General features: G+C 37.6%; 3 protein-coding genes and 1 non-coding gene across 6 annotated transcripts in view; 1 reads left to right on the forward strand and 3 right to left on the reverse strand.

Moving 5' to 3' along the window:
• LOC144441152 (uncharacterized) overlaps nt 1-1,504 on the forward strand; it is a 10,733-nt gene extending 9,229 nt beyond the window's left edge. The window contains exon 5 of the mRNA XM_078130690.1: nt 1-1,504. This exon is cut by the window's left edge and continues 370 nt beyond it. The gene's annotated coding sequence lies outside the window, so the exon portion shown is untranslated.
• Nucleotides 1,505-30,912: 29,408 nt separating this feature from the next.
• LOC144440921 (TNF receptor-associated factor 2-like) lies at nt 30,913-38,126 on the reverse strand. 3 transcript variants are annotated; one of them, XM_078130385.1, is made up of 8 exons: nt 35,939-36,193; nt 35,633-35,779; nt 35,053-35,122; nt 34,620-34,721; nt 33,743-33,907; nt 32,987-33,061; nt 32,697-32,783; nt 30,913-32,367 (listed from the first exon to the last, which is right to left on the reverse strand). In XM_078130385.1, exons 2-8 carry the CDS (start codon nt 35,773-35,775, stop codon nt 31,360-31,362), a joined length of 1,650 nt encoding a protein of 549 aa, XP_077986511.1. In that variant the 5' UTR covers nt 35,776-35,779; nt 35,939-36,193; the 3' UTR covers nt 30,913-31,359. The 3 variants fall into 3 exon arrangements, with proteins under 3 accessions (XP_077986511.1, XP_077986512.1, XP_077986509.1); XM_078130386.1 differs by lacking the exons at nt 35,633-35,779; nt 35,939-36,193 and adding an exon at nt 37,975-38,126; XM_078130383.1 differs by having other exon boundaries at nt 35,633-36,193.
• A 4,953-nt stretch (nt 38,127-43,079) lies between these two features.
• Nucleotides 43,080-47,422, reverse strand: LOC144440622 (TNF receptor-associated factor 2-like). The gene is made up of 6 exons (XM_078130008.1): nt 46,796-47,422; nt 46,194-46,290; nt 45,574-45,740; nt 45,078-45,152; nt 44,552-44,638; nt 43,080-44,099 (listed from the first exon to the last, which is right to left on the reverse strand). The coding sequence occupies exons 1-6, from the start codon at nt 47,420-47,422 to the stop codon at nt 43,080-43,082; spliced, it is 2,073 nt and encodes a 690-aa protein (XP_077986134.1).
• A 13,079-nt stretch (nt 47,423-60,501) lies between these two features.
• Trnay-gua (transfer RNA tyrosine (anticodon GUA)) lies at nt 60,502-60,585 on the reverse strand. Its single transcript is given in 2 exon segments — nt 60,502-60,537; nt 60,549-60,585. It is a non-coding gene; the product is annotated as a tRNA-Tyr (tRNA).
• Between the last annotated feature and the right edge of the window lie 9,567 nt (nt 60,586-70,152).

Genomic DNA, 70,152 nt, shown 5'->3' on the forward strand with positions numbered 1-70,152 from the left:
TTAAAAGCTAAAAATTGTATATTGTAAAGATAACTGGTTGGATAACCAACTTGATAGTCATATAGCAAATGAATAACCATACCTAGCATCGATAAGCAATGTGGGTAAACATTTTTAGCACAACTGAACTGAACTGAGGTTCACTAGTGCTATATAGATTGCCCAGCGTTTGTGTCTGTCTGTCTGTCTGTCTGTTTGTGTGTGTAAACAACTTAAAGTCAAAAACCGCTGAACCGATTGCCATGATATTTGGTGGGTCCATTACCTTGGGTGTCTAATTGGGAAATTGTTCAAATCAAAATGATCTTAAAACCAATGTGTGACATGGGTCAAAAATGTGATTTTTGGTCAAAAAACTTAAACTCAAAAACTACTGGGCAGATTTGGCTGAAATTTTGGTAAAACATTCTTCAGGGTGTTTTTAGTAAGAATTGCTTATGATGGGGACGAGTAATATGCAAATTAGGGCAAAAAATGTATCCTTTTAGTCAAAAATCCATAATTCCAAAACCACTGAGCAGATTGTTGGGCTGAAATTTAATGCGAATGCATCTCGGGATGTATGGACGAAGCAATATTAAACATACCGGTACAATGATTCCAGGAGTGATATGCAAATGAGGTGTAAAAATGTTGATTTTTGGTCAAAACCTTATATCTCACAAAGTACTTGGTCAGTGAGTCTGAAACTTGGTGAGATGTCTCTGAAAGTGTTATTGTGCAGATTTTCTTAAAAACATTTTGACAAAGTTGTCCCTAGCAACCATGACCACGCCCTTAGCAACAAAAATGGCAGTATATTTTGGTTAAATAACATCTGGTAGGCAAGTGAGTAAACATTTAAAAACTTGCGACTCGTCGCAGAAAAACCGAAAAATCGGTTTCCCTGCGACGCATCACTGAGCGACGTCGCAACACCCTGCGACGGAGCAAATACACGATGCAATTCGTCGCATACGACAAATTGCATGCGTTGCTCGTCAAATTGCATCCTGTAACCGGGCTTCACTACGGGAGGCAGCTGGAGTTTAATACAATATCGGCAACAATATCAGAGACATCATAGCCATTGTCCATGACGACAGTCCATGTCCATTATCCTTTTCGATTCCCCACAAAGCAAGTTAAGAAAGACCCCATAATATTGTTTATTGAACTAACACAGTAAATAACAACATAATTCATATTCATTAGCATTCAAATACCACAAGGAAGGAATAGACGAGAGCCCCATATATAGTATGTGTGGACAACAGGGTTACCCCATAAAATGATGCCCCAGGATCAGGTTTTGTGCGTATGTGTGTGTGCACGTGTGCCTGAGTGCGAGTGGGGTGTATTATTAATAAAATTTAGGTGTCATGACACAACGTCTCCTTAATTCATGTTTGTGAATGCAGCCTAAGAAACCATACTTTGTGGTGACATATAAGATTTCTCATGGATTTAAAGAGCTTATAGTTTGTCATGAAAGGGGTTATATTTATTGATTATATATTTTTGGTGGAAGGGAGGGGGAGAAGTAAAATTGAATCGTCAACTTCTTTCGTGTTTGCTTTACTTCATTTCATCTTCTAGTTGGCTTGTTTTGTTCAATTTTGTTGTATTCCATTACATTTCGTTTCGTTTCTATCCGCTAGATAACATAAGCCATGTCGCCGATAATGTATGGTATCAAAATTGCTATATTTAGAGGCAAAATGTTTATGTCCACTAGGATTTGATAATAAACGCTGCCCTCCTGTATTATTTTGATTCCCAGAGTGTTTACAATTCGAGAAAAATTATAATCCCCTCGCCATAACGTATGATAAACCTATGTTAATTTTATTGATTTCCGATCTGCGAAATCACGATCTATACCAGATTTAAGCTGAATGCCTTCCGTAAGGGTACAGTCTTGCAATATCATGATTTATGCAAGAAATTTAGCTCTATATCTGTGATTCGTCAAGTCCCAATGAAAGTTAGTTGTCAAAATGTTGTTGAAATGCCCGCCACGCCTCCTATTCTCAGCACAGGAAAGCTTGCCATCCTCGATTTCACTCGGCTTTCATCATCCCCTACACACCCAGGATATGGCATGTGCGTGTTGAACTTCCTTCTGTCCAACCACGAGTTTACACATTCCTTTAATCACTACGGGAAAATTGTCAAGATTTTGTTGAGTGGCGCGCCCTCACTGTACACTAATTATATAGAGGTCAGTGTAAAGGTCACCATTATTTATACATTGTTGCGAAATTTTCTTTGTAGGCTAGTCGAGGCTTGGTCTATTTTCCATATTTTGACCACACACATTTGGGTATCAATTATAGATTATTACACTTGATAAATGTGAGAATGTATTTATATCCTGAGATACAGAGTTAGGTAAATGATTATGTACAAGCCTTGCAACAAACCGGTAGTTTGTTATCAAGAAAAATCGGAAAAGAACACAGGTAAAAAGGAGACGGTTCAAGGTCAATATAATACTTGCTAAACTTCTACTCGAAAATCTAAAAAAAACAACATGATTTCTCTTTATTCATCTGCGCATTAGTGTGTGAAATTTGAAAATGATAAGTCCATATTTGATGAAATTGAAAAGATGATAAATATTTCACCTGTTTGTGAACTACGTGCTCATTGTATACCTATTTTAAGGCCAAGAAAAAAAATTGGTTTCTGGTGAGTTTGAATCATATATACCCTGCCTCAGTCTTCTTTTTTTCTTGCGTCTGTCCAGCCAATGCAGAGTGCAGATCCATGGGAACCACAAAATAAGGTTGGCACGAAACCCCTGAAAACAGTCTTTCTCAGTGTATAGCACAAGTATAAAATTGGCGTGAGATTCAGAGTCAGGTAGCATCATATTGAGTGTCAGATAGCCTCAGATCCGAATACACCCTACAGCAGTGAAGCAGAATCCTTCCCTGTAGTCTCAAAGGTATTATTTCAGGTTTGAGTCTGTCGGATCTGAGGCCATCTTACGCTCATAAGATAAAGCTATTTGAATCTGACACCAACTTTCTACTTGTTCGATCGATTAATTACTCAAATTGGTCATTAATATTCATCGGATTATTACTAAAACCTAATCAGTTCTTTCCATTACCCTCCGGAACATGTCTATGAAATTTCGTTTGAATTGATGCAGCCGTTTTTTCGGAAATGGTGACACACACACACACACGCGCGCACGCACGCACGCACGCACAGACCCACAGACTTCATCGCTATATTAAAACCTTCCTTACGGAAGGTAAAAATAAACTATTCTTACCCTTGTCAGAACAGTCGTTACCATGACAATCACGTTTGAGAAGACCTGGCAGTATTATTCCCATTTCTATGAATTTTGAAGAAAACACAAACACAACATTATAGTATACAGGCCCCTATATACATATATACATGTACATGTTTATAGATAGTTATCCATGAGTTTAAAATTATTCCATTTACCCATGCATATTTATTTGCATAACACTCGTTCCTGGGCCGGCTTCTTGGGTTTTCATTAGTGCAGGAATAAGACTAGCCTAGCTGTTAGACCTTCGATCATTCTTTAAATTTCCGTGCAATACTACAAGTAACCGGCGGTCGCTTTACGAAAGGCGGAAGAAAGCCTTAAGGTCTACCAGCAAGAATGGCATGAAACTGGAATCATATTGACACTTTTAACTGCGAGTCTCAGAACTTACCTCTAACCATCGAAGGCATAGATTCCTTTTCCTCGTCAATCGAACGTCCAGCATTGCAAAGAACAAGGATAACCATAAGAACAGCTACTGTATACTCCAGCTTGTACAATTTCATCTTTACGGTCGGTCGGTCAAGCTATCGACAAAGACGTCTTCATTGAAATCAAATAAGTTACATTTTTTACTTAACCGGCATTATGTTTGGCAAATTTGTTTCGCTTATGGCTGTTATTGATGATGATGATGATGATGATGATGATGATGATGATGATGATGATGATGACGATGATGATGTTGTTGTTGTTGTTGTTGTTGTTGTTGTTGTTGGGCTTGGTGGTGGTTGTGGTCATATTTTCCTTTGCTAATGTCAAGGGGCTTAAACCGAGTTTATGTGGTGATGGAGATGGGGTAATTTTTTCTGCATATTAAGTTACCAATATTATTCTACAGTCTTCTACTTGATGAAGTATATTTTACCATTATATTTGCTGTATTGTCAGAACTCAACCATTGTATCAAGGGTTGAAACATAAAAGATTCGATGACATTATTTTACCACAAGCTTACAATAAAAAGTTGATAAATCCCTGTTACATCATCAACTGTACTTACAACAACAGAAGAAAATGACAATATGTGGCGTGTATTACCATGAGCTCCAAGTCGTGTAAAAACATCGCCTATAAGCACAACAAAGTACAGGAAGAATAATGAATTTTCTTCTCGCGATTCTCCGGATTTCTAATATTATTTATCTACATTTCAAATAAAGTTTTAAATATTGCCACCATAACTATTGTTTCCTCTCAATGTTTTTCATATTTCTTACTTAATCACCATCTTATTAGAGTTCATTAACTCTGCGATAGCTTAAAACAAATTCACGGATTATTTGTCCGATTAGTGGATTTTCATCTAAGCATGTACACCGACGGTCAACTATGATCCCCTCGTTAATGAGATATTCATATGCAAATATGGACGTTAACCGAGAATGAACACGACCTAAACAACAATACAGACTCATAAATCTATTGATAAAATTTAATGTCATTGAAACCATCTGTGTAATGCTATATGCAAATCTTTCAATTCCACCAATCAAAAGTCGTGGTTTGGATCAGACACTGCAGAGACCGGTTGTTTTTAGAAACAGATGTTCTCTCAACTTGATAACACCGTAACGTCTTTGGCTAACGTTGTAAGACGCTGTCATGCAAATTATAATGAGATGTCAATTGAAACATTAAAGTATCATGTAACATCATCCTGAACATAAGGTTTACACTGTATGAAGACAAAGAGTAGACATGTATGATGGGGAAGGATGCTTAGAGACTAGTCTAACGTCTAATATTTCACTGTCCTAATAGTTAGAAAGTACAATGTATAAAAATAAAAGTTCGAAATATTCGCGGCAAATAAACCGTAACGTTAATCCTCATTCCACATGCATTCTTATGTTGTCTGGCCTAGTTACTTTCAAAATGAAACTAAAGAATGGTAAAAGTACTATTTATGTTCTGATTTGGTTCCATTGTTTTGACAAGACACTTATATGGCAATCTTTAAATGTCAGAGGCGAAATTGTCAATAGATTAATAAGGTTTATGTTGATTTACAGTTGTCATCTTATTCATGCTTACGTTCGTATTTGCATATCAATAGTTTTTCGTCTGCCTATCGTTCGTATACACTTACAGGTGAAAACCCACTACTGACACATTACGCTTTGAGTGTAAACATCTACTGATCATATTTAAAACTTTATGTGAAATACAGAAAAAAATGATACTAGAAATCCGAAAAATCGCGACCAAAGTGTATTATTCGTCCTGTAGCCTATGCTATAAGCTTACAACTTAGGCTAGTCCTCACTATACATGGGATCAATAAATACAAAAATACTTACCAGGTGTGCCAAATACCATGTTATGGTTTAGTCGGTGTGTGGATTGTGTTGCCGTATCTGAGACCCTGTATTTATATATTATATCCACATACATACGTGGGATCAAAGTGAATTCATTATCCCATTATACAAGTGTTTAGAAATCCATAGGAAATGACAATGTGTTTTTTTTTTGTACGGAAACCCAGTTAATGATGAAACATGTCGTTAAATATCCTTATTTTTAAAACCATTTCCTTTGATTTCCTACACGATATCGGAAATGCTGATGTTGGCAATTTCAAACAATGACTTTAATTCGTAATGAAAATCAAAATGTGTGGTTTTACATCCACACGTTTTAGAACCATTTCCTAAAAAGTTGATTAGCACGGGGTTTATAGTTTCACGATTCTTTCAATTTGAAATGAATGAAGCCTTTAGAAACTCATGAATAAACGGCCAAGCAGAAACCTACACGATAAAGACTTACTTTGGGAGCTTTCAGCAATTACAGGGGGAGGGGGTAGAGGAAATCAGGCCCAATCTGTTACCTAAAATGTAACTCTCCCCATTCCACTTTTCTAGAAATTGGCCATCCTTCAAATTCTTATCTCTAACATATGACCGTTAAAATATTGTCAGGCTTGAGAAGTGACATCAGTCCAAGTATCAATGGACTCGATCCCATCGCTGCCACCACATCAATAATTCTAAAGGTAATTTTTTTATTTCCCATAACTACCACCAATTGAGAGTGAATATATGTGTGAAGTCACTTTATTAATTAATACCGTGTTTGGATCTAATTGGCACAGCTAAAGGCCAGAACTCCCAAACACTAGATAGGTGCGCGCACTACAGACATTATCAGAACAGTGATCAACATCCAATATCACACCACAATGTTTCCCTTTCACTACCGTGAGACCTACTCCTCTCCTAACACCACAACTAACAATTGATTCATTGCAAGGTTTCCGAAGCAATGTGACTGATGTGTCCTACTATTACAGTACAACAGTGGTAGTGGTGAGATGTGGCGACAGTCGTGGCAGCAATGGGGTGCCGAAACACAAAATAATGCCAAGTTAGATAATACAATGTGGTCAAGTACAATGGGATCCTCCCCTAATACCATTTTCTAAGATATGACCCTCCCCAAGAACCGACTGTAAAATATACCCCCCCCCCCCATCACATTCTCACGGTTCTCCTCTATTTGTAATTCATAAAGTCTACCTTAACAGCACACTCTACCACTGTAATACCAATTTAAGTACATTAGTGATAACCATAACGAAAACCTGACACCACTAATTGTCATGATCTTATCGTTTGGTGAGAGTGAAATTATTAACTTTGCAAAGTGTTTATATCTTTTGTCACGCATATATGCAGTTTCAATTTCCTAAAAAGCAATTCGTGTAGTATAGTGATGTTTAAAGAATGTCGTGACAGAATTAATTACATTTACATAAAAATAAAATTGTTTGTTTCGTCCAGACACTATGGACCCATTTTGATCTATTTTGACACCTGCATTTGGTTATTGTTTCCTGAATGATACGTAAATTACCGGAATGGATTGATTATTTTCATAAAATTTCACATCATAAATCATTTCTTTAATAGATTGAATTCCAATTTTCTTTCCTACTTCCTATTTGCTGTTACAATGAATGTACTATTGATGTAGAATACTTATGATCAGTACCTACTTGATAATTCCAACCACGCCAACCACTGCTCCTACAGTATATTAAACGCCGGATAATCTTGATTGCGCCTAGTTTGCCACGTTAACATAAGTTTCATTGCCATAGCGACCTGTGGCTGACATCGAATTCTGTCGATTCCGTTACTGGTCTACGTAGTTTTGAACTTCAGTAGCTCAAATTCATTAACTTTACTTCACGCTTGAAGTCTGATTGTGTGCCTCAGTCAAAGCCAAGAATGCCAAACGAACTTCACCTCTCGACGAAGCTAAGAGAAATTGTACTTTAATTACAGTAGTACCGCAAGCCTGCTTATTTTCTGTTTATTATTTATATTTCCATTGTAGATAGTTTTCTATGAATTGTAATTAAATTACTTAAATATTTCATTTCTGTTTGGGTATTTCTACCATTACATATATAATGACTCTGTCTGCCTGCCTGCATTTATGTATGTATGTATGTATGTATGTATGTATGTATGTATGTATGTATGTATGCATGCATGCATGCATGCATGCATGCCTGTCTGTCTGTTGGTATGTGTGTGTGTGTGTGTGTTTATGTGTGTGTGTACGTACGTACGAATGGCATTCATGACGTACGTACGTGTATATGTATGTTGGCGTCATGATACCAATCTTAGAGATATGGTGGTCTATATTATACAGAACAGCATGAATTATAAGTTAATGTTGGTCGATCGTACTCGATGTGGTACATGCAGTTTCATTATTAATACTAATCACATGTTTGGCCATACGAACAGTGTTGCTGTTGTGAGTTACTTGAATACTAATCACTGTACAAAAAAAAATGGGCAGGTAGAAATTTAGGTTGGGCACGTTATTTTCAAAGTTACTTGCCCAAATGGACAGGTGGGTTAAAAAAATAATTTTGACGCCTGTTGTAGTTTTCACAAAGACAGGGCTGGCCTGATATGCTAATAAAATGTTCTTTTGCATTATGCATAAAATTGTTCTTTTGTTCTGTGTATAACTTCATTTTCCAGTAATAATTAGTCTTAACACCTAATTTAACTTAATTCAGGAACTGTATATGTAGTGCTGTGTGTGCAGTCAACATTTTTAGTGACTGTTACTGTGAGTAAGCTGTTAGGTTTCACCTGACAAGGGGACTGTATGTTTACTAGTTCAGTGCCACATAATTTAGCATGTTTTGATTCTGTGACTCTAGTTGATTGCCCAATAAAACAAATATAGAGATTCGGTCTTAAATTAGTGTGATTACGTCATTTTGTTAGATTTAATAGCATTTAATGAATATAGGTGCGCAAGTAAGACATTGTTAATCACTCAAATTTTCATTTTTGTGTTAATTTGCATATTTTGGAATATATAATACGTTTGTTTTGTAAACCGCCCTCCCTCCTTGGTTTTCCCATCTCAGGGTGACGTCAAACACATAATTTAATTTGCGCAGCCTAAAGAATAACTTAGAAATTGTCTTAATAAAGCCAAAGAACCTCACAATCAGCTACGAGGAGAACCCAGGCCCTAGCAACGCCTCACCCCTTGAGCTCACTCATGCAGTCAACCAATAATCAGATGCACCAACATTTTACTGTCATAATGGTATTAAAGTTTTCTTAAATATTTTACGCGTATGTATAAAGATTAATTACTAATTTTATATGATACTGAATGAACAAGGTGTCTTTATTTAGTTAAGAAAAGAGAGAATTACATAGAACCTCAGACTGTTAGTGGTCTGAGATATAGCTGAGAGCAAAGTGACCAGGGAAAGAAAAAGAAATAGTTTTAAAACTCAATGAGTGAATTGATCAATACCACACACAAAATAAGTTATATTGCACCACAAAAATTGACCATTCAATCGATCAATCATTCAACCAAATAATATATAAATCAATAAATCGATCGATCGATCGATCAATCAATTACATGCTTGCTGCCCCCTGTGCTGACACGACGTTTTCCCTCACTTTCCGTGCTGTCCCGACTGTAATATTTTATTATCAATTAACAAAAATCAAAATATGCCAAACCCCTACTGTAATGTTTCTGGGTGTAAAGCTGCCTTAAAAAATTACACGAATCTTGTGAAATATTCCTGGATGAAAAATGTTTCTTTCCATGCATTCGATCCAGAGCCTGAGTTATGAAAAACGTCTCAGATTGCAATGGATCAGGCTGATGCGACGTGAAGCTAGCTGGACACCAAACCGATTTTCGAGGGTATGTTCCCGTCATTTTAATTGTTGGTGGTTCACGCGGGTCCGACACCAGAATATCATATTTTTTTCAGTACAACAACTGGGGTCAAAACTCTCACAAATCAAGATCATCGGGTGTACTCAGAAAACTACATGTAAAAAAGTGATGCCGACGACTTCAACGAAATATACTTGACTTGTGAAGAACCCAGAGAAGAAATTCCCGAAGCTGATTTAACTGTTGAAGATTTGTATTGTTTTGTTGCTGGGAAATGAAAATTAGCAGTTACTATGCAACATCCAGTATTCAAAGTAAGTCATGGCTTTTATGTGCGCATGTGTCAAACAGCTTCGCGTGCTGTAATCGTCAAATATTTTCCAGATAATTATGAATTAATTTCTTATTTTACATTTTGGGCTTTTTAGTTTTGTCTGATAACCAGCCACCTTGAAAATCATGTACTCACTTTATTTCACTTTCTCTTGATTAGGTCTTTCAAAAAACTTCCCTTCCCGTGTGTACTGAAAACTTACTGTACATGTGGCATGGTGTATCGTCTACGACTATATTTGTCTTGTATTACCACTGAAATAACAAACTGTAACGAAACGGCGCCTGGTTCGACAAAACTCTCACTAACATTGCCACAATTTTTGTCTGGCCAGACAAAATATTTCTTTAATCTTGTGAATGTTCTCGTCTGGCTTGACAAAAATCTAATTAATATTTACACATGTTATCGTCTGGCACAACAAGAACTGAACTACAATTGATACATTTTAGTCAATTGACTGTCTCAAAAATATCAAAGAACGCGCCAGACCTTAGGTTGACCAGGCGGGACATATGAATATGAATTTGGAGTTGATCTCCTAAGATAATGGTAGCTCATCACGTGGAGCTTCGAAGACGCAGTCTAGCGCCCTCTCTGGCGAAGAGTAGGAGTTTCCGTCTTCTTTTTAAATACACGCTTGGAACTGGACGTCTTTTTGCCGTCACATTGCCAAAAGGGCAAAATATCGAGTTTTACAGCCACAAACCTGACAGTAATAGCCTTTCAAGTATGTACCAAGGTGGTGGTGGCGGTGAGCATAACGATTACAACAGCATATAGTGAACTGCAAAGTACTGTTAGACATTTTTACGAGTTCTTGTTTATACTATAGAGTTCTAGTTTACATTCGTTATTGTGTTAGTGTTATAACGTATACACTCCTCAAAGTTGACATTAGCCTTTCAACACAACATCACGCAAAGAAAGTGTAACAATATCGGTAAAGATTTTTGTCTAGCCAGCCGATAGAATGTATCTTTGTTAATGAGATTTTTGTTGAGCTAGACGACGTTTTGTTTCAGGGTTTATGCCCGGGATTTATGATTTCCGTTGTAGTTGTAAAATTGGAACATGCTGAAGAGAACTATGGCCAGGCACGTCTTATTTTTGTTTTATTTATCTATTTTTTGTTTTGACGTATTGACTACTGTGTTGTGTCTATATGAACCTGCGTTTGCCATGATGCAGTGATTTTCCTGAATTGCAACATCAGTACAGCGTTGCTTCTTTTTATGTTGATTTAGACAATGATACACTTTATTTCAATTTCCATCCACACACTGACACTGAGCGGTTTCGTCTTCTTTCAGTGTTTACAAAAATGAACTGAAGCCCCCCCCCCTCCCACATGAAGCCGTACCCGTATACCCTACCGTGGTGTATTGAGTATCGTCTCTGACTGTTTGTGTAAACAATCTGAACATGATGAAGAAAACTATAGCTAAACATGTCTTACAGTGCGAGTTTTTTTGACGTGGGAGCGTGATGTGTTGACTGTGATGTCTTGTGCCATCCACTATAAACCCGTGTTTGGCATGATGCAGTAATTTTCCAGATACAACAATGACAACAAAAATGCAACATTTCTAAGTTTATAGGTTGATTACGACATGACAGGACGTACATTATCATATGCATCAAATTGAAAACAATCAATCGTACCTGCCTTCCTTGAAAGGCCATTTTCATAGTAGTTTGTATGATTTCCGTCATTTTGCTTTGATCATGAATGGTGATGGGGAACTCAGGTAAATTGATCGAGAATCCCGATATAACATTTACCGGTTTAATACCAACCTTTAAAAAACAGTGTCTGTTTCGTCTTCTTCATCAGAAGCTCATTGCCGTCTTCTAAATATCACCACATACTTTATAAATACAACATGGAACTGTCTCAAACACGTTAAAAGTTTCATACACTTCGAACAGTAAACAGTGATTATTATAGTGGCGGAAAAAGACGCACGCGCTGAATGCGTAAAATGAGTCTGAATGTCTAAGGCGTTCTGATTAGTCAAGACACAAATAATTAGAGAAAATTAACTAATCATGTGTTTGCTAATATCATTTCATAAAGTAAATGCTGTATGCTACGTCATATGTAGACATGATAGCAACATTGACAACAACACATGTAGCGAGCAAACTCTGTCGCTTGACTTGAACGAGATGTCGAGAGTAAAATAGGTAACACAAGTTCAGATTCGTGTAGGTGAAATTGGCGGTCCCGCCTTGTATTTTATCTTTCCACCGGTGTCTATTGTATACCGTACTTATCAGTTATCATATCAGTACACTGTAACGTTTAGACGCGACATTGTTCACAGTAGGGTCGATCGTGACCTTTCATTTGTTTACGCTTTCAGTTCAACATCTAGTCTATACTCGATGCCGGTGATCGTCGTGGTCGAAATCTTCGTTCGCGTGTCTGACGACGTACGTTTTGACCTCCTTGATACCACATTTCAATTCAATAGCTCGCCTCTCATCAAAATCCTGTATCGTGGGGCCGTCAATGGCAATTCTCAGCATCAGGTTGCACATAATATAGTTATAGTTTCCGTATTCTGAGCAGCCCTACTACAATCAGACTTGATTCGTCCCATCAACGAGAAGCCCCTCTCGCACTCTGACGTGTGGATAGGAGGAATTAACAGTGTGATTTTGACGAGCCATAAGACACTTCTGTACTCTCGTGGGTTTTGGCGGAGAATTCTCTGCCATACATCAAGATATTGAAGTTGTGTGTTCAGTCAGAATATCTCTGACCACAGTCTTTAATTAACCCAGTCCACTCAATCAAGACATCTCCTGTCGCTCTAGCAACAACAGGAAATGGTTCGTGAGTGTGGTAATCTGCTCTCGCCCGTAATTTAGTAAATCATCGCCAGACCAATTTGATGGGTCAAAAATGCACATGGCAGAAAGTATGGGATCGTCTTTCAACGATCTAAATCTATTGTTAATCTCTCCGATGAGGCATCGATTAAATCTACTTTCGAGGGCTCGTCGGCATTATTACCGCCGGGATTGTTAGTTAATTGTATTCCTCGAAATACGCCATCGACGATACTTTCGTTAAACTGACGCTCACATGGACCCAGTTCACGAGCAAGTATTTATAAGTTGTCAACTGTCTGTTGAAGTCGGTAGAGTTGACTTCTCCGACAGAGGGCCCTGTCACAGAGCCTACAGAGCTTAGACCCTACATCAGACCCTGAGAGGTTACATAAAAGATATTATCAGTCCAAATCAATCATTTCATAAAGTTTAAAGCTATCCTGATGACCTTTTCATCATGTACGAGTTAAAACGTCCATGTATGAAGATGTACACGAACGGCCCGTTCGAAATATTCCTGATAAACTTGACTTTATCACAGTTACTACAAAAGATTTTGTAGTAATCGTGACCCTGTCGTCCGACATGATGGCAAGATGAGTTCAAAAATAGTTATCATTTACGAACATCTGTTGCCATGCTCACCGAAATCACCGTATTATGCAAATATTTTCCGAAATTGATATTAAATACTAAGGGCAAAAAATACAAAACAAATTCCTTACTATAATTAAATAATATATAATAATAATAATTTCAATAATAATAATAATGATAATAATAATAATAATAATAATAATAATAATAATAATATAAGGAGTGCCAGTAGTACTTGTTGTAGTAGTTATTGCAGTTGTACCAAATGTTTTTTATTAGTTCTTACACTTTTAATTACATCCCTTCTTAAAGCTGCAGTCTCTTTAACTATCCACGCACTGTATACGTCCTGTCAGAGCATAGTGTCTCTCTTGTGTCGACATCCTGTGTGACGTGCTTAGCTAGGTGACCTTTCAGCTCTGGTTTATGTCTATGAACCAGTGTTGCGGTTGTTTTCCTGGTTTCTGAGATGTTAACTCTTGATATGTTTGCAGCCCTCCACATTTTTTAAATTGATTTGGAAAAGTCACTTGGTGTAACCTGTGAACCGTCATACTCGGATAACTGTGGGAGATTTGTGTCACCTCCAGGTGTTTTTCCTTTCATTTCATTGAGGTAAACATTTGTTATGCGGTGCAAGTTGAAAACACCAGCCTTGTCTGTCCTGATGTAGAGGCTGTCGTATGTGCTGGTACAAGGGCAACATATGAGTCATCTTGCTTGATTGCCTTTCTGAAGTCCTTTATGACAAGGCCACAAAGGGCTGAACTTCGTTGTTGTCTAAGAATAATTGTAGTATGTAATTTCTTACATATAAATAGTCTGATCTTGTTAGAATACTTAATTCGGAATTCGAACAGTATTTAGCAACAATCGCAGTTGCTTTAACTTTCACACTAGAATTTGCAAAAGCCTTGATGTCCTCCGCAGGGATGAGATCCTCCATTTCTATTTGTTGGATAAGGCTTTGCCTTTTTGCAATTTCCCTTTTGAGACTGTTACCCCACTGTTGGCTTTGCAACACTATATGTTTGGGGTTTTCCACGGTACCGATACCTTCGACTGATGCAGAATTCATAAAACAGTTGTAATGAAGACACATAACTACGCACCGTGTTTGGCTGTAAGCCAGGTGAACTAAGCTTGTTGAGATAGGAGATAATGAGCTGATTTTGACCAATTGCGGATATGCTACTTAGCATTACAGTAGCCTTTTTAACTTGGTCCACATGTTGTTTAGCAGCTTTGGCCTTCCCCTTGCCCCCATTGAACCCTTTCATCCACCCATTGAATTGTTGTAGTAGGTCATCGGCTTCATTTACATTCGAGACTGGCTTCTTTTCTTCATTTCTTTTCATTCTGTTTTTTCTGTGTGCTTGATTTGTCATGTGCAGAAATTGTTTGTATAAGGGACTGTCTACTTGAAAACCATGTGCTTTGCGCAAATGTGAATCGACCCGTCTTCCATACAATGGACATCTTGGCATAGAGCACTTCTTTAATGGCTGATCAGTATTAGATTTAACGCTTAGTAATTGTTTCGCCATTACAATTACTTCTGCCTTCTTTACAGCTTCATCAATACTCAATTTATGTTTTTGTACCAAATGTCTTTTAAAGTTCACGATATTAGCCCCACATTCTCTGCAGTGAAATGTGTTTCTCTTGCCATTCTTTTGTGTTAGGGAGAGTGCTCAAAAAAGAAAGATTCCTCTCAGGCGCTCTTTTATTCAAACAAAACAGCAATCAGTTTCATTTTCCATTTCGCCAATACCGCAAATGTCTCGCCCTAGGCTGCAGAAACTCAAATACTGCATACATAGTTTCATAGTTAGGGAAGCCAGTCCAAAATTGGAACTGTTTGGGGTTGGTTTTCATTTCATTAAGATCTAAAATCTGTAGTCTTGTGTGTTTCATTTTTTGCTACAGCTTTCTAAAGTTCTTGAATTTTCTCCAAACTTTCAGGAAGGAATTTTGTGATTCTGGGTGGTTCTAGAAGCCCTGGAGGTTTTTACTACTAAAAGACAATTTTGAGACATTCATTCAATCCACCCTTCTCCCCCACCCCACCCCCTCCACTTGCCGAAGAAACTGACCGGTCCCTATTAGTATACATTACTGTTAATTAACGTTATGTCATTACAGGAATTATAACGTTTGCTTTCAGGTAAACATCCGAACGAAAACAATGCACAAAAAAAGAAAAACTCCTTATAATCACAACAAACGCCACAATTATTCCACCTACACATTACACAAATGATGAATAAATAAATACCTTCTTTAAAATGATCAGAACAAATCCTGTGCCAATCGCTGCATTCCCACCTGTCTCGTCTCATCGCACTGAGCTTGCCATAGCTTAAACTGTCTTGTCTTCCTTTGGGGGAAACGGTAATACTTCCTCTTTATCCCCAAATTTTGTCTGTTTCACTTTCATTGTGGCATCCTACCACACCGCAAAAACTTCCACCACCTTTTTTTTCGATGGAAAGCTTTTGGTGATTTGGGCTGATCTGATTTTGCAGACGACATGACGCCATTACATAACTCTAACATTGAACCGGAACCAGTACTTGAAGAATTGCATGCTGGGAAAGTGTGAAAGGTCAAATAAGTGGGTGTCCTGACATGGCAGGCAGCGATATATCAAGCATGTGTGCTAAAGCGGAACTATTAAAGTTAAGATACTTAAAATATATTCTTCACTCTGCGTGCGTTGTCAATATTAAAGTCTCAGTTTGTCAACTAGAAGTTTTTTTCTCCTACTAGGTTAACAGTTTGCAGAACACACGTTTGTATTTACATTTGCTTAGCATATAAATACTGCCTCCATTTTCATAAAGTGATGCAACGGGTTGGCTGTGATCGGAATCTATTCTGCGCATCTTCATGGCGCGACATTTAATTACAAGTGGCGAACGCCATGATTCTGACTGTTATCAGGAGCACCCCGAGAAGGAAGAATGGTGCTGATTTTGTGTTTTTGTATCGAGAAGATGTGTCAGACACACGCATGCGTTGTGTATGATGGTATATACACATGCTCATTGCAGAATTCTGAATACGTCTTTTCCATAATTATTAAGACTACATGTCGTGCATCAGGTCATGTTGTCTTTATATATATATCACTGGCAGATAATATCGGTACTGTTTCTATGTCTGTATGTGTATGTGTATGTGTATGTCAGTTTCTCCAGCGGGGGGGGGGGGGGGTTGATTCTTAAATTGGGCCGGCAAAAACTCACTGACACCCCCCCCCCTATCTGTAAAACCAAAAAAAAACAGGCTGACCCCCTATCACTTAATTCTAAAACATGATGACCCCCCCCCCCACACACACACGTATATAATATTCACATGACATATATTTTTTGATCGTGACTCAGTGAGGACTGCTTGACTACTGTCTTGCATCTACTTTATAAGATCCCGGGTTAGCACTATCATAATTATAGTCCATGAGCCAGATAGGCTGATTGGTACCAAAAACTGGTACCAAACGATATTTTCACCAGTGATGTATAATGCTATTCTAATATAAAAAATGTCTGGTGGACATTCCAAATGAGTAGCTTTTGGAAATTATGCGACCTTTTAATATTATGCATAAATACAGCACAATGATTAAAATTCCAACTCTATATTCTAGGTCCTTGGCTCTACCACTAATGCTTATGTATTTTTTTCTGATTATTTCCTACAATAATAAGAATTACTCTTTGTCTAGTACGGATTTTACGAGATATTATTACTGATATTGCGTTATTGGTGAATAATCGTTATTTTCGAACGTGAATGGTGAATGCTTAGAAATTAAATCGTGAATGACAAAGTTCTGTTGGAATGTAAATTGTGAAATTAACCTAGACTTAAAATCATGCAATCGATAGCTCAATGATAGGTTCAGCAGGGCACTCACCGGTACAGTACGCAACGAATCGGAAAAGTCTATTCATTTCATTACACTTTGTTACATTGTACAATCAATGGATATTATACCTGTCAGTCAAATATTGCTGACTATAGACGTTAAAAATCAATATCATATTCGTTTTTATGTGTTTACACGATATAATAAACCGACATAGACCAATAAAAGAGATAGGCTTTTTCCTGTCCACATGGAAACCTCTAGACTTGCACAAGTCCCTAGAGAGATTTTTGTGCTTGTATTTCAGTTTTAGTTTTGATGTTTTCGAATAAAACGTTAACAAATCAACAATATCATATTCATTTTAATGTATTTTTATGTGTTTAAAAGATACAGTAAATCGACTGACGATGATATTACACCGTTTACACGGAAACACCTACACTGGCACAGTCCCTTGGGAGATCTTTGGGTTGTTTTTCATTTTGAACACTTTTGTAAAGGAAAATGTTCCCATTAAAAAACATTCCCAGTCACTAGCTTTAGTAGTCTCAAAAGGCTGTTCACAACTTGAATGACTCACTCAGGTTACTATTTTACACAAAAGAATACACTTGTGTTAAAGAAAACATCAAAGTCACCATGGCAATGGGATCATTCCTGACTTCGAATTTGTACGTTTTTGAATTTTGTTGCGTTTTCAGTCATTTACAAGACTCCGCTTTCGCCCACTAACTTATTTTTCGAATGAAAACGAAGTTATTTTTTTTTCTTCAAAATGATGCACTTTCAGTAGCGTTTCCAAATTGTTGTGTTGTCATGTACGTGTCTGTAGTCTCCATAAAATGGTAGATTCAAACGCAACAAAGTAGTTGTAACTTGTTTGTTTTCATTTGAAAACGGCATCACGTAAATATGTAAAGTTACATGAATTGTTGATATTAAAGTATGGTTTCTAGAATTTTAATGGTCAAATCTATCGTGCTTGTTACGCCTTCAACATAAGTGCTATAAAGAGATCTCACATAATCAACTGAACTGAAAAGGAGGATGGTTGTAACTCAGTGGGATATAAACTATAGCCAATGTCATAGAGACGTTACTTAAGAGTTACGTCCATTTTGCACCAACTTTGAAAACAAGTTTTGTAAGATATTCATGACGTCATGATACCACATCACAAGTCCATATTAAATATTTAGGTAGCGCTATCTTAATTCCTGCACATATCAAAATTGTCAAATTTATTCTTGAGAAAACTTAAAGTAATTTCAAACTTGTTTTCCTTCTATCTCTGTTTCCTTCAAAAACGTCTGTTTTGCACTGAGCCATCGAATATTTTCTTCCTCATATCAGTTACTTGAATTGTATTCCCAGATGTTAAATGATTGGTGTTTCTGTCTACCGGTCCTCTAATAATATGATACCAGGATATCAATGTTAGGATCACTTTGATCTAGTTGTATTTTAGTTTTGTTTAGTTTTGCTTTGACTGCCGTGTCTGTGCCAGATTCAATACTTTCCCAGTTTTTTGTGATAATGCCTGTTTCAGATTTTTCTATATGATGAGAGCTTTCAAAGTCGAGTGTAAATTGTTAATAACTTTAAATTTGATGAAACTATCAATGGCTGTAAGGATGTAACATTACAAGCTTGCTCAGAGATCTGAAATGGTATCACAGAGTTTGTTGAACATGAACTCCATTTTCAAATATGTTCGGCAGCCGTGAAATGACCTACTGTGTTTACCAAGGATTAATTCAAAATATACTTTAGTTGATTTGTAAAGAACTAAGTGTGATTACACCAGGATCTACAAAAACATCCTCATTTGAAATACCTATATAGTACAGTAGATTAAACAAAATGCTGTGATCGTCTCCGTCTCCACTGTAAATATCCCACACGTTCCAATATTCAGGCATTGCTTCTAACTTGGCGACCTGGTCGCATTTTTTCATGATTTGACAGACTGCATCTGGTTAAAAATCAATATTTTTCGTTTCTACATAATTCAAACATTCTATCTATTATCTTGCAATATCTAGCCAGCCGCACAATATGCGTGTATGCAAGAAACAGGTACAGATTGGATTGGATGGACAGCTATACTGCTGTGGGACTGCCGATTGTCTGTGCCTTTTCATGTTTATTCCTCTGTTTAGTTACTTTATTTCAGTTTGGAAGAGGGGATTAATGATAGGCTACTAGTGAGAGTTATAATTATAATATCAAGATTTGACCCGGGACAAGGTACTGTCTCAGATCAAGTTTCTGTTTTCGATGTATACTTTTCCTTGATCAGTGCTCTGTGAACTTCTTGTACATAACCAGTAATAGAGTTATATTGTATAGATTTATTGGACTAGCAAGGTAAAATATTCGTAACGGTGATTTCCGATGCGAGTCTCAAACGAAAAAGCTGGTCTCATATGAAATAATACGGTGTTTAAAGAATAAATGCCAACATTTATGTTAATTCCAGTAACATTGTGTTAAAAGAAAATTGTTGAATGGATAATCGTATGCAAATAAGGTAATTAATATGCAAATTATAAGATTAAATGATATCAAACAATGTTATCTCAGTCATAATTTAATTTAATTTAATTATTTCAATGTTTTAAGAATGTTGGATTCCATAAACTGTTTCAACTGTCAATTGTCATCCCCCAAACACCATCAGATTATTGATTTTTTTATTATGTTTTATGTAACTTTATAATATGAGACTTGTATCTCGATTGGTGTCGACGGGTGTACATTGGCGTATGAATATTGCCCAATACATAAAACAGCGTGTATAAAGATGTATGTGTATATATATGTAGAATACTACCAGAACCATTCTGGGTCCCGTTAACAATAATGACAATGTATACTGGCGACCCTTTGTTGTGCATTTGTTGCCAAATGAGGAATGTCTGTTTGCGAATAGTCGGCAACTTTTGAGAGGGGAAAAATGAGTCATCACGTTGGAGGTACTCGTATTACTAACATGACTTCCGAAATATTAAACATCATGTACAGAATCTACATATTGGAACTTGCCATATCTTCAGATATCATTTTTAAACTTAGTGTAGGTGTGGCTTCCGATCGGTAAACCTCATTACAATTTGTGGGACCTGGTCATCAGATTATAACAATATTTACCGACATCGACGACTCAGTGTTGACAAGACAGGAATTGATAATTAAAGGTCGAAGTAATCATCAATACATTCAAGAAAATTTCGATTTTCTTCAATTTTCAAAAAATCCATCGACGCCTTTCGACTTCATTATTGTTGAAACTCATTATTTCTAGTGATTTTGTACAAAAAAATAACAAATAAACACAAATTAATGCCTCCCATAAGGACAACCAAAAAGCAAGATTTCTGATTATTGTGGCGCCATGCATTGTCTGCAAGTGAAATCATAAGTGCGTTGAAGTGTGAAGGAAATCAGACAACGCCCTCTGTTGATAGAACACGAACCTTTATGAAACTGTGAAAGGATCGGTTATTCATTGTTACCCTTTTGCTTCAATACTTTGTTGGTATTGACATGTATGGTAAATAAAAACTGAGATGTATTGGTACTGTGGATATTGTATGCGGACTCTTTAATCCAAGGGAGAAAAAAGCCACATGAAACAAAACCCCTTCTACGTTAACACATACAATAAAACAAAACAGAGGGTATGTTTAACATTCAATATAAAATCTTCAATCAGTCTATCTGAAGCCCCCCCCCCCCACCCATATTACGCATGTAATGTTACGATTAATGAAGCCATTTTATCATCCATAGTTTACATATTTATTGAATCAAGAACGTTTAAACATACAGGTGATGATAACGGAAGTAGGTTAAAATATCGAAGAACTGATCCGATTTCCACTGCCTATCTACAGTTATTGCAAAGTTCTATTACAGGAATGTCGAGTATATTTGACTTTCCCATTGCAAACCTCTACATCGGATTGGTTTAACAGAAGTCGGTGTTCTCATCATCTTCGTCGGTTCACAATTTAACCGAGTTTGGTCAGACCCATTATTACATATTTAGTAATTAAATCCAGTCAATGTACACCAATATGACTGGGGGCCATATACGTCACACATGCAGTTGTTAAATCCATTATTATCACCTTGTTGATACAGGGAATGACAGGAACTATTACGTTTGTGCTCAACCTTTTCTTCAACAGAACCATGAGCAAAGAGAACGCCTGCCACCAGAACAAGGAACACAACCACGGTTAATACTTTTGATACCATTCTGTTGTCAAGTCAAGTCTGTGAATTTTCTTATACCTGCAGATCGAAAATAGATACATAGTATAGTTACTTAATAACACGTTATTGGCAAATTTACTGCAGTCATTTAAATTAAGCAACGTGCAATCATTTAGTTTGGTCATGCCTTTGGTTGTAAGTCAATCAATCAATCAATCAATCAGTTTGTCAGTCAGTAAGTCAGCCAGCCAGCCAACCAACCTATTAACCAATCAATCACAGTCAATATTAAAATCAATCAATCAATCAATCAATCGATCAATCAATCAATCAATCAGAAAGTCGTTCCAGCAGTCAGTCATTCTTAATTTCCGACTTCGATCTAGAAATTGGAAGGTGCCAGTTTGCCCCAAAGTTTGATTAAGATTGTTCCTATCATGATATATGATTTCAGTGGTTGAAAAAAATTGTATGTGAAAGTGTAATCTTCGGGAATTGTTTTAGTGTGTACAAAAACCTTCAGTTTTGTTTCATTTGCCTGAAAAATCACGAAAATATTATCCCTAACCAATAAAAAATTGCCTTAAAAAGCGCTTCATGATCTCAAAATGTTCCTGACGAACAACGTTGTTCTTGCCAATCCTCTTGGAACACGACCGATTTTATTTTTGAAACCGTATGCACGACTCTCATCGATATATATATATATATATATATATATATATATATATATATATATATATATATATATATATATATATATATATATATATAAACACACAGTGAATACGCCGTATTGTGAAAGAGGGATGCTAACTATCTTGTGATGTTAATCCGGCTCGAGTGGTCTTTGGCAGACAAATTTAAAGTGGTCATATAGATGGGGATTTAATATTTATTTTGGATTTTAAATTCATCAAACAATGTTACCATGTCCTCCGACTTGAAAAATCGATGTGAAATAACATTGACCAATTCTGTGTTTGTAACTCAATGCATTGCAAAATGCAAAAACAAATGTGTGTAAAAATTTTGTTATTGTATAGAAGATTTTCCACAGTTATTACACTTTTACAATTTATTGAGTTACAAACAAGAACTTAGCATTTGTTGTTTCACATTGATTGCCAGCCATGATAAAATTGTTTTGTAAATAAAAAAAATCCAAAATAAATACTAAATCTTCATCCATATCCACTTCAAAACGTCACGGGGAAAATTAACAAAATTGTTAGAAATAGAAAGATTTTAGCCAAAATTTTATTCTACATCCATGTTTTACAAATTTAAAAATATATCAGTTCACTTTCACCAAATAGAGCGATATATCAAGTAAGCCGAAAATGATAAGAAAATGAAACAATGACGTAACGGTTACAGTGACAAGACTCTTTGGGACTTTAACTTAGGATACGTAAAATTCAACTTACCAATAACACAGGAACTATCTTCGAGAAACTGAATATTTCTGATGAAGTGCACAACTTCTTGAATGATAGAGTGATACCACAAACTGAGCTACAACGCTCTATATAAATGTTTGGTCATGCGTCCTCGATTCTAATTGTTTGACATCTCACGACATCTGTGACGTCACACAAACGTGGCAGCAGTGATTTATTGATGATATCAGCAACATTGGCCGACGATTATTCTCAATGTGACTGTAGAAAGCTATTTAACCGGTACCGCCTTTTCGATATTTCGTGACTTCAAGAGTGGAAGTAGAAGTAAAATCGTGCAATGATATGTAATCATTTTTTAGGGTGGATTTTCAATTAAACAACTGTCGTGTGAAAACTTTCATGATGCGGCCATTAATATTATCAGATCTAAGTTAATTACAGTGGCTCGCGATCATGTCATGGTATGTGCGCTAAAAGGCCGTACGCGAAATGTGTAGAATCTCTGCTTAAATCAGAGACAAGAATAGATCTGTCCGTGCTTAAATTAAAGTGTACATGCAAAGGTTGATAATTTTTTTCGTAATTATGTTTATTTTGCCATAAAAATAAATGAAATTGCATTGATACCTCTAAATATTGCGCGCATTGGTAAGAAAGTCGCAAAAATACTTGCCCCCTTAATCCTCAGTGCTTCAACTAACTTCGGCACCTCAACCAGCGAAAGGTGTCGAGGTCCCACATGTTACAAAAGCCTTCCAAGCCTTTGTGTAATGTTTACTTATGAATTACTAATTACGCTTGCCATATAGTATTATCTGTAACTGTACATATTGTGGTGTACCAGTTTAGTCTTCCGACAACAGTGGTTCCTTGGTGTTTTGTCGGCAGCACCCGCAGTGAAACGATCACCCTACACACATTTCCGAGTGATATAACTGAGTAGGTAATAATGGGTGAAGGCAGTTGAAATCACGTAAAAACTGGACAGTGACGCGGCCATTAATATTATCAGATCTAAGTTAATTACAGTGGCCATACAGTGAAAGCCGGTAAATGTTACCGGGGCCGGGGTTCTCCACGCCACTGGTGTAGCCATGATCAAAGCGAAAAAAGGAAAACAAATAAAATAATTTGAAATGATGTTTTCAAGAAAGCAAGTTAGCGTCATAAAATATGTTCACTACGATAGCATTTGTTTTTAAACAATGCGTAGTCCGATTGTATGTTTTGATTTCCATGTTGCTGGGAGTCGATCGTTTTCATTTCGCAGTGAGTGAACCTGCGTGATCACAGAAACAAGTGTAATTTTACCCCTTTCGTATATAGTTGGCTGACTACGTCAATATTAACGATATTATCGACATTTCATTGTATTCTGATATAAATATTCTGAGACATAACTCGGGAAACAAATGCCTGTGAGTCAGCACTAAGCTTCACGCTCCCAGGTCAAATAACGTCCACAACGTAAGACATGTCTATCCATAAAAAACTCAAACAAAAATGGTCGGAGACAATACACAACAATACACCACAGTACGGCCGGCTTCAGTGAACACGGGCCGTGATTTGAAAGAAGATGAAACCACTTCATGTCACTGTGTGGATGGTAATGAACGCAGTAAAAAAATGAAATAAAGTACGTGTATACATAGCTTTCAAGAGGGATGGTTATCAAACAAAACGTTCTGCTCTAACGAATGTGTGGGTCTACTTTCGCGAAGATTTTGAATGGTCATAGATCGAATGTACTGTTACCACACATGCTACATTTGAACAACTTGAGAGAATATTATGGGGAACTCTTGAAGCCATTCTCATTAAATATCTGTATGTTTGGTGGCTATGGAAATATTAGATAATTTTCGTTTCGATTACATTGTCTGCAGGAGCTGTTTTCCACCCATTGAATAGTTATGTCAACAAAGGGCGCTGATAACAGCCTTCATTTTATGTAATAAAACAACACGGCTTCACTAGGACATAAACAATAAGCTGTATAAGACAGCAAGGCATAGTCAGACAACAAGCACTAAACTTGCATGGTGGATATTTAAACATAGGTATACTATTACATATAATGTGTACTCGACATGGCGACATTTGTCTGTGAAATTTACATCGGAAAAAAACCTTATAAAGCAGTGTCATCCAGTCTCTGTGGTTGACCACACCTTCCTCACTCATTCACTACCAGAGGAACTATCGTTACTGCTAGCAGTCGGTTCGAATGAATTTGGCTAAATCACATCATCAGATGTTAATGCTGGAGTGTATTGCTCTACGCTTGAGGAATCTGACCAATAAGAAAAACGATTATGAGGCCTACAGATATTGGAGATCAAATGTGAAAAGGTTGATTTTTTTGCGCAAAACGTTCTTATTATAACAACATCCTGTCTGCTGATCAGACGGACATTCACAAATTTAGGAATGCATTCAAAGATATTTTTCCATCAAAGAAGGTTGCTACTGCAGAACAATATGTAATTGGTCAAAATTATGTAAGTGATCCATCAGTGATAGCAAATTCATTTAGTGATTATTTCAAGTCAGTTGTTAATGATCATCTACCGACTAACAACTCAGGGACATCAAATTCCACTTATAATTTTGATAAGATTATCGAATTAGTTGATATGCGTAAAAGTCCGGTCTCATTTTTTAATATTCCATCTCTGTCGCAGGATTTTGTTACATCTCAGTTGTTGTCACCAGACACTAAAAAGTCCACTGGTACTGATTGTATTCCAGCTCAGTTTCTAAGGATGTCAGCGAATGTTATTGCACCTTCTCTTACTGGTGTACTCAATCACTGTATTAATAGAGCTCATTTCCCCTCTATGTGGAAACTAGCTAGATTAGTCCCAGTCTATAAAAAGGGACCAAAAAACATCCTAAGTAATTATCGACCAATTAGTATTCTGCCTGTGCTATCGAAAATCTTTGAACGTCATATTCATAACAGTTTTAGTGCATATATGGATTACAATAATCTGTTCCTCAGTAACCAATCAGGGTTTAGAGCGGGTCACTCATGTGAATCAGCTTTGATTTCTCTCGTAAGTGATTGGTCGCAACAAATAGATAAAGGGAATCTGACTGGTGCCGTACTTTTAGATCTCAGTAAAGCATTTGATTTGGTCAATCATAAAATTTTGCTTTCAAAGCTCAAACTATACGGTTGTACCGATCATGCATTATTATTTTTTAATTCATATTTGACGCATCGGAAACAATATGTGAAATATAAAGATCATTGTTCTGATATTACAAATGTAGATGATGGTGTCCCACAGGGTTCGATTCTCGGACCCCTGTTGTTCATTACATATGTCAACGATGTACCTTTATATTTGAATGATACCAGTTCCATATCATTTGCTGACGACACAACCGTATATGCTTCTGATAACAGCATTGTTAAAATTACATCAGCAATTAACAAAGATCTAACGAGTATTAGTCGCTGGGTCTCAGACAATAAGCTCTGTATTAATGGTACCAAATCTAAATCGATGTTGATTACAACTGTACAAAAACGATCACACTTGCATACACAGTGTCTTGACGTTTCTGTTAATAATATACAATTAGATTGTGTAAAGAGCGAAAAATTACTTGGTGTTATGTTACAGCATAACCTGGAGTGGTCTGATCACATAAGGTATATAGAATCCAAAGTAAAGCCAAATCTATATCTTTTATCGAGAATGAAACATTTCCTTACAGTACATTCCAGAAAAATATTTTACTGTAGCTTTATTCTACCCTATTTATGCTACTGTTCTAATGTGTGGGGTACTACATCGGCTGTTAACATTCAAGTATTAGAGCGTATTCAAAGACGCTATATGAGATTAATTCCAAACACTGATCATACAGTACCAACAAAAGATCTTTATCTTCGTCTAAAATGGTTACCCCTGACATTAAAACTACAGTTAAACAGACTTGTCCTTGTATTTAAAGCTATAAAAAAAGTTGCACCTGATAATGTAAATGCTCTGTTTAACCTATACTGTCCCACACGAAATTTACGGTCAGTTGATCAGTACCTTTTAGAAATACCTAGAGCTAAAACTGAGTTTTTTAAAAAGTCATTTACAGTAAGAGGAGCCAAAGATTTTAATAATCTACCTGTACATTTGCGTAAAATAGATGCAGTTGATGTTTTTAAGAGGGATTGCTATAATTTCTTATTGACAAAGTATGTGGATGAATCATTTTAAGTCAATTGTACTTATTGTATCTGTAAATGTATTTTAAACAGTCTATTGAAATTTTATTCCTCTTTTGATTGTCACCAATGTCAATTTTTAGTGTTTGTTTGGTATTGAATATTTGTAGTGCACTGTATTGCCGTGTATTTAATTGTGTTGTTATTTTGTATTTTGATGTATCTCGACCTCCACGAAAAGAGGTTTAAAAACCTATGGAGTTATCGAGATTAATAAATAAAGATTAATAATAAATAAAGATTAATATTCAACGTCGGGCTCTGGCGAAAACGGGTTTTGAAGTTGACCTTCTGGTTCGACCATAATGGCTTTGCATGTAAAGATACACTGACGAACGCGTTTGTGTTCCTGCATTGACGTCATAAAGTTCCAAATCCCGTCCTATCCATCATATGCAAATGAGAGGTACTTACCTGAAGGTGCTCTGTGGCTGAGCCGAGAGTGCCTCATTTTTCGCGCAATTTCTCGTGTTAGAATTATATTGTACTATTACAAACCCGATTTCCTTTATTTTTATGGCAAAATAAACATAATTACGAAAAGAAGTATGTACCTTTGCATGTACACTTTAAGGTGACACAGTCGGCAACCAAGTGATTCGGTACTCAAAGTTATAATACACAGAAGCGAACCTGAATTGCTACAAGTGACAAGGTGACGGGAGTGGTTCAATATGCACAAAGATATTAGTTGCTAGATACATTTCAAACTATCGTTGCAGCAGTTTGAATAACAAAAGTGCGAATACGAATACGAATACGAATACGAATACGGATACGGATACGGATACGGATACGAAATACATCGATTTGGTGGGAAATAGATAAAAAAAAAAACTTCTCAGAGCGAATACAGAGTGAACATTAGATAGGGTAACTTGAACGAGACTCGGGTATACTCGTCTTGATGACCTCGACTCGAGTTTGAAAGTATATAACATTGTTCACTGCAGTGCATTATCTTTTGTAAGAATAGCTGAGATATATACATTTATGTTGCGGGCAAACGTACAGTCTGAGATTTTTTCAATGCTTAATACAAAAGTGGCGAGAAAGAAGAGAGAAAGTAGGCATAGTGTTCAAAAAACATATAAGCCAGGGACGTTGCATATATTTATTGCTTACTTTAGCTATATTGCGATCGCAAATATGTAAGTATATATCTCATGATCACAAGCAGCGCCCCTATCATGGAACAGTATACCACTTGAACTTCTTTCTTCGTCAATTGTCAATAAATTCAAGAAGGACATCAAGACACATATGTTTGCAAGAGCATTCTCTAACTTTTTACAATGATCTACTATTGTTCCTGTTCAGCGCCATATAACATTAGGTTGTATTCGATTTTGGTGCTATACAATTGCATTGATTGATTGATTGATTGATTGATTGATTTCACGAAACCATGACGTATTTGGTATAAATACTTTACTTATGCATAACCATCGTCAACGAATTGTGAAAACAGATACATGAATTAATTAATGCAGTCATTGTTAATCGATATGAATGGAATCTAATGCTTTGTGGTTAAATTTTTTTTTAATATAAAAAACAGCCTGTGTATTAACCGAACCACTTCGTGTTTATTGTGATAATCAACCAAGATGCATGATTACATTATTATCATCATCGCCCTCAGCGTTCAACATAAAATATGAACGTAAATATTGATAGTCAATCAGTAAATGTAACGACCACTTTAGGGAAATCAGAAGTGCGGGTATACTATAAAAAACTGTTGGCGCTTTGTAAAATGATATTACATCATATAGTTGAGTGCGTGTATCTAATGAAGCGGACGTTACAACCTACTACTCGAATTATACAAGAATACTCCAACTATAACATTTGTGTATGTAGTGTTAAAGGAGAGTTTAATTCAAATCTCTGTAGAGATCCATGTTTCAAACAATTGCGACTTTGGATAGGCTACAAATTATCATGTCTATCAGTCAAGAAAATGTAATTTCAATATGATAGATTGAGTGGATATTTTGACACATGTCGCTATTTTGGTTTCACCTTAAAACACTGTAGCCTAGTTATTTTAATGAATTATTATTCCGAGAGAGAGAGGGAGACGACAAACGGACGACAAACAGACAGACAGACAGACAGACAGACAGACAGTGGAGATGGAGGGGAGATGTAGGAGCGAGAGACAAGGCGTGGAGACAACGAGAAGGGAGAACAATAGAGACAGACCGAGACAGAGGCGGAGGGAGACAGAGTCAGAGACTGGGAAGCGATAGACAAACAAACATACAGGCTGATCTTAGGAGTGGGAGGGGAAGGATACACATGGGCAGAAACAGATAAACAAGACGGCCACGTCTCCATGTAATCTGACATCACCACAAATGAAGATCTGTAAGTCTGGATTCATTCTTGTCTAAGAGAAATATCCTTCCACAGTGACAAATACTGTGTTTCCATTCACGACAAAAATGTCGCATACATGATACAAACTACTAACTCTGATTTTCACACGAAATCAATATGCCACGAACTTAACCTACCTGAAACACAAAATGTAGCTGCACTTTAAACAATGTGCTCACTATATCTTAATATCTTCTGTAAAACGAACACACATGTACAATGTGTTCTCGATACAATATTCGATGATCCGTAAAACATATTAGGAAGACTGTAAAATGTTACGAACAGAACATGTTGAACATAGCGGATTTAAGAGTTTGGACTTTTACAACTGTTTAAACCTTTCATTTGAAGCGGTCATTATAGTAAATTCTCCTCATTTCAAATGCATGTCACTGTCGTTTTGGAAATATGTCGAATGATAAAAAAAACCTACGATTGATATCTTGGATGTTGGTTTTGACTTCTTAGGGAAAGTAAGTCCATAAATTTAGAGGCCATAACGCAGTCCAATCCATGGCACATTGCGGTCATATTAAATTATCAAAGTACGTAAGTTATCATCTTCCCTTTTCCAAATGTCGTTGTCGTTGTGAACATACGATTTTTATAAAATGTGACCACAGCTGAGGCAAGGGCATGAAGGTGTGCACAGAAAGAGAAGTAAATTGCTACCATTTAAACATTTTGCATGCAAAAAAATGTTTAGGGTCAGGGCAGGGCTTAATTTAGTCTTGCTGCTAGACTAGACGTTCGGGCTTTCTTTTGATACTATAAGCGAACAAAGTTCGCCGTGAGGGCTTGTTCCCCATCCTCGATAGCGATGTTCGGTCGTGTGTCGTATTGTATCGGAAGAACATCTGAGGTCTAGCAGATAGACTAGGCTTAATTGTAAAGCAGGGTCGGTCGAGTTATCGGAAACACATTATTTCTTTTTATTTGGCCAAACGTGATTTGATAAAGGAGGACAGTAAGTAAGCAATTTAGTAGCTTGACGACATATGAATCAATCAATCAATCAATCAATCAATCAATCAATCAACCAGTCAACCAATCAGTCAATCACAATCAATCAATCAATCAATCAATCAAAATCAATCAATCAATCAATCAATCAATCAATCACAATCAATCAATGAATGAATCAGTGAATGAATGAATCAATCAATCAATAATCAATCACAATCAATCAATCAATCAATCAATCAATCAATCAATCAGTCAGTCAATCACAATCAATCGCAATGAATGAATGAATGAGTCAATCAATCAATCAATCAATCAAAATCAATAAATAAATCAATCAATCAATCAATCAATCACAATCAATCAATCAATGAATCTTTGAATGAATCAATCAATCAATCAATAATCAATCACAATCAATCAATCAATCAATCAGTCAATCACAATCAATCGCAATGAATGAATGAATGAATCAGTCAATCAATCAATCAATCAATCAAGGAATCAATCGATCAAAATATCCATTATATATACATTCGATCTTTATTCCACATCCAGCTGCAGTGTGATGAAATACTAATAAAAGGAAGAGATATAGGAAAAACCTTTTGCAGAGTTATTGAATATTTGAGAGAAATATCTGTGTATTGTTGACATTATGTCACAGTGGTAAATGTTTAAAATCAAGAGTAATGCAAAAGGTGGGAACATGAAATTGCAAGATTCAAATGTAAATGTTTATCGTGAGTCTGACATATACAAGTAGTACAATTTAATTTAAGTGAGGGCTTCGCTGTAAAAATTATTTCAGATAGAGGAGTAACTAATGACCGATAGAGTATGATGAAACTGTAATTGAGTATACTATTACTGTCTCGATTCCAAATACCTCATGTCCATGGCAACAATAGACAGTGAAGTTGTTGAATGAGTACGCAGGAGTGCTGTGTTGTTTCTAGAAATATTCTGATCATACATAAATTACTGTCATGCGATATCAGTTGTGTCAACGATAATTCTGATAAATGCTACGTCATCCTTGACGTAAGCATGACGTGCACTATCAATTTGCGATAAAGGCATGAACAGAGGACATCCACTAGCAACGTTCATGTCCTGTGCTGGTCGCTTGAATGAACTTGACGTTGGATCAGGACGGAAAGCATCAATCACGTGATCTCGATTATTTTGATCCAACCACATCAACGTGACCTTTTGGCGGAAAGGCCACCTCAAGAGGGCGTCGAATGGACCTTTCATTATCACGAAGAAGAGAGACACGTGGTTGCCCTTTCCCATTCCATCACCATTAAGGTAAATTCTAGCACACATCTTGTAACCATGGCGACTGGAATAGAAACAGGGCGAGTATATTGACAGATGTATACCGGAAATAGCGTCTTGGCGTTTCTTGTTGAAATTTGGAATCTTCCAGACCAGCATACCGTCATATGATGCCATCTCTAAAGATTGAATTCTCAGGTCCTGTTCCGCCAAGGCGACATCCTTCAAAGCTATGATCCTATCTTGAGATTTGATTTTTCGTTCTAGTGATTGGAATAGTTCCTTGTCGAGTTTCCCCTGTCTCTGTAAGTTCTCAATGGTGTTTCCATCTTGTTCGATTTGATTATTAAGCACAGCAACAATCCCTTCGTACGTCATCAGCTTCGTCTCAAGAACCTTATGGCGGTTACGCAGTCTATCACTTTCCTTTCCATGTTCTTCAATTTTGTTTTGTAATGATGCATCTATTTGTAACCTGTCGGAAGTATTTGCGATGTGTTGGATTTGGGTTTGAAGCGACTGTGTGTTGGATGTCAACTCGCTTAAAGAATGTTCATGCTTTTGCGTTACACTCCCTAAATGGGCGATTTCCCTTTGACTATCTTTGTACTGCTGCATAGATGTGTGTACTGGCAACACAGCATGCAGAAGCATACTCATGTGTTTAGTCACATGTTGCCGATTGTGGTCGCCTGTCTTTTCCATAGCAACCTATATTTAAAAAAAATAGAAACAAAGAGAAAAGAACTTTCATTTAATATACTCTTCTGTAAGTTATAACTGCTCTTCAACAACCATACACGACATGTTGTAATGAGCAACGGTAATGGTAATATCTGCTCACACACAGTATAGACTTTCAAAATAAAAAAAATCCGAGCACTTTGGAAATTTCCTGACATTCACATTAATGTTTTCCAAGATTGCGCTATGGTTATTTCCTTGCAATATCACGCCATTACATCAGAATTGATAGGTAAGCCGTGTTTTCATTTCACTACTTCTATAGTTATTGACAGATTTGATGAAGACTGACTTACCATTTTATCACATCCAATTGTACTAAAATTACACAAAACCATTTTCTTTGGGCAATCGCCATTTTGGATGTCCTGATGTTGTGTTAGCTGTAAAGTCACAAGCGTAGAATATGGTTTAAATTACCAAGATATATCTTGCCTGTCTGTCTGTCTGTCTTTCTGTCTGTCTGTCTGTCTGTCTGTCTGTCTGTCTGTCTGTCTGTCTGTCCCCCTCTCTCTCTACCTCCCTGTCTCTCTCCCTCCTTCCCCCCTCTCTCTCTCTACACTGAATAGTATTGACAAAACCTTACCTTTTCTCGAGGGATGTTGTGTTTATCACAGTATTGACACTTCACAGGATATTTGTTGCACTGCTTGTAATGAGACTGAAATGAGAAATGTGTTTATTGAAATAAGACAATTCAACCAAGAAAACAAAATGTCCTATTTGTAATAAATGATATTCACGTTTCTCTTTTTCTGACAAGTATGATTTTTCTTGAGAATCAAACTCATTATATTACTTGCATTTATGATTAATAACGATGATGATATTTACAATCACAAATGCATTAAGTCTGTACAGTTAAAATAAAATTTACGTGTGTATGTATGTATGTATGTGTGTGTGTGTGTGTGTGTGTGTGTGTGTGTGTGTGTTTGTCTGCATGTGTGTATAATGTGCACGTGTCTTTATATGTGTGTGTTCAATAATTATACAAAATGTTGTCTAATATCATGGCTCTGTACATGTGTTTCATTTTTCCATTGTTCGCTTGTGATAGTATCAATGCCAAACAATCGCTCAAACTGATTGGTGGTAACGGGGAATGATAATGCTACGTCAGATTATTTGGTTATTGAAATGAGGTCATTATGCAAATTATGTGCAGTCATTACCCAGATGGACACAGGATGTCTAGCAACCAGCATTCAGACAACGACCGTTATTGGGATGTGGCTAAATGGGTGGGCGGCGGTGTAAACTACAAGCGGATATTGATAAACGAAGCGGATTCACAGATCCTGGATGTAGACGTGCTACATTAATAGGTATGTATTCTCACCTTCAAGTCCTTGTACATTACATCATCCTTACAATATTGGCATTTGATCACCCTCATTACACATTCACTGGTCAAATGTTCAAGCAGAGAATGTCTTTTAACTTTTTTAATACACCCACTATTGTCACAATTTATCAACTCGAATGCACATGATGTGGCATGGTTCTGCAATATAAAATTACACTCTTTGTGAGAAAATCACTCACTCCAAAGATAAAACTTGTGCCAATTCTAAAGATTAAAAGCACTTAAAATACTAGTTTAAGATTAAAACACTACATGTAGTAAGAACATTCCTCATAACTGTTTTACTTATTAATAATAAGTATGTGAAATATAATAACAAAAACAATTGTAGAGATAGACACACACAGATAGAGAGATACAGAGACAACGATAGACAGACAGACAGACAGGCGGACAGACGGACGGGAGGGCAGACAGACAGACAGACAGACAGACAAAGACATGTAAGCAGGCAGACAGACGGGCAGACAGACAGATACCCCAAGATACATACATACATACATACATACATACATACATACATACATACATACATACATACAGATAGATAGATAGATAGATAAATAGACAGCGAGAAGGATGGAGAGACACAGACAAGGCTAGGCAGCGGCAGACAGACAGACAGACAGACAGACAGACAGCGGTTGAGAAAGCGAGAGAGAGAACGCGTGAGTGAGAGAGGGAGAGAGAGATGTGCTTGAAGACGAAGAAAACAGTCGCAACGATAAGCTCATAACAATAACATGCAGGGATAGTATAGTAATTGCGCGTATCATACATTCGATTGGATGCAATGTTTATAATTCACATTTTGAATTTAATTTTACAAATAATAAAGTTGTATAAATACCTTGTTATACTCTTTGTAATTGCCTTGCCATTTGCATCCATCGTTTTGGCATTGTATTTCTAGCCCATTCAGCTCTCTTAGAATAGCTCTATCAGGGTATATCTGTAGTGAATGTAAAGATAGTTAATCATTTCATAATAATACTGTCACAGAAATACTTTCGTTGAATGTAGAACAACGAACCATTGAAATATTGCCATGCCACTTTCACTTTCTATATGACAAAAGTGCTCGAAATAACGAGCTGTCATGTGTGGACATTACCAGCACCAATCGATGGAATAACCCTTTTGGTTACATAGTAATCGTTAATATATAACAGTGAAAACCCTTATCTTTACTTTCTGCTCGGAAGACATTTGTAACATCACCATAATGGTTCTTTTATAATGCCATGAAATTTCTCTTTTACATTTAGATCACATTAGCTTACCCTTTCTTTCGTTAATATTGAATCACCGTTTCCATCTTCCTTGCATGGTTTACAGAGTGGTCCATCATCCCTGTACAAAAACAAAATAACAATATATAATACAACATAGTGAGATTATGATAGAGAACATACTGAAACGCCCAGTTGATTTGACTGCCTATATCGTGGTACAACTATTCATTATAGGTTTAAAAAACCGTATGCGCAGTGTATTTATATTATATGTTTACTTTCGTTTTCCCACATGCACATCAGGTTGCGAAAGGCTTGCGTCTCGACATTCCATATTTATATTTCAACATTTTGTATTCGTCTCTACATTGTTCATTAGATGTCCTGGTTGTCATGACGACCGAACAGCTAGCTTTTGAAACAACTGCAGTGGTTTGACTTGTACTCTACTCTATGGCTAATGATATCGTATCATACCAAAGGTCGATAAATGTTTATCATATGTGAACACATCATGTTTAAAAATAGCCCATTGTTTAAGCATCAATAATCAATTAATCAATCAGTATCATGCTATATAAATAATATATATCAATAATTATCTAAACGTAGGAAAAATGTCCTTCACCGTAAAATTTGTTCGATGCAAGTGCGACAGAAGCGATGTCCGCAGAAAGTTTGAATCGGGTCTTTTAATATGTTATGACAATGGACACATAAGTACTTGGTATCAATGCTAAAATGTATGTCAACAGCCACTCGTTCAGCCATAGCACTGTAATATTTGTGAGTATACAAAATGTACAAAACTATTAGTTAAAAATGTAAGCACAGAAACAAAATGTATGATATATTCTTGTTAAACTTGTAACTTAGCGGTGAAAATCTCCACAGAGCCGTAATTTAAGCTGTAAAGTCTTGAATGTCCATTAACTCGAAGTTGTCCTCGAATGTATCGATCCCCGATTCGTTTTTCTTCAACTATTTGGTTTACAGTAAACGCGCTTGTATCCACATTTCTTTAAAAGGTGTACACCTCCGCCATATTGGTGTGCTGGTTCCATTCTGGTGTGAATAGCTCCTAAATGAGTACACGCAAAGCCATCTTGAGTTGCGGTACGTGTACAGTACGAGTTGCGATAAATTGAGTCCGTCACAGCAATGTTCAACCGTTGATGTCTGAATTTCAACTGCGTATGTTTTGGTTGTTGGTGTCTGATGCAATGGTGATATAATTTCTATATTTAGAAATTACGTTGCTGTTTCGATGGAGTGTACCACGAGTCGAGTAGCAATGATATCATTTTTACAGACAAAAGAAACTGAAAGTTCGAACTTCCTTTCGTCAATTACTTGAAGTGTTATTGGATGGAAAAACATGTAAACAATGTAGTAATCAGCATAAATGTATGTATGTATGTATGTATGTATGTATGTATGTATGTATGTATGTATGTATGTATGTATGTATGTATGTATGTATGTATGTATGTATGTATGTATGTATGTATGTATGTATGTATGTATGTATGTATGTATGTATGTATGTATGTATGTATGTATGTATGTGTGTGTGTATGTGTGTGTATGTATGTATGTATGTATGTATGTATGTGTGTGTATGTATGTATGTGTATGTGTGTATGTACATATGTATGTATATGTATGTATGTATGTATGTATGTGTGTGTACGTACGTACGTACGTACTGATGTATGTATTTATGTGTATGTATGTATGTATGTATGTATGTATGTATGTATATGTGCGTGCGTGCATGTGTATGTGTATGTGTGTGTCTGTGTCTGTCTGTCTGTCTGTCTGTAAATATTCAAATATTGGTCTGAGACATATCTTTACTTTTCACTGTTTAATACTGCCACATGGTATTTTAGTTTATGTTTGTATTGAGCATATATTCATTACAAGGTGTGTGAAGTAAATGTAAGTTTCACAGCATTTTACTCCTTGCCAGTAAGGCAGCATATGACGTTAACCTTGTACGATTTTTAGACGAAGATGTACCAATAATTTTATGATTTACTAATTTAAGTGACTTATCAACAAGTAACCACCATGGGAATTGCAATATTATAATAATAGTCTATAATTTCTGATCGATACCACTACTATGGCAAATGTCAATCTGACAGAGTGAACATTAAGCTATGTATGTATGTATGTATGTATGTATGTATGTATGTATGTTTAGCTGTATGATGTGAGTAGACCATAACAATAGTAATATCAATAACAATTTTACAATGGATAAACATGTTTTTAATTTAAGTAGTTGTTATTGTTGACACATTCTGTGTGACCTCCCATGAACTTCCGTCGTCCTTCATGTGTAACGTACTAGTATATACCGCCCTCAACCTAATATTAAGATTATCGAAAGACAAAATACACTAACAAATTTTTGGGTGTCTGTGTTGAATTATTCATATATAAATAAACATGGCAAATAGGAACAAAGTAACGCAGAATGAAATGGTTATTACTATGCAAACCGCGAACAGTATTGGGAGACCAGTTTGACAGACAGGGTTAAGTGTCAAAGGTCATACATGACAGTACATACACGTATAATATGACGTTGTTGAATATTATGGCGCTAAAACTTGAAATGCCGTTGAATTGAATATACTGGTCCTGGTGTTACTATTCAACACATACGACACTTACTAAGACAATGTTTTACGTATGTTTATAGATTGAGAAATAATATTTAAAACAAAATACAAGGTGGGAAGGGGAAGAATATAGCATCAACTTGTACAATGTTGAATCGGCTTTATAAGGCACTGTACGTATCACACACGCACACACATATGTATATATATATATATATATATATATATATATATATATATATATATATATATACAAATTTTAAAATATAATCAGGCAGTGTTTCACATATGTTGCATATTATAGTTAATAAATAAAACAAAAGTTGTTATTTACCTTGCCAGCAGCTGGTGTATGCAACTTTTACAGTACCGATGACCGCAAGGCGTTTGCATAGGCTCTCGAAGAATCTTTATGCATAGCCCACAGAGATACTTACGGGCTGGTGATAGGTCGCCAAATGTGATCGCCATGTTCAATCAATTCGTCGGAATATTTTTCACTATGTATATGAAGAGATATTGATACTGTACAGTTGAACCAGACGTTTTGTAGGTAAATTTATAGTTCGAGTTGTAACTATTCCACGTATATAGCTGTGCATTCTATACGTCATATACTGTAACAAACTCTGATTGTAGACAGATGACTTTCATACAGTTGAAACGTGTATAGACTCATCTATAGTATGAACACACTCTTAGCTGTGTTCATAGACAGTCTCTATATATGGGAACTTTAATTCCATGCCACGTCAGACACAGTGGTCTGATATGAGAGGGCATCTGATGTAATATTTATAATATACATAACAGTAGCCTGTAATGGCAGAACGGTTTCCTAAGTATATCATCGACCCATTGAAGAAATATGGGGTCAAGGCCGGTCAACAGGTGTCACGTCTTTGTGGTAGCATTATACGTATACGTGTAGTTAAAATTTTTCTATTCATTTTCAACGCCACCATAATGGCGATTCTCGTAGTGAGAATGGAAAGTTCCTGTCATAAATAGTTCAGTTATTCATTCAGTTCGTTTCATATAACACGACTTGGATTTTTCCCGATTGTACCCCGAATTGCATAAATATTTGTGTCGAAATTTCCTTCACGCGTACGCTGAAAACAGTTATGACTGATTCTTACTCAATACCGTACAATAAGTGACACCCTCTCTCCTAACAATCAGGCTTTGAAGTAGTTGCACTATTCGTGATTCTTATGTATTACGTTACACATGGCTATATTCTAGAAAATATAGACAAAGATCTTACTGTCTATCACTAAATATTCGATTTCTTATTTTCTCTATTTTCATCTCTTTATTGCCAATTCCCCTCTATTAACAGACGACGTTTTATTTTCATCTGTCGGGTTTGACTCTGGATTGTATTTAGTGCCTATTGTTAAAAACAAAACTGGTGATGTCACCGACGCAAGTAATTACCGTCCTATAGCCATTGCTACCGTCATCTCGAAACTATATGAAATTATGATACTCAGTAAATGTGATAATTCTCTTAGCACCACTGATTACCAATTTGGGTTTAAAGAAAGACACTCTACCGACATGTGTGTCTTTTTACTTAAAGAAATTATTGACTTTTATAACCGTCACAATACGCCTGTGTTTCTGTGTTTTTTAGATGCCACTAAGGCTTTTGATCGAGTGAACCACTGGACACTTTTTCGTAAATTGCTTGACAGAAATGTACCTATTTTCATCGTCAGAATTTTAGTTTATTGGTATCGGCATCAACGATTTTGTATCAGATGGGGATCCGTCTTGTCTGAGCAATTTCCTATAAGTAATGGTGTTAGACAAGGTGGCATTCTATCGCCTCGTCTTTTTACAGTGTATATCGATAGTTTAAGTAGCTCGCTTACTGGGACTAAGATTGGCTGTCACCTTGGAGGTAAATGTCTTAACCATCTCGTGTATGCTGATGATATTGTTTTGATATGTCCGTCAGTTAAATGTCTCAACAGTCTTGTAAAAACGTGTTGTAAATATGCTATGAAGCACGATATTATTTTCAATCCCAAGAAGACTAAATGCCTGTCTATCATGCCACCAAGATGTAATATTTCAAACATTCCTCAGGTGAAACTTAACAATACAGTGCTCCCATTTGTAAACAAGCATTCGTATTTAGGTGTTATTTTTAATTCTGACGGTAATGACAATGACGATATCAGACGTCAAATGAGATCATTTTATGCCAAGGCTAACACTCTTATTCGTAATTTTTGGAATTGTTCATATTCTGTTAAATGTATTTTATTTCAAGCGTATTGTTCGTCAATGTATTGTTCGCATATTTGGAGTGTTTATACCAGTAAGTGTTTTAATGTTGTACGAGTTGCGTACAATAATGCTTTTAGAATTTTACTTGGTATCAAGAGGCGTGTTAGTATTTCTAACATGTTTGTTCGTAGTTTCATTATGACTTTTGAAAGTAAGCAGCGTATTCTGAAATCTAAATTTTATTTTAGACTTAAAGCGAGTAATAATATTTTGATTGCTGCATCGTTGTCAGATTTTGTCATTTTTAATAGTAAATTTTGGAGAAGATTCTTTATTGAATGTTTTTAAATGTGTACTGTAAATTAGTCTTTTTGTGTCTGTTTTTATGTTGTTCGTGCAATTTATTTTGTTTATGAGCTTGCTCTCGAAATAAAACTATTATTATATTATTATTAGTAGAATTCATAGAAGGTACTACCCCAACCTGTTGTAATCAAACCTGATCATGTTATAACATACACCCTTTCCAATAACCGGTCGCTAAGAGCACAAACAAAACAACCAAAAGAGAAAAATGCTTACTTACTAAAGTTGCGAACGCTATATTCGTCGATGACGTGGTGGGGTGGGGCGGGGTGGGGCTATCGCCTTCTTCGTAAGTTACTATATAACTTAAAAGTTTTTGTTCTAATAACAACTTACTAAATGTACCCTACCTGCTACCGAATGTTAACCCATAATGTACAGAGTTTGAATTCTGATCTCTAGAGAAACCCTTTTCACCGGGTCCAGAGATTTGGGTCAATTTATTTCACCATTATGGGTAGGACAATGTCTTTCGTTTCCCTACATTCCCTACGTTATGACTTATGTTTGAATGATTCTGTGGTTTGCAATGGCCTTTACTGTACATGTACAGTCGGAGAGATTGATAAAATTTAATATGTATGTATGACACTCGAGTCTTTATGTATGATGAACTATTCTCGAATCTCGAACAAAGAAAAATACGCCACTGTGTTCATGTTTCCATCGATCAGGATAGACAAAATGTGGTCGGAGGTCAAGGATAAACGGTTTGTTTACAGAAATACCGTCTATCACGAAAACAATAATAATTCACAACATGCGAATAAAAAAGTTCACGGTGTCAAAATTCATGGCCAACACCTGAGTCAGTTGGAGTACCATAGCTACTACAAATATGTTTGACCAACATGGTGCACGTGGTGGTATCTTTTTAAAATGTACACTTGCGAAATGGAATGATTGTGAAATCATCCAGTGCTTGCGGCATGTAATTAGGCAACCGTATACAGGTAGCGTAAAACTGTGTCACAAGTTATTATAAACGCACAGAGAATTAATTAACACAGTGCATTCAAACATAGTCACTATCAAAGTGGTGTTAATAGTGGAAAAACACCAATTATGCATTTAATATTTTCAACGTGGGGGCAGCAGTGGGATCAAGTCCTTATCATTGATCCTGGCCCCTTTCACGTCTGACAACAATTTACACGTGTTTTTTGAAAACATATTTAAACAAAAAGGCTCTCTCAGCTTTTTAAATACTATAATTATATATCGCTTCATAGTAGCAAGAGCACAAGGTTGACATTTATCACATGTTTGTTTTTCAATAATTAATAAAGTTTACTCCATAAACCAATACACTTTGTGAATCTCTCCTGTGTTGTGATTGCTTTTTGCTTTTGTTAGTGAGTGAGAATATATTTCAGGTTCGAAAAGAAGTTTTTCTTAGTTATCTACTTGCATTGTATTGACGACTGTTTTGTTTGTCGATTATCTGTTACTCAATTATCTGTCATTCAAATATATCAAGATATCGTCCAATTGTACGGTGTTCGATGTGAAATATTTCCCCCATATAGATATATTTTACTGTTGTGTCTAGATGATGGTGGCGCCCTCTATGGTTTGGTAGGTGTGTATTAAATGTGCGTGATGCCCACTCATTATTTCAGAAATTTCGAGATGTAATTGGAAAGATGTTAAATATATCATATATTCGTATATGAGAATCATTTTGTCTAGATTCCATATGGTTGTTATAATGCCCCGTATGTAGATAGAGCTTGGAAATGTTTGGAAAGAACTGTACATGTGTTTGTGTTTGTGTTTGTGTTTGTGTTTGTGTTTGTGTCAACATCTATGTTAATACAAATGTTGATATCGTAAGACTGAGCCCGCTATAAAAACACCTCACTGTACTTGTCAGTACACTTGTCTGTGGTATGAACAACAATTGTTTGAATTTGTTTGTTATCATGGTTAGCTTTCTAATGGATTGTAATTTAGAACATGCACGCACACACACACCTACTTTATACCTACCTACCTACTTACATAAATAATACATACATACATACATACATACATACATACATACATACATACATACATACATACAGACAGACAGACAGACAGACAGACAGACAGACAGACAGACATGCAGGCAGACAGACAGACAGACAGACAGACAGACAGACAGACAGACAGACAGACAAACCGTAAGAAATCCAATTAATTTGAGAACTAACTTCCTTCATCAAGGTGACCGATATCAGGGGAATTGTGTAAGCATTCAATGAAGAACTTTTGGATTCGAAGAAAAGTAATGCGTAGACAAAAATCACAATTACTTTGTGCTTTACTGCAGACAGGAAAATTATATATATATATTATATTTATATATATATATATATAATACATCAACGTCTTATTTATTGTAAATATTTTATTGACATATTTTGTGTTGAATTTTCATGAAAAGCTGAACTATGAAAAAATAAACATTCATGGCAGTAATTTGGTATTAACTGCTCAAGAGAAGTAAATGTATTCAGCCAGCTGAATAAGGATTTGATTATTTTATAAACACAATATACACACAAATATATATATATATATATATATGTGTGTGTGAAATGGAAATTGAGGAAAGAAAATGTGTACGTGTAAGTCAGACCCACGTCCCCTGAATACTAGTCAGAGTGCTCTAGCCAGCTGAGCTAACGTGTCAACTAGTAGATTGTGTGGGTTGTCCTGACACCTTTCTATTCCTCGGCAGGTGAGAAGAAGAACCGAATTTCTCTTTTAAGGCTTTTATATACAGAAATGAGGTTAGTGCCTGTAAATGTAAATCTTACCACGTCCACAGTTAGTGCAGGATTACTCCAAGTCGCTCGTATCAACGATAACTTTCAAAAATGCAACATCATCTTTTACATAGGCATGTCTTGTACTATCTACTTGTGACAATGGCATGAAGAGAGGACACCCACTGGCGATATTCATATCATGTGTTGGTCGCTTGAATGAACTTGACGTTGGATCTGGACGGAAAGCATCAATCACGTGATCTCTGTTATTTTGATCTAGCCACATCAACGTGACCTTTTGACGGAAAGGCCATCTCAAAAGAGCGTCGCTAGATCCCTTCATTACGACAAAGAAAAGAGACACGTGGTTTCCCTTTCCCATACCATCTCCGTTCAAGTAAATTCGTGCACACATTTTATAACCATGACGACTTGTATAAAAACATGGGGAATACAACGACACAGTTTTACCTGAAATCGCATCTTGTCGTTTTTTCCTAAAATTTGAAATTTTCCAGACCAGTTCACCATCATATGAAGCCATTTCTAGAGATTGTATTCTAAGATCTTGTTCTGCTAGCGAGACATCTTTCAAGGCCATTATTCTATCTTGCGCTTTAATCTTTCTTTCTAAAGATTCAATTTTCTCGTTTTGTTGTGCAATCACGTGTTCAAGCTTTGTAACGTTTCCCGCTTCATTCTCCAATTGGTTACTCAGCACAGCAACAACGCCCTCATTATTTGACATCTTCATTTGTATGCTCCTATGATTGCTTGTCAAGCCAGCAATTGTGCTGCGTAACTTGTCATATGTTTCTTTCAGTCCTTCAAGCGACAATCCACTATCTGGGGATGGAGAATTTATCTGCTGTTGCAACTTTGTCACTTTAGTAGAGAGATTACTTATCAATGATGTCAAACCGCCAACCTGTTTCTCCTGCTTGTCCAGCTTATTTTCTATTTCAGCAACTCCATTATCATCTTTCATATTTTGTATCATCGTCAGGAATGGAATAAGAGTGTGGAGAAGTAACAATAGATGTTCCCCTATGTACTCTTTGCTGTGTTCCTTCATTTGTTGTTCCGCCACCTATAACAGAATAAATTTGATTTTATATGATACTGCTGGTGAATGCATTTTCACATAAGTATGTGTTGTGTGCCAGCATGTGTGATCTGACTACCCACCTGTCTGCCTTCCTGCCTCTCTATACCTATGTCTGTCTGTCTGTCTGTCTGACTATGTCTCTCTGTTTCTGTGTCTCTGTCTGTCTGTCTGACTATGTCTCTCTGTTTCTGTGTCTCTGTCTGTCTGTCTGTCTGTCTGTCTGTCTGTCTCTGTCTCTGTCTCTCTCTCTCTCTCTCTCTCTCTCTCTCTCTCTCTCTCTCTCTCTCTCTCTCTCTCTCTCTCTCTCTCTCTCTCTCTCTCTCTCTCTCTCTCTCTCTCTCGTCAGTCCGTCCGACCGACCGACCGACCGGATCCATCCATCAGTTCTATCTAATGCTACACACTCTTTAGTCTTTTAACACCGTTATCCTTACCATTACGTCACACCCAACTTCTTTGAATGTACACGATACTCTCTTCTTAGGACAATCGCCATTCTTAGCATCAACGTGAACTTCAATCTGTATAAAGGAAAGAGTACATCAAGGTTGAATATTATTTTTCATACACACAAACTAAACTAATTATTTTCCTATTATTATAATTCGATCATTCTTCAAAGAAGTGACTTTATTAAGCTTACTGAAACGCTTTGTTGGAAATATGTGGACTCTTATAGTCAGTGAAGTAGAGGTAACAAATCTAATTCATTGATTTTTTTAGATAAAAATGTAAAAAGGTGGATCTTTTCAAGCATAGCCTAACATGTAGTTCAAGCGAATCGCGATGCAATCTTAGTAGATCATTACACTTGCTTTATCAGGTTAACGGAGTCGACACATTGTCATCGAGGATAATATTAAGGTATACAAATGTAATTGCATGCATCACACCCCGCTCGCCACACCCAACTCACCACACAATGCACACCCCGCATTTCTATATAGCAATTATTCTCACCTCAGATCTTGCTATGTTTTCCTTTCCACAATATTTACAGGTCACAGGAAACTGTTGACATTCTTCATAATGACCCTAAATTAGATGCAAGTTAAACCACAATTATTGATCTCAGCAAATGCATCATGAAACTGTAACATTTAGATTAAGTGATTTTCGAACATAAATTTCTTAACATTGACCCAATATCTGAAACTCTATTGGTGAAGTGGGCGCTTGTTAGTAAATAAATATGACGCAAGACTAGTAAAATAACACGTTGATAACTATTCAACAACAAAAAATGCGCCAAGTTGTAACTAATAACATCAGATTTCACCGGAGACTATTATATGATTTATCCAGAAGGGTTGTAATTCGGACTGGGTTAAATGAATAGTGATTCCCAATGACATCGCATTTGACATTAATTTTATTGAAATTGGAAACTTGCATCATATTTTATTGTTTATGTACTAGTGCAGCAGTTTAATTAGACTTAAATGACGTTACATACTTTCAACTCCTTGTACGTCACAGTTGTAAGACAGTGCATACAGTTGGTTACTCTCATTACACATTCTATCTCCAGATGTTCTGTCAACTTCTTCCGGAAGAACTGAGCACTGCAGCCATGTTTGATGCATTTAATGTAGGTATATGGACAACTTGGGGCATGTTCCTGTGCATTAATAGAAAGAAATAAACGTTTATTATTTTGTTGACCTTTAAAAAAATGCCAACTTGTGTAACATTGAAGAGTATTTTCATTGATTGCGTGCGTGCGTGGACGCCTTTGTGTTTGTGTTTGTGTTTGTGTTTGTGTTTGTGTTTGTGTTTGTGTTTGTGTGTTTGTGTTCGTGTTTGTCGTGTGATGTGATGTGGTGTGGTGTGTGCGTGCGTGCGTGGACGTGTGTTTGTGGTTTGGTGAACGTGGTGTAGTGGTGTGTGTGAGAGAGAGAGAGAGAGAGAGAGAGAGTGTGTGTGTGTGTGTGTGTGTGTCGGATGAAAGTACTGTTGTATATAAAATACAATATTGTAGTAATAAATATGTGTATAAGATACAAAGCGATGTAAACACCCAAGTCTATGCATGCAGTCTTTGTAACTAAAAAATCCATTTATAACTTACCTCATCATATTCTTTATACAGTCCTTTCCATTCACAACTTGTATTTACACAGTGGACTGACAGCTGATTTAATTCTCTCTTGATTGCCTTATCAGGGTATGTCTAGAAAGGGTAAAAAAAAATTTGAATTTGTAGCCATTCAATGAGTTAATGCTGTTACAAAGTTACAATAATATTTGAGAAGCTAAGAGATTTTTTTTCTAAGGACTGGTGCTGAAACTTAATGGAACATTGATATTATACCAAAATTCTATTTGTCATCTATAAAAAAAAATTACTGTCACCATTATACCATATGCAAGCTAGGTTACATACGTTCAAACTGAAAATATAGGTTTTATAGCCTGGTCGTTCTACGTCACGATATCTCACGTCTCATAGGTTCTACTGTAATCGTTTCCCTGCAAAATGGACACTTCAACTCTTTCGTTTTCAGATTGGTGTAACAATGTGTGCAAACAAGATGGCCACACTTTACACCCACTACCGAAACGTTGTTGGAAAAGCAGATCCTACACGTGAATAAATTTGAATTGTCCGATTGAAAATCTTCTTTCTTTCGTTTTGTAACATCTTTATCGACACTGTTAAAAACACTGAACTTTACCGCGTCACTTGTAGAATTGAACCCCATGATGTGATTCGCTAAAAATTGCAATTCTTCATGCGACACTGTGCGGAACTGGTCGGAAGATTCCATCAATAGGGCAATACGATGAACAACACAGTAGAATTTGACCGGTTGCAAATCTGCATAGATTTCTGCAATGACCAATAGTGCATTCAAATTTTCCATATCCTCTCTGGTATTGTTGAATATCCGTTCCATTTTCCTATAGATGGCTTCAGTGATATTATTCTGTAGCCCATTGTTTGTTCTCGCCTTCTCATGAGTGCACAAAGGCCAAATGTTATACGAGTTGTTCACAGGACAACCGGTGGAGAAGGGATTTTCATACAAGAATCCGTCCCTTGCCAAGACGTAATCGCCGTATTTGTTCATGAAGCATTCGATATTCATAACTTTTTCGTCGTGTGCGTCCTCTTCGTTTTTAGTATTTCTACACTGAACTATCGATGGCGATGTCAGCTCTTTCACCATACTGTCCATATATCTAATATCTCTACCAAGAACATGCTTGGAAATCTGTCCTGTGTTAAGTCTAGTGCCAATCCCAAATCCATGGTGATATGTACAGAATAATTTATCACTGAATACTTTGTTTATGTCCATTTTATTTTTTTCGTTAATGGAAAGCAAATTGACTTTTACAGTGTTCAACCTCGTTATTTATAGTGTTTCGGAATGAACATGATGACGTCAAGACAAGACATTTACGACGTCACGATGATTGCTTTTCAGTATTTTGTCGAAGGTAGTAGAGATATAATGACGTCGTAATATTAACTAGTCACCACACATAACTATGACGTCGTTATTTTCAAGCAAAAATCCTGACGACAAACTTTTTGATATGACGTCACACAGACCCTTTATATATGGCGTCTTTGACGTCCACCAATCACTTCCTCCACTATGGCTCATCGACAAATGGTGTTCTCTCGTCCACAGGGAGACATAGTGCTCATGAAAGACAATGCCCTCTACATAGACACACTACGTCAAGGGGCTATGTTCTGCAAAAAATGCGATTACACCGTCCAAACGTTCAGTGAAGTAATCAACACTAGCACATCAAAGTTACTACTAGGTCACTACCTTAATTCGAAGAAATCTGCCAGGTGCTTCAAGAGATCATCGAATCTGCTACTACAGTCTATGGTCGACGGGGTGCGAAGGATGGTCAATGACGTCACAAGAAACAGAGGCAGACACTTCGATATTTTCAATGCAATTTGCAAGAAAGTGTACAAAGACAGCAGTCAAACAATCTTCATCACTTACGACGAAAGGGTCAAGTACGTGATCTTTGTCAGCCTGTATTGCATGTGTCTCAAGGTATTCGAGCCTGACTGGACACCAATGACGCAAGAAGCAGTCTCATACGCGTACTGCACCAGTAATCATGCTGCTTACATATACGAAGTCGACAGACATCTCGAAGGTTTGGTGAAGAAGTCCTCCGTGCTAGCAGAACTTAAGGAACGTGTCAATACCATAATCGAGGTGTGTGAGTGGGCAGACGACGACGATCTGAACATGCCGTCCATCAACACAGTCAACATCACTGAAACCAAAATGGATTCGGACATTGTAAAAGAGAGGTTCACGTGCAAGATCTGTTATTCAGACATTGTTTCAGTATTTGGAGAGTGTGGTCATGCTTTTTGTGACAACTGCCACCAAAGACTGTTCCGTGTAGCAGAGTCCGAAAGACAGATGTTAACGTGCCCGGTCTGTAGGTCGTGGTACACTCCTCATAGAATATACACGTAATTGTTGTTCTTGTTCATGTTCAAGACATATGTATTAATAAAATTTATTAATTAGAAACGCTTTGTCTTACTCTTTTGTTTTATAAACAATACTAATGCAATTTTTAAGGGTCATTTTCAAATTGCAAAATTCGGGGTTTTTTAAAAATTTTGACAAAATCTCCCTTACCCCTTCTAAAAAATGATTTTTTTTTCCCGTAGTCCTATGTTAAAAAATTACTTAACTCTCCTTGCTATAGAAGGCATGCGATCACACTAGTCAACAAAAAAAACCACATTGAACAAATTTGGCAAATTGTGTGTCATTGGTGTAGCTTTCGTAAAGTAGGAATGTGTCACATGAATTATGTGAGTTTTAACTGTCACAAAATATTTGTGTCCAATGAAATGTGAGTTTTCACTGGCGCAAAACAATTATGTGTCCAATGAACTACCATGTGACAAGTCATGAATCACCCAACTCCATTTGCATATTGGTGAAAGTGAATTGACATGTGACACACAACACTCTTTGGAGACAAAACGACCAAACATGTAGTTTGTAGTTAATTGTAAATAAAGCTTTATTGCTTTTCAAAACAGCAACTGGAACTTGAATTCACTAAGTAACACAGCATGCCTAGGCACAGTCATCAGACGGTATCTTCTTTTTCTGTCACTACACAGGCATTTGCTGGAATCATATGTAAAAGGAGGAATGTGTTCCAACCCCAAGATGTGATGTGAAAAGCACACTGAGTCACTATAGGACATTGTGTCGAACTCATGATAAGACTCTCTCAGCACAGAAACACGGTGAACCACAAATTGGTACGTGAGCTCTTCTGTGTACAACGCTTCCCCAATGACTAATACTGCCAAGACCTTGTCGTCTTCTTCTTTCGTGTATTTGAACGTCTGCTGGAGTTTCTTGTACAGGACACGACTAAGAGAAGGCAACGGCCAAGTATTTGTTGTCTTGTTCATTTCACAAGAAAAAGAGAAAGGATTTTCGAACAGCCGTCCGTTTTTCGCTAGGACAAAATCCCCATACTCGTTCATAAAGCATTCCAGTTTTATACCTTGAAATGCTAATGTGACCATCATGTCATCCTCTCTTTCATTGTCTATACGCTCAACCATCGATGGTGACGTCATCTCGTTGATCATGTTGTCTAAGTAAGGGATTTGTCCTCCTTCAACATGTTTCGAAATGAGACCAGTATTGTTGGTACCTTCCAATCCTACTGCATGATGGTAAGTGCAAAAAAATGTATTGTGGTATTCTTCCATTCGATCCATTTTCTTGAGCTAAGACATGAACATTGACCTAAGAGTGTCAAATCTTCACATTTATACTGTTGGTAGAAGAAAACTATGACGTCACGTAACTTGGCTAGCCAAGTTACGTGACGTCAAGCACCATTGAATGTTAAACTCGTACTGTACAAAAATCATGACGTTGAATCTTGTACAAAAATGACGTACTTCTCTTGTCGTGGATGAATCGTGACGTCACTATTTACCTTTGGTCACGTCAGGGGTCTATAAATGGAGGCAGATTGAAGGTGGCTGGTCATTCTGACAAACATGGCCAACAGAAGTGAATTAGAAAAAGTGTTCTGCTCATTCCACAGTGATGACTTTAATGATGAAATGTGGAAGCTTCCATCGCAGCAGACCAGACATTTGGTGGGAAAAGACATCCATTTTCTCGATGTAATGCAAAGAGATCTACCAAAAGGCACAATGTTGACTGATTGGCAAGAAGCTACATCTCTTGGTGAGGTTGTCGTTACTCCTGCATTCTCTGGTATTGTCATTGATTGTCTGATGAATGCAGATGGAGACTTTGTCGTGTCCTGTGATGGCAAATACTGCAGAAATCCATTTTCCTTGAAATGTCCAAAAAACGAGACGTCCGAGACTTGGCACTGGCCTCATTTAACTAAGTACATCTACTCTGCAATGAAACAGCGCTTCTTAACACGTGCTCCTGCTGATAAAACGCTGGCTGCCATTGTCCTGACTGGAGAAGTTGTATTCGACCATGGGTCGCATTACAGTTTCGTTGTCCATAGATTGTCAGAATGCTACACTGACACATTCTACATGCTGTCGTATTTCGAATCCGTGTACTACTGCACTAACATCATGGGGCTGGATCACATACAAGCCCTGTCATTTGACATATGTCAAAAACTCGACCAACCTTTCTACTCTTCCAAGGTCAAAGGACAGAGATTCATGATAGCACCTAAGAACGAACTTTTTCTGCGAGATGCTTATTTCAAAGAACTTACCCAGTCTGCTTTCAAGAAGACTAATGAGACGATTGCACGAATCAGTGGTATTGCTTGGCAGAACATCAAAGATGAAATTGTGGATGCCATTGCGAGTTTCATGGTCAAATGTGGTGCGCCAGAAAACGTGGATGAGTTTACTACCATTCTGTCTCAGCTGGTCTTGGCAGACGTCCACTCGTCCTACCTCAACAAGGAAGACAAATCATTCTGTTCCGACTCCCATGCAGTAGTAGAAGACGAAATGGTAGAGATCATAAGGTGCCATCCATCGGTTACTCGTGCAGTGGACTCCATCTTCTTCCCCAACAGACTGGGTGATGCGTCATGTGACACAGACTCTGGATTTGAAGATGGGAAAAGTGAAACGTGCTCTGGTGACTGCAGAGAATGCATAAGAATGCAGGAAGTGGACTAAGCTGTAATGAACTGAACACATTGTTGACATTTGTTTTGCTGTTTTAGCTGTTGCTGTTGATATGCTTGTTGATGTTTTTGTTAACAAATAAATTTGGTACTTTAAAACCTTTTGGTTTAGTGCCTTGCTGATGTTTGTGTTTGAATGACATACGAGTGGAATCTCATGCATGTTGTGTTTTAAATAATTGTCCCTTGAATGTTACATCCTATTACCCTAAAGTATGAATGTGTCCAATACCCAACTCCTCACGTGATCAGAGTATTCAATAAAAACCCAAATAAACCATTCGCCAATTGATAATCCCACGAAAATGTTTCACAAGCCTCATTTGCATGCACAAGAGAATGCGTGTCAAGTGAAGTGATGTGTTGTCACAAAACAATTCTGTGTCCAATGAATTGTGGGAGATTTATAAGGGTCAATTTAAACATGCAAAAATGTGGGGTTTTTAAAAAATCTACACACCCACCCACTAGCGACTTAAAAACATTTTGAAAAAAAAGTGTACACACACGTGTTAAAGAAAACTGTCAAATCCTAATTTGCATATATGTCATGTGACCATACGCCAATTGATAATCCCACGAAAATGTTTCAGAAGCCTCATTTGCATGCACAAGAGAATGCGTGTCAAGTGAAGTGATGTGTTGTCACAAAACAATTCTGTGTCCAATGAATTGTGGGAGATTTATAAGGGTCAATTTAAACATGCAAAAATGTGGGGTTTTTAAAAAATCTACACACCCACCCACTAGCGACTTAAAAAAATTTTGAAAAAAAAGTGTACACACACGTGTTTAAGAAAACTGTCAAATTCTAATTTGCATATATGTCATGTGACCATACGCCAATTGATAATCCCACGAAAATGTTTCAGAAGCCTCATTTGCATGCACAAGAGAATGCGTGTCAAGTGAAGTGATGTGTTGTCACAAAACAATTCTGTGTCCAATGAATTGTGGGAGATTTATAAGGGTCAATTTAAACATGCAAAAATGTGGGGTTTTTAAAAAATCTACACACCCACCCACTAGTTACTTAAAAAAATTTTGAAAAAAAAGTGTACACACACGTGTTTAAGAAAACTGTCAAATTCTAATTTGCATATATGTCATGTGACCATACGCCAATTGATAATCCCACGAAAATGTTTCAGAAGCCTCATTTGCATGCACAAGAGAATGCGTGTCAAGTGAAGTGATGTGTTGTCACAAAACAATTCTGTGTCCAATGAATTGTGGGAGATTTATAAGGGTCAATTTAAACATGCAAAAATGTGGGGTTTTTAAAAAATCTACACACCCACCCACTAGCGACTTAAAAAAATTTTGAAAAAAAAGTGTACACACACGTGTTAAAGAAAACTGTCAAATTCTAATTTGCATATATGTCATGTGACCATACGCCAATTGATAATCCCACGAAAATGTTTCAGAAGCCTCATTTGCATGCACAAGAGAATGCGTGTCAAGTGAAGTGATGTGTTGTCACAAAACAATTCTGTGTCCAATGAATTGTGGGAGATTTATAAGGGTCAATTTAAACATGCAAAAATGTGGGGTTTTTAAAAAATCTACACACCCACCCACTAGCGACTTAAAAAAATTTTGAAAAAAAAGTGTACACACACGTGTTAAAGAAAACTGTCAAATTCTAATTTGCATATATGTCATGTGACCATACGCCAATTTATAATCCCACGAAAATGTTTCAGAAGCCTCATTTGCATGCACAAGAGAATGCGTGTCAAGTGAAGTGATGTGTTGTCACAAAACAATTCTGTGTCCAATGAATTGTGGGAGATTTATAAGGGTCAATTTAAACATGCAAAAATGTGGGGTTTTTAAAAAATCTACACACCCACCCACTAGCGACTTAAAAAAATTTTGAAAAAAAAGTGTACACACACGTGTTTAAGAAAACTGTCAAATTCTAATTTGCATATATGTCATGTGATCAAAAATCCTGAGTACACCAAGATAGAATCAATTTGACAAATTGTGCATTAGTGATGTGTCACATGAATCGTTGGAGTTTTTTACTTCACAAAACAAAAATGAATTATGGGAGTTTTCACTGTCACAAAAGAAGTATGTATCCAGTGAACTACCATGAGTCACCCAACCCCCATTTGCATACTGGTGAAGGTGAATTGACATGTGATTTTCACTCTTTGAATACAACTCTTTCCAAAAATGAACAAATATGTAGAGGTTTTAGTTAATTGTAAATAACGCTTTATTGCTAAAAAAAAACACCAACGACAGCATATTTTTTTTTTCAAGACAACATACCTAGGCACTGTCATCAAACTACATAGGCACATTATAAGTAAAAGGAGGAACGTGTTCCAACCCCAAGATGTGATGTGAAAAGTCTTCCCCTTCATTGTCCATACACTCAACCATCGATGGTGACGTCATCTCTTTGATCATGTGTTTGTCCTCCTTCAACATGTTTGGAACTTTCCAATCTTGCTGTTCGTACACGAAATCTCTGACGTCACATAACTGGGCCAGCCTGCCTGCATGACGTCAAGCACCATTGAATGACATTGTATTGTACAAAAATCATGACGTTGAATCTTTTACAAAAAATGACGTACTTCTCTTGTCGTGGATGAATCGTGACGTCACTATTTACCTTTGGTCACGTCAGGGGTCTATAAATGGAGGCAGATTGAAGGTGGCTGGTCATTCTGACAAACATGGCCAACAGAAGTGAATTAGAAAAAGTGTTCTGCTCATTCCACAGTGATGACTTTAATGATGAAATGTGGAAGCTTCCATCGCAGCAGACCAGACATTTGGTGGGGAAAGACATCCATTTTCTCGACGTAATGCAAAGAGATCTACCAAAAGGCACAATGTTGACTGATTGGCAAGAAGATACATCTCTTGGTGAGGTTGTCGTTACTCCTGCATTCTCTGGTATTGTCATTGATTGTCTGATGAATGCAGATGGAGACTTTGTCGTGTCCTGTGATGGCAAATACTACAGAAATCCATTTTCCTTGAAATGTCCAAAAAACGAGACGTCCGAGACTTGGTACTGGCCTCATTTAACTAAGTACATCTACTCTGCAATGAAACAGCGCTTCTTAACACGTGCTCCTGCTGATAAAACGCTGGCTGCCATTGTCCTGACTGGAGAAGTTGTATTCGACCATGGGTCGCATTACAGTTTCGTTGTCCATAGATTGTCAGAATGCTACACTGACACTTTCTACATGCTGTCGTATTTCGAATCCGTGTACTACTGCACTAACATCATGGGGCTGGATCACATACAAGCCCTGTCATTTGACATATGTCAAAAACTCGACCAACCTTTCTACTCTTCCAAGGTCAAAGGACAGAGATTCATGATAGCACCTAAGAACGAACTTTTTCTGCGAGATGCTTATTTCAAAGAACTTACCCAGTCTGCTTTCAAGAAGACTAATGAGACGATTGCACGAATCAGTGGTATTGCTTGGCAGAACATCAAAGATGAAATTGTGGATGCCATTGCAAGTTTCATGGTCAAATGTGGTGCTCCAGAAAACGTGGATGAGTTTACTACCATTCTGTCTCAGCTGGTCTTGGCAGACGTCCATTCGTCCTACCTCAATGAGGAAGACAAATCATTCTGTTCCGACTCCCATGCAGTAGTAGAAGACGAAATGGTGGAGATCATAAGGCGCCATCCATCGGTTACTCGTGCAGTGGACTCCATCTTCTTCCCCAACAGACTGGGTTATGCGTCACGTGACACAGACTTTAGATTTGAAGATGGGAAAAGTGAATCGTGCTCTGGTGACTGCAGGGAATACATAAGAATGCAGGAAGTGGACTAAGCTGTAATGAACTGAACACATTGTTGACATTTGTTTTGCTGTTTTAGCTGTTGTTGTTGATATGCTTGTTGATGTTTTTGTTAACAAATAAATTTGGTCCTCAAAAAATTATTGTTTTGTGCCTTGCTGATGTATGTACGAGTGGAATCTCATGCATGTTGTGTCGTCAGGCTTTTTTGTATGGGTCGTCAGAATGTTTCTGTGTACTGCTCCTTATGCATTCCTATATCAATGCATGTCAGACTTTTGTGTGTGTGACGTCAGAGTTTTCTGTGTAGCATTTGAGTGACGTTGAGTTCCAAGTACATAAAAGCATTGTATTGCACTACATTGCACCGTCTGCACCATGATGCGAACACGCTCAAAGACAATCAACGCCAGGAAGCTGAGCATTGCAAACTGTCGACGCACGTATCCACGATGTGTCATGACAACTACGAAGACTAACACCATAGTCAAAACGCTGTACACGAGACGTATCATTCCTGGCATCGACACGAAGACGTGGACGATCGACAGCCCATCTGGACCCGTGAACAGCGAGATGGAGTACGTCCGTGACCGTATCAAGAAAGGTGTACCGTCATCTGTATTGAAAGACGGTGTCCTCGCCTTCATGTTAAACCACTGGCTGAGGAAAATACCAATTTGCTTCCGATACGGCATACAGCGTCCAAAGTCAGTGGACAGATTTCACACTTTCGTCGAGAAAGTTCTGAACGTACCGTTCCTGTGGTTTGTTGCTGCAGAAATCGTGATGGACAAACCCATGGGTAAAGGAGTGTATCGACGAAGGCAGACGAGAATCTACGTCAAAAACGCAAAGCGCCTGTACGCCAGTCAGCTCCAAACCCGTTCCGATGCTAGGATACCACTACGTACGCTCCTTGGATCAAGAAACGCTACCCTTGTACATTCCGATTTAACTGATGCAGAGAATGCAGCCATACTCGATGTTTACGTAAACGTGTTCCGAGAAGAACACTTTCGTCTGCTTGGCGTCACCACACCGCCCGTAACAACAACAGGCAGCGATTGTGAGGTAACTGTGAGAGAGTTCTTCGTACCGTTGGCAGAGGACGAAAAAGATGTTGACAACACACTGATGGAGAAGATTTCAAGTCACCTTGTGTGTAACCCGTTGAGTGGAGACAATATATCGTACTTGTTATTTGATGCCACACGTTGATATTGTACACAGACATGCATTCACTCACTCCTACATACATGATTTAATGCCTACAGAGATACACACAACACATGCCTACTTGACAATGTATATATTATTGAAAAATGTATTTATTGTTACTTAAAAAAAGAAAAATAAAAAAAAAGACTAGTTCCAAGTATGTAAAAATATTGAATTGCATTGCACTCGTCAATCAATTCCAGGAAGCTGTTGAAGTTTAATGCATGTCAGACTTTTTTGTGTGTGACGTCAGAGTTTTCTGTTTAGCATTGAGTGACGTTGAGTTCCAAGTACATAAAAACATTGTATTGCACTACATTGCACCGTCTGCACCATGATGCGAACACGCTCGAAGACAATCAACGCCAGGAAGCTGAGCATTGCAAACTGTCGACGCACGTATCCACGATGTGTCATGACAACTACGAAGACTAACACCATAGTCAAAACGCTGTACACGAGACGTATCATTCCTGGCATCGACACGAAGACGTGGACGATCGACAGCCCATCTGGACCCGTGAACAGCGAGATGGAGTACGTCCGTGACCGTATCAAGAAAGGTGTACCGTCATCTGTATTGAAAGACGGTGTCCTCGCCTTCATGTTAAACCACTGGCTGAGGAAAATACCAATTTGCTTCCGATACGGCATACAGCGTCCAAAGTCAGTGGACAGATTTCACACTTTCGTCGAGAAAGTTCTGAACGTACCGTTCCTGTGGTTTGTTGCTGCAGAAATCGTGATGGACAAACCCATGGGTAAAGGAGTGTATCGACGAAGGCAGACGAGAATCTACGTCAAAAACGCAAAGCGCCTGTACGCCAGTCAGCTCCAAACCCGTTCCGATGCTAGGATACCACTACGTACGCTCCTTGGATCAAGAAACGCTACCCTTGTACATTCCGATTTAACTGATGCAGAGAATGCAGCCATACTCGATGTTTACGTAAACGTGTTCCGAGAAGAACACTTTCGTCTGCTTGGCGTCACCACACCGCCCGTAACAACAACAGGCAGCGATTGTGAGGTAACTGTGAGAGAGTTCTTCGTACCGTTGGCAGAGGACGAAAAAGATGTTGACAACACACTGATGGAGAAGATTTCAAGTCACCTTGTGTGTAACCCGTTGAGTGGAGACAATATATCGTACTTGTTATTTGATGCCACACGTTGATATTGTACACAGACATGCATTCACTCACTCCTACATACATGATTTAATGCCTACAGAGATACACACAACACATGCCTACTTGACAATGTATATATTATTGAAAAATGTATTTATTGTTACTTAAAAAAAGAAAAATAAAAAAAAAGACTAGTTCCAAGTATGTAAAAATATTGAATTGCATTGCACTCGTCAATCAATTCCAGGAAGCTGTTGAAGTTTAATGCATGTCAGACTTTTTTGTGTGTGACGTCAGAGTTTTCTGTTTAGCATTGAGTGACGTTGAGTTCCAAGTACATAAAAACATTGTATTGCACTACATTGCACCGTCTGCACCATGATGCGAACACGCTCGAAGACAATCAACGCCAGGAAGCTGAGCATTGCAAACTGTCGACGCACGTATCCACGATGTGTCATGACAACTACGAAGACTAACACCATAGTCAAAACGCTGTACACGAGACGTATCATTCCTGGCATCGACACGAAGACGTGGACGATCGACAGCCCTTGCGAACCCGTGAACAGTGACATGGAATACGTCCGTGACCGTATCAAGAACAGTGTTCAGTTATATGTATTGAAAGACGGTGTTTTAGCCTTCAGGTTAAACTACTGGCTGAGGAAAATACCCATCTGCTTCCGATATGACATGCAACGTCCAAAGTCAGTGGACACATTTCACACTTTCGTCGACAAGTTTCTGAACGTACCGTACCTGTGGTTTGTTGCTGCTGAAATCGTGATGGACAAACCCGATGGTGAAGGCATGTGTCAACAAAGGCAGACGAGAATCTACGTCAAAAACGCAAAGCGATTTATTGTGAAACTGCTCCAAACACGTTCCGATGCTTTGATACCACTACGTACGCTCCTCGGATCAAGAGAAGGTACGCTTGTACATTCAGATTTAAGCAATGCAGAGAATGCAGCCATACTCGATGTTTACGTAAACGTGTTCCGAGAAGAATACTTTCGTCTGCTTGGCGTCACCACACCACCCGTAACAACAACTGCCAGCGAATGTGAGGTAACTGTGCGCGAGTTCTTCGTACCTTTGTCAGAGGAAGAAAAATTTGTCGACTACACACTGATGGAGAAGATTTCAAATGACCTTGCGTGTACCCCGTTGAACGGAGAAGATGTTTCGTACTTGTTATTTGATGCTGCATGTTGATGTTGTACACAGATGTGCATTCACTCACTCGTACACGCATGCATACATGTTTACAGACAAGTGTCAACATGACTATATTGTTGAAAATGCCTTTATTTATTTTACTTTTTAAAAAAAAAGACAAAAACAAGACAAAAAAAATAACCTGATAATTTAGAAATCAGAATACGACAATGGTGTAAAGTCAATGCGATGAACATTATCCTGTTGGTGTTCCCAATGTAATTTGTTCATGGCAGCATTTAGTTTCAAACCATTGTAGTTCAGTTTGATACCGGTTTCTTTCACTACAAGTTGATACGGTATCATGTAGTCTTTATGAAAATCAATAAAATCAAACGAAAATGTCTCCAAGTAATCTTGTAGTGTGACTATGCTTTCTTTTGTTGGGTCCATGCAGTGAACATTGACAGTGTGAGTGCGACACAGTATGCATGGGTGACAACCAAACTGTTGAGTTTGCAAGGCCATGTCATTTTCACTTTCGTTTCCAACGATCAGTTTCTTGAGGGCGTCTGCATTCAAACACTCGGCCAAAACGGGACTCTCCTTGCAGTCACATTCATGTCTGATGTAACGACTCAGACACATTTCCCCATTGGAACACGGTCGTAGCACAAAGGTACCGAACTGCCTTGGCTCGAACCCATTGTGATTGACTACTTCCAATGTCCAAACGTCTGGTTGCAAAACCTCATTGGGTATGGTGCTTATCTTCTCTAACAGAGCCTCACAGCTCAAAAGTTTAGCTGTCAGTTTGCGTTGAACAGTCCTACACTGGGACTGGTCGTCTGCCTCCTGTTTAACATTCAAAACGAATTGTTCAAACATGTTAGCATCACACATAGATATGTCGATGGAAGCCTTTCGATTACTGGCTACTCTCTTCCTGAAACGGGTACCCGAACTTTTGCTCGAAGCACAACATGTGTCCTGTACTTCCACGACACTGTGGTCTGTTCTGCGCAATATGCGTTTTCTACAAATAGCATTTTGAAAGACCATGTCTTCGTCTGATGACAGGTAATCACTTTCACTGTCACTGTCTGCATTGCTATTTGCTTTCAGGAGTAAGGGTGGTTGTTCACTTTGGGGGGATTGCTTCGCTTTGTTTTCACAACACATTTGAAACAGTTCAGGTATTGTGCTTTGTCTGAAAGACATTTTTGAAGTGATACTGTGTTACTGTTGAGACTGACTTTTTATAGCATTCGTGACGTGAGTCCATGCCTGTTTCAAAATTGTTCCCACGTACGTGACTACTGCTAAGATGTCGTCATGCGTTCCAGGCACTAACAGAAGTATACAGATAACAAGAGCAATCATTAGAATTGAGATAACAGTACACGACACACAAGCCATTTTTTTTTGCATACATAAATGTTTTTGTTCTTATGTCTCTCACAAATACAAATGTTTTACACTTTTAACAGATGGCAACAACATTTAAAAGGTAGTCCTTTTGCTCATATCATGGCAAAGTACGTACTACTACACAGTATGTGACACTTCCTACAAATCATTGGAAAGAAAGGACGCCCTCTGTGGCAATATTTCTTCCCCTGCCGTTTTCATCGAAAACCTAGCAAGGGAGAACTGCTTTCTATGTTGTAGTGTAAGGACAAATATACATCCCAGTACATAGTACAAAATGGCAGATAAAGATAACCAACCCATTGCACATGTGGCATGTGAAAAGACCCTTGAAATTATAATACTAGTATATCACATATGTCGTTAATGTTATGGCAATTAATGGTGATGTTTTTGAATAATTTGTCGAATTTATTCAATCCTACGTCGAGGTCGTTTTAGGGAAAAAAATGACTATGTCCCCCAAACCGGATTCGAACCGGTGACCTATGGATATCGGTTATGTCTACAGTCCACCGCTCTGACAACTGAGCTACTGGGGGAAGTCTTCACACACAGACACACGGTGTGGCAATATACAAAAAGGAGTGTGTGTGTGTGTGTAAAATGCGTGTGACACAATTCTCGATTTGTGTGGACACGAAGACCACTGACATTTTTTTATTAATAATTTCACAAGACGAATGATATTAAATATACAAACACTGTATCTTATTATTGTCCTATATGTGAACGTTCTCTTCCCATGCTCCAAAAGGTTCAACTCTATGTACACCCCACTTTGACATTCTTTGTGTTTGATCTCCATACTTTTTCACTGGAGTGATGGTCATTTCTTTTAAATCAATGACAAGGTTATATTCTCTGAAGAAGACCGCGGTGCTTACAAGTACTTCGTCTCCACAGTAGAGTATAACTTTCGTCCCTCTTGCACACACTTTTCCTGTCAGTGGCACAGTTTTGTTTTTTTTACGACACGAAGTGACGTGTGTGTTACCTTTACACCTAAACACACATGGACTCTTTATCCTGTCGAAAAAGGACATTGTCACACGCACATCTTTACTTTTCATAACCACGTTGTGCCAAGCCATACTTTCGCCTGTCTGAAGGCGATATATTGGTATTTGCACTTGCATTAGACATGTGTTGCTGCACGTATCTACCTCGCCTTTGGTGAAGTACATTTTCCCCAGGAAAATTACACCAAAAGAAAACAAGTAAAACATAGAGGGAAAATAATCACCTTCTTCAATCGGTGGATAATCGAAAGCGTGGAGTGTGGCAAACGTTAAAGGCATGCCGTCCGCCTTAGTGATCACATGATCGACATTCTTGTACGACGAGTTAATGTTAGCTGTTTGCACGTAAGTTTTACGTGCAAGAGCATCTGAAGCATAAACAATGTTAAGATCATAGCGATCGTGACCTGGCATGAAACATACCGTCGATGACGGTTTGATGACATGCGATGGAATATCTGACATTAAGTATGCTTTTGAACGCACGCCCGAAGTGTCGTAGTGTTTGATTTTCCACTCTCCATCTTTGTGAACAATGTAGAGCATCTCTACCTCTTCTACCTGGACAAAGATGAAAACAAATTCTTCATAGATGTGTACATTCAAAGGCATGTCGCTATACATAATATAGTAGTGACGAGGTATTTCGAGCAGCGATTCCCACATCCATGAATCCCATCTTAGCAAAGAGTCCAAATTACCACTCCACAAATATAATGAATTTGGGTTTGACGGTGATCTATAGACATAGAAAATGCGTTTTCCACTGTCGTTGAATTTTAGGTTGTAGTGTCTATACATGACGAGTTTTTTAGACCTGTCATGTTGAACAGATTGCGGTAATCTTATGTAATTGAGTATGTCAGCGTAGTAGTCAAACACAAGGATCGACGGTGAATTACATTGTTCTTGTATTCCAACGAAATAGAATGCTCGGTCTATTGGTCTACAGTGTGTCTTTTTTACTGCTTTTTTAGTTTCTTGCACAAAGTCCCTCAAAACCGTTTCTATGAGTTGATCTCGCAAGTTTGATTTCTCCATGTTGCGTATATTGTCTAAAAACAACTGCACGGACGGAGACAGGTTTTGACACAATGTCAAACCACCTTTTATGAGTAAGGGTCTCATCATGTCACAGACTGTGTCAAAAATCATCGTATTGACATATTCGTCAAATGTGTTCAAGTGCAAGAACAATTTGCTTATGGTAATAATTTCATCCGCCATAGTGCTTCCATTCCTTTGCCACCATATCTGAACTAAATTGAACACGTCTATGTCACAACCTCTGAAACATTTCTTTGTATGCACGAATCTGGATAATACGCTCAGGTCCCAGAGCTGAAATAAAACGAAATCATCTTCAGTGAAGTCCTTTTTCATGTAGATTTTTATCAAACCAGCAACAGTGTCTGCCAAATCACTGTGCGTTTCTGATAGACCTCGCGTGCATATAACGGCGAAGTAGTCGGTCATTGTTTGGAGGTCAGTGCGAGATCTAGAGGTGAAACAGTAGCGATCTCTCTTCCTGAAGTGTTCTTCAATATCTCTTTGGAGGTGAGCAATCCAGTTTTTCATACATAGAAAATCTGCAGCCAATGTGATGTCTGCCAGATTGTCTTTTTCGATAATAAACTTACGTCTTTTCTTTCCACTCTGGTAATAGGTGTAGGAACTGAACGTTTTCGTCTGAACGTACAACAAGAACAAATGCATGTACTGAATATCAAAGTGTAACTTTTTGACGTGGTTATCCAAATATACAGTGTCTTGTAGTAACGAGTAAAACCGTATCAAACAATCCAACCACGGTACTTCTTCTTTCATCGTCACAGGTGTGACGTAATATTTGTTGCCTTGTAGGCGAAGGCATATCGTCCTGTCTTCATCTGATGACAGGTAATCACTGTCTGCATTGCTGTTTGCTTTCAGGAGCAAGGGTGGTTGCTTCCCTTTGTTTTCACAATACATTTGAAACAGTTCAGGTGTTGTGCTTTGTCTGAGAGACATTTTTGAAATGATACTGTGTTAGTGTTGAGACTGACTTTTTATATCATTCGTGACGTGAGTCCATGCCTGTTTCGAAATTGTTCCCACATACGTTCCAGGCACTAACAGAAGTATACAGATAACAATACACGACAATGTACGTAGTACAAAATGGCAGATAAAAGATAAACAACCCATTGCACATGTGGCATATAAATTTTGTCACAAAACTACTACATGTATAATCATAGGTTATCGTAGCATATCGGATATTGAACTCTAGGTGGCGTTTTTTTTTTTAAACTTTAAAAAGTCTTTTGAATTTTATTTTAACACAGTATATTAGAAGGAAGCCCTGGTTAACATCACATTCACGTGTCCTTAATCCTATCTTATAGCAATTGTTTTGCGACATTTAAATCTCCCATAATTCATTGAACATGTTCCCTTTTTACGACAGTTTTGTGAACTAAAGAAGTCCAATGATATGTTCTTTGAATAGCAAAGTCTAAATGGTGATGTTTTTTGAATAAAATGACATATAATTTGTCGAATTTATTCAATCTTAAGTTGGTTTATTTGTTGGTGTTCTTTACTTGTGTGAACACGTGACTTGTATGCAAATGCAGAGTTGGGAATGTTTTTAACATGGCACTGCATTTTTTTTTTCATTTTTTTTTTCACTGGACACAGAAAGTTTTTTGGAAATCTTTAAAAACCCCCGATTTTGACATCTTGAAAAAGACCCTTGAAATTAACATAGCAGTACCCTGTTACGTTAGTATAATATCACATATGTCGTTAATCTTATGTTATGGCAATTAATGGTAATGGTTTTGAATAAATTGACATTTAATTTGTCGAATTTATTCAATCTTAAGTTGGTTTATTTGTTGGTGTTCTTTACTTGTGTGAACACGTGACTTGTATGCAAATGCAGAGTTGGGAATGTTTTTAACATGGCACTGCATTTTTTTTTTCATTTTTTTTTTCACTGGACACAGAAAGTTTTTTGGAAATCTTTAAAAACCCCCGATTTTGACATCTTGAAAAAGACCCTTGAAATTAACATAGCAGTACCCTGTTACGTTAGTATAATATCACATATGTCGTTAATCTTATGTTATGGCAATTAATGGTAATGGTTTTGAATAAATTGACATTTAATTTGTCGAATTTATTCAATCTTAAGTTGGTTTATTTGTTGGTGTTCTTTACTAGTGTGAACACGTGACTTGTATGCAAATGCCGAGTTGGGAATGTTTTTAACATGGCACTGCATTTTTTTTTTCATTTTTTTTTTCACTGGACACAGAAAGTTTTTTGGAAATCTTTAAAAACCCCCGATTTTGACATCTTGAAAAAGACCCTTGAAATTAACATAGCAGTACCCTGTTACGTTAGTATAATATCACATATGTCGTTAATCTTATGTTATGGCAATTAATGGTAATGGTTTTGAATAAATTGACATTTATTTTGTCGAATTTATTCAATCTTAAGTTGGTTTATTTGTTGGTGTTCTTTACTAGTGTGAACACGTGACTTGTATGCAAATGCCGAGTTGGGAATGTTTTTAACATGGCACTGCATTTTTTTTTTCATTTTTTTTTTCACTGGACACAGAAAGTTTTTTGGAAATCTTTAAAAAACCCCGATTTTGACATCTTGAAAAAGACCCTTTAAAATACGCCACCCAGGGACCCACTACATCACTGTGGCATACTATGTATACATATTTATCTTACGGTTGGTGTTTTGAGACGAAACAAAAATTAAAAGTAGAGAGTTTCTTTGTTTCTTTGTTTTATTAACAATAAAGCTTTAATTACAACTAAAACAAATACATATTTCATACTATCTCTAGAAAGTTTGCGAAAGTGCTGTGTAGACTGGGTCATCCAGGTAAAGTGAACATGATTGCTGTGTGTCACATTTCAACTCTGTCAATTCCTTGTGAAGTGCTTCGCTTTTGTCTTTGTGGGACTGTAATTCATCCATAAGAGACTTGATTTTGTCTCTGAGAAGATTTGCCATTTGGCTACTACGACAATGTGTCATGTGGAAATCGTGAACAATGCTGACGAGAGGATAACCTTGTGAAGTTTTGGCTATTGCCATGATCTCGGAAAGACTTTCTTTGTTGGCTGCAGTGAGTGGTTTAGACATTTTCTGAATAAGGCAGTTTTTCAGAAAGGCTAATTCTTGGTCACTGGCCACCATTCTGTCTTGTGAAGCGTGTGGTGAGGTCATATCAGGTGATTTTTTTCTCTTTCTCTTACATGCAGAGGACACAGTGTCAATATTGAACAAGTCGTTGGCACACCAGGCACCAGGCAGACACTTTGCCAAGGCAGTTATCATGTAGGCGATTACGGAGTTTCCATATGTATCATACTGGTCAGCCTTTGTTTTTTTCTGGTCTGCGTGTGACTTTGTAAGGAACCTTGTTTTGAATGTAGCTACCGTGTTGTTATCTATGTCTGATGGAGAACAGAACACTGTAGGTGCTGCAAAACGCCTCTTCCATTTGTTGTTGATAAATCGGACAGAAAAATGATTCGGCGCTACTTTGTTCTGGTAAGACAGCTGCAGGATGTTGCATTTTGGTAAGCATGTGTTGGCCATCTCGAAAGCAAACTTTTCTCTCTCGAGGAGTTTGTATATCTTGAACCAGTAGACCAGTCCAGTGTACCTTCTACCATTATGATTCAATAGGTACATCTTGCTGTTGTCTGTAAATTCTTTTGAACAGTCTGGGTCAAACAAAATCACAATGCCAAGTCGAGCAGCAACGAAACGACATTGGTAATGGGTCATGGGGAAGAGATCTAAAACTGGTGGATCTCCACGTGTCTTGTTTACGAAGTCGCCCACCTTTGACATTTTTTTAGACGACATTGAAACATGTTTTGGATTCACCGAGTGATGCAATTTATTGTGCATTGACCTACGTTGTTTTGGCGTCATGAGCTTGATGTTTGAGTTGTGAACTTGTGCCTCGATTAGTTTCCAAGCCTCGGATGATAAACACACTGTGTATGTTTCCGAACCTTGTAGTTTGGCAAGACAAGGAATGTTGTAAAGTCTCCTGCCTTGAATAGCCGATGATGACATGAATGCTTTAATTGATTTCTCCAGAGGCATTATTTTGTCAGAATCAGCTTTGGTGAACATGTTCACCACATGATCGAAAGCCCCTGTGATGTTAAGTTCGGGGTTTGGACTAGCCGATGCCATTTCCATCGTTTTGACTGACTTGAAATTGCAGAAAAGAACTCATTTATAGTATTTTATTAGTGACGTTTTATTTTTAGGCTCGTTCTTAACAGGCTACGTAAGATTCATTGTGTTAACAGTGGTGTTTATCAATAAACCAGTTTTACGTATTGGGTGAAAAAGGGTAGGAGGGAAGTCGAGTTGCATCCAGTAACTGGTATGGTTTGTTGAAAAGACAATTGCCAAAGGCGTGACTCCTTCAATTTCAATCCCTTTAATCAAACAGCAGCCCAAGACCATTAACAATATCACAATCCCGTACTTTATCATATCGTATTCGATTAGAGAATACAACACCAAGTATGAAAGAAGCTGCTGGTCGTGTTTGATGCTGGTGAAAACTGAGATTGTATTTCAACTGCTTTGCTTTCCTCGAGTACAACGTTTATAGGTTCTCTTGATTGATGTCTTTTCTTTGCAATTGGTTTCAACACTATCTCTTTATCCTTGAACGATTTGGAGTAGTTTCGATATGCAAAAAGCGACACAAGGTTATCAATATGGTCTAATAAACTGTCATTGCTCTCACTTGTTTTGGCGTCCTCGTGTTGGCACTGCTGAAACAGGACGTGTGACATGACAACACAGTTGGCGTCGTTTTCGTGTAAGTGCGCCCTCTCTGAACCCATCATGAAGTGGTCATCCAGCAGACGTGCAATGTGATCGTTTGTTCCACTTTTCAGAGCTCTCAGTACAGAAGGCTGTAGTAATTTGAGTTTCGAGACATCGTCCGAACTGAATTTGACAAGAGAAGATTCTGTAGACACGTCAGAGGTGGGTAAACACAATACTGCCATTACCTTTTTCAAAAGGGACAAAGTTCCATCTTTGTGTGCCACCAAACTGTTTAAGTAGTCCACATACTTTTGTCTTTTCGTCATTGGATTGAGAAACGACAGACAGTTGTCCTTGAGGAATTCATTGACTCTTTTGTAGGTTTTATCGAAACGGATGTACAGTTTGACTAAGTCACAATCTATGTCTATGGCTGCATTCACAGCATTCACCAGATGTTGCACTTCGCAGGTGACGTAATGTAAAGCAAACAAGCCGGTGAAAAAGTTCCCAGAAAGCCATTTGGGTAGTGACGATTTTTTGCGACTAACGGCAAACAAGTTTCGTCTGTTTTCACTGGTGGTAAACATACTTATGCTAACTGTTTGAATGTCTGCACGTAACTGTTGGAGTGAAAACTCGATGATTTCCTTCCATCTTTTCATCTGATTGACGTCCACTGTGGGGATGTTTTGGTTGAAATAGATACACATTTTCCTAAGAGTCCTCATAAGAATTTCGAAAAACGGGTTGTCACTGACATACTTTTTGCCATCGAATGTCCAAGAAAACACGTAGTTGTCAAACTGTTCATACTTGACATAATTTGTCCAATCCCCAGAAGTGGTTTCTGTAAAACATGTGTAAAGGAGCTCTTCGTTGTCTGTGTCACTCAACAAGACACATGTTTCTTCTTTCTTCTCACACAAACTCAATTTGACCAGTGTCTCCCATTCCTGATAGTTGGATTTTGTAGGCAAGGGACCAAACACGACCTGATGTGACTGTCGCAGAAGATCCATGGTTCTTGCACAATTTTTTTTTTTTTTACTTTACCAATTGATTGTTAATGCTAGCAGTTATACGAAAAAATTTAAAAGAGTTCGGTAGGAGTTCGTAACATTTTGTTGAAGTGCTCAGTTGCTTTCTCCATAAACTGTCTTCTATTTGGCAGTGACTGAAGGTGTCACACGAACCATAGAATTGCATGTAGGGTGACAGGTATTCTCTGTCTTTTCCTCTCTTGTTTGTTTTGTAATCCGAAAAAAGGGTCGGTATAGGAAGTGGCAGCTGTTTTGATGCAAGTGCTAGGTATCTTTTGAATTCGTCCTGAGACACGCGAGGAAAGTGTTTTTTCACCTGCCACAAGGAGCCACTGGATTTTACAATAGTCACGTGACAAGGAACTTCGTCATCGTCGTCGAGGTAATAAAGTCGTGTGTATTTGTCACCCTTGTTCCAGGGCACAGCTGTGTAAGCCCTACTGGTTATACTACTTTTCAGTGTCTGGAATAGATGGTTGGTGAAATTGTGATCTCGATCATCATCGTACACGTAATCGTCCAAGAGACTCTTGACAAAAATGTGTCGTCCATCCACAACGTCTATTTTTTCATCCCCCTTTTGAATGGCTGCTATAATGTGCCTTCTAATTAAGCAGGGGAATATATTTTTACTGTGGTCAAGAGAGGAAACGATTTCGACAATGGCTGGCATGAAATCGTTGTATGAATTTTTAAATTCTTCACTGCGATATTTCAGGCGATAAATAACAAGCAGCATTTCATATACAAAAAGGCATTTTCCAACAAGGCTTCCCGAATACGAGCCGTTAGCTTTAACGATATCAAGAAGGGGATCGTAAACTGCCTCAGAATGGGTTATTGTCGGTGACATGTGTGCAATTATTGCCACGGCACACAATAGTTTCGATGCCATGTTCGTGTTGTCTGTTAAAATGTACACCTCTCTGCTCAACACCAAACACAGGTCAAGAAAATCTGTCAGTGAATCTACAGGAAACTGCCAACGAGATTGTGACCGTATATTGGCCAAGTACAGTGTTGTAAACATTGGCAAGACTACTGAACAGGCAGTTACTCTGTATGAGTTTTCAACAACGTTTTCTGTTGTCATGTCCTGAAGTAACTGAAAGGACATACGTGTAACCATTTCTTTCTCCAATAGACGATAACGTTGTAATAGTATACCTGACCCAACGAAATCAAAGGAGATTTCTTGAGAGGGACCACTAAAACGAGAAGGTGTTATTTGTAGGAGGTTTCGAGTGAATAAATCAATGGTAAAAATCTCTTTTTCCTTTCTTTTCACCAGAGTCCAGCGATCAATGATACCACCGGACTTGCACCTTAAAACGTTTCTGGTCCTCGTGTACAAATGCACAAAGAGCAAACTCGTTCCTCTGGCCAAAGAATGTCCCAAATCGAAAGTTGCTTCGTATGAATAGATGAGTTTGTTTTGAGGCGCGTGGCCACTGTCTGTCAGTGGATGTATCACTGGCCATTGGGTTTCTCTGCTGTACACAGACAAGTGAGTCAATGGCTCTACAGACCGTACAACAAAAGTGATGTAGGTGAATGACATGTTTATTTCTGTTTAGAATTAAGCTTCGCCGGCCGTTATTGCAATTGTTTACATTTACGACTTGGTCATTGTGCTAATATACAATTGTCATAGAGGAGTGTGTAAAAATGGATGATTTTCTACAAAGTATGGAAAAAATGAACATTTCATGTGTTCCCATGGAGGAATCCGATGCGTTACCGCTGTGTATTAATCGTGAGGAAAACCATAGAAGAAAAGTACGACGGGAAAGAAAGTTTCCACCAAACATGTTTGTTCGTTTACCCTACAATGTCTCACTGCCCCTGCCTCCCGAGAATGCCTTTTGTTCATTACGTATACCTACAAGCGGTAAAAATAAAGTAAATATACCCTTTCAACCAATGACATCAGTTCCCGTCAAAACTGCAGACACTTATTTCCCTTCAGATGTAAATATTGATGATTTGAAGAAGGAAGTGACAACTAGCTATTCTCAACCAACACATGATCCTTTCCCTGTTGATGAAAGTGTCAAAACACGTGCACCAGCGTCCAATACACCCGAAAAAATGGTTCCAATTGAAATTTTTACCAAACCAATAACTTCAACACCTATTAAAACCATTCACCCCAATCAGAAGCGGGATACCGTCACATGTACACCCTCCCAACCAACACCACTTCTGTGTGATATGGAAA

Source organism: Glandiceps talaboti, chromosome 10 (genome assembly GCF_964340395.1).
Source record: "Glandiceps talaboti chromosome 10, keGlaTala1.1, whole genome shotgun sequence".
NCBI lineage: Eukaryota > Metazoa > Hemichordata > Enteropneusta > Spengelidae > Glandiceps > Glandiceps talaboti.

Coding starts and splice junctions, on each gene's coding strand:
- LOC144440921 (XM_078130385.1), bottom strand. CDS start 35,775: ATGGCTGAACGAGTGGCTGTTGACATACATTTTAGCATTGATACCAAG. Junction 33,908..34,619: donor ATTACAAAGAGTATAACAAG/GTATTTATACAA, acceptor TTTATATTGCAG/AACCATGCCACATCATGTGC. Junction 32,784..32,986: donor ACAACATCCCTCGAGAAAAG/GTAAGGTTTTGT, acceptor GTGACTTTACAG/CTAACACAACATCAGGACAT.
- LOC144440622 (XM_078130008.1), bottom strand. CDS start 47,422: ATGGACATAAACAAAGTATTCAGTGATAAATTATTCTGTACATATCAC. Junction 45,153..45,573: donor TGACGTACAAGGAGTTGAAA/GTATGTAACGTC, acceptor CATCTAATTTAG/GGTCATTATGAAGAATGTCA. Junction 44,639..45,077: donor AAAACATAGCAAGATCTGAG/GTGAGAATAATT, acceptor TCCTTTATACAG/ATTGAAGTTCACGTTGATGC.